We start from the raw sequence: 72,089 nt of genomic DNA on the forward strand, positions 1-72,089 counted from the left end.
GGGACTGAACAGCGATCTGACTACAGGTAAGCCGATCACCCGACCTCCTACAAGAAATATCCAGATGTTATACAGAACAGGGAATAATCTTACATTTACTCTGTATATTCTGTATAATGGGAACCTATCAGCACATTTTTGCATATTGTGGTATGACTGTACTGGCCATTTCTCTGTAATAATTTTTTGCAGAAATCCAATGTCTCAGTCAAGGGAAATCTAATGTAGAAGCCGTATACAAATCAGCATGGAAGTGCACTGGGGGCGTGGAAGAAGAAATCCATACTGTGACACGCCCCCAGTGCACTTCCAGGATAATCTGCATATGGCTCCTACGCTTCAGCTCTCTTACCATCACTCACATGTACAGCGAGGGTGGGGGGTTCCTCATTCATGTGATGATTGGGGGAGTCCTTCATCATTTCCATTACGTTTATTCATGGATGCGCCATACGTTCTCATATTTAGAATCCCTATATAATAAGTATTATTCCCATTTACAGACATCTTGTCATGTCTGAGTTATATTGTTGTAATATATATGTAGGATTAATATCGTCTAATACATTTTATTTCTTCATCATTTTTTCACTCTTTTAGAAACAACTGTGTTGGCAGATGCTGACAGTAGAATCTGTGAGATCCCGGAGATCCAAGAATCTGACGGTGTAAGTATCATGGAGAGAGATGTCGGTGTATCACCAGATTATGGGGTGGGAATGACACCTCCAGTATTGTCCCCCATATAACCATGGGATGTCTCTATTCTAAGAGGAGATGACAGAAGGGAGACGTTTTTGCATCTGGAGCTTTTTTCCAGCAGCTTCTATATCTTTATATAATTTCTTATTCTTTTATAGAGCGTGATCAAATCATTGACCCCGTCAAGACAGCCGCATAAGAGCGACTATGGGACATCCAAACTGATCAGCAGTGGAAGTTTTGGGTGAGTTTTCTGTTGGCATAATCCACATTTCTCAAGGTTCCCAATGACAATGCTCCAGACTCTGTGCTCTGCCCTTCAGTGTTATCATAGGGAAATTATATGATCTGTAGGAAAACAAACTATTAAGGAAAGGGATTAAAATAGAATAATATATTACACCTGCCTGTCCTAGACCCTCATCTGTTCTTACACTGCCACCCCCATCAGAGCTTCCCGATCCTCCGCACCGGTCTGTTCTTTTCGGAATCCATTAGCGAACTGATAAGAGTAATTGGCAACACATGGTCAAGTGAGGGGGTGACACGAAATTTCATCAATGACATCTGCACCCCCCAACCTCCACCATGACCATGTGAGTCTACTCCCTGGTCTCAGCAATAAAGACTGGCACAGAGGACAAGTGGCTATAATGGGTTTCATTTTTTGTAACTCCTTCGCTCCCCTCCATTTATTATGTTGTTATGTCTTGGGGTATGCGGGAGCATAATTAACGTCATGTTATGGCAATTGGAGCACTTTTAATTTGGACCAACTTTTATTTGCACTGAATCGTATCTACTGGTCTAATGTAGTGAATCTGCCCAAGAATAATTTCAGTAGATTCTCTCACCTGTAATGTGACCTGGGTGAGGGCTCCGGCGGACGTGGCATTGTGGACACCTCCCATAGGTGATCTATGTAGTGATCTTTTATCAAATTCTAGACATGGATTTCCAGTGACGGACAGACTTCTAGCATTAAACATTAGTACAAAACATTATATAATGACTTCTATAGATGTTCTTGTAGTAAAGATTCATTCTAACCATTGATTCTCTTTCTCTCCAGTGCCGTCTACTTAGCGCACCATAAAGACTCACACCAGATCTTTGCTTTGAAGAAAATGTTCAAGCGAAACCTGAACACTCCAAAAAGAGTGGCATTGGCCTTTCTGGAGAGGGACATCCTAACATTCGCAGATTGTCCCTTCGTGGTCTCCATGCTCTGCTCCTTTCCAACAAAATCTCACCTGTGTATGGTCATGGAGTATGTAGGAGGTAGGACATGTATATTGTAGTATATTCAGCCCATGTCTGCTTACATCTTATCACTGCTCTTATAATTAGGATAATTAGGACAGTTACATCCTCACAGTGCATTTACTGTAGGTTTTCTATTACCAAGATGCCTGGAAATTCATTGATCTGTGTGCACCGGTGCTATGGTGCCAGTGAGTCAGATCGGGCCTGGCACCGCTCGGCACTGGGCCCCATTCCACCACCTGTCATCACAATTTCAGTGGTATTCACATTGTCAGAATATGAATACCGATGAAAACAATGGTGGATCAGGGAGCCAAAGGTTCCTAAATCCACCATTCAGCCTCCGCAGATGGGTCCGAGACTCCGTGTATTGCAGGTTCTTCGATGTCGCCACAATATTGCATCTGTAGTGTGGAGTCTCAGTACTTACACTGCACAGGTGGGGCTGGTGGGGGCCATAACACTGAGTGATGGGGCAGGTGGAGACCATATGCTGAGTAGTAGGGCTGGTTGGGGCCATAATACTGAGTGGTGAGGCTGGTGAGGGCGATAATTCTAAATGGTGAGGCTGGTGGGGGCCATAACACTAAGTAGTGGTGGGGGCCATAATACTGAGAGGTAGGGCTGGTGGGGGCTATAGTACTGAATGGTGGGGCTGGTGGGTGCCTTACTACTAAGTGGTGGGGCTGGTGGGGGCCATAACACTGAGTGGTGGGGCTAATAAGGGCCATAATTCTGAGTAGTGGGGTTGGTGAGAGCGATAATACTGAGTGTTGATACTGGTGGGGGCCATAATACTGAGAGGTGGGGCTGGTGGAGGTGGTAGTACTGAGTGGTGGGTGCCTTACTACTAAGTGGTGGGGCTGGTAGGGGCCGTAACAATGAGTGGTGGGGCTGGTGAGGGCCATAATACTGAGTGTTGAGGCTGGTGGGGGCCATAATACTGAGTAGTGGGGCTATTGTGTGCCTTACTACTAAGTGGAGGGACTGTTGGGGGCAATAACACTGAGTGGTGGGGCTGCTGAGGGCCATAATACTGAGTGGTGGGGCTGGTGAGAGCAATTATACTTAGTTGTTGGGCTGGTGGGGGCATAATACTGAGTTGTGAGATTGGTGGAAGCCATAATACTGAGAATTGAGGGTTGTGGGTACCATAATACTGAATGGTGTGCCGTGTGAGGGGCTATAGGGGACTGTGAATGCCGCTATATTGAGTTGGTGACTGTACATGCCCCTACACCCCCTGTGGGTCCTCATATTGAATGGTGTGCAGTGGGGGTCCTTATTCTGTGTGGGGATCCTAATTCTGTTTGATTGGTTTTGGGGGCCATCATACTGAGTGGGCAGTGGTGGAGACCATTATATTGTCTGAGGGGCTATGGGGGCCATTATATTAAGTAGGGGGGGCTGTGGGCGTCATTATACTGAGTAGGGGGCTGTGACTGGCCTCATACTGAGTGGGGACATTATAGACAGGTGCTACATTATATCTGTAAGGTGAAACTGGATTAAGATTTCACTGTGGGGATATCTAACTCAGTCTGTGGGTGGGGGCATTTTTGGGAGCATCATATGCTAAAATGGCTATAAAAGGTGTATTGCTGTTGAGAACATCGATTGACTTCAGTAAGGGTTTTTTTTGAAGGGGCGTGCAGTTAGAACTTTTGCTATGGGGCCCTGAGATTTCTCTGTCCGCCACTGTCTGTGTGATCTCCCTGTAAGTCCGCACTGAGCATGTCAGTATCTCCAGCTGTAGACGAGATGTGACATCACTTTATGTTATTAGTTACATGGACGACATTTCTCCATCGATTCAGACTAATATTATGTGCACTATACATTATATCTGTTTATATTCTCTCCTATCCCAATGTCTCCGCTCACTTCCCATTATACATCATGGTGATCTGCTGTATAAACCACACACTGGTCATATTTCCTTTCTTCTATAGGTGGTGACTGTGAGACCCTCCTAAGCACCAGGGGTCCTCTATCTGTCCCCTTGGCCCGCTTATACTTTGGAGAAGCGGTTCTTGCTGTGGAATACCTCCATAGCTACGGTGTGGTGCACAGAGACCTGAAGCCGGATAAGTAAGTGCCCCTCGTAGTATAATAAAGGGGGGAAGTTATCATTTATTATCATACGGTCTGTGAGGCTAAAACCATCTTCTCTTCCACAGCCTCCTGATTACATCTGCTGGACACATAAAAGTTACCGATTTTGGGATTTCAAAAGTTGGTGTCATGATACCAAAAACCAACACCTACAAGGAATTAGCGGAGGACATCACCAGGGAGTTCCTGGACCGTGAGGTGGGTAACACTTACAGGAATTTAGCTTGTTCTTTACAAATCTCCAAGGACCAAAGCAAAGAAAGACCTTAAATATAACTTTTAATAGATACATTTAAAAGCACCCATATCAATATATAAAGACAAAATCCATAAAATGTGGCGGCACCAGTATTCTCCGATCGGGGTGTATTTATCTCCCGCGTCTGTCCACTGACTCATTGTGGCTATCTCCTAATATGATCCCCTGATGAACCCCAAATTAGGAGGGGGAGAAACGTGTTGGGACAATTTACAGATAAGTCCTCTGGTTACTGCTGACTAAAATGCTTTTTTGGCAACTTTTTTTGTAATTCGCACACTGGATAATGCTCTGTCCCAACATTTGGACGTGTCCTGTGTAGATCAGTCCTGACTATAGATTAGCCAGGGGGATTTTGAGGTTGTCTATATGTACGGTCTGTCCTAGACTATTATCTTCATGCTCAATGTCATTATATAGGTGACTTGTTACTACTTTGGACATATTTATGTTCCTATATTTACCGTTAATTGAGCACACGTGCTTTTATAATATTGTTCTTGTTGCCCGTAATTGCCAGCACTAATGTACTTTATGTATCTATAATAGGCTTCTGAATGATGGTTTATATATCATACTGAATTGTGTATAGATTGGTGCATTTGATATCCTATCTGTACTAGTGGAACTACATTATATCAGCTTCCCTGTTTCCATATAATTGATACATTGAATATTGCCTTTTTTTCATTCAGCATGTTAGCAGCGACATGACTGTCTGCCTTTCATCATTATCTGTATATGTGTATGTCTGTCTAGGGGTGGATAGCGTCACGGAGGGAGTGCCGATGTGGAGGGGGGCGCCAAACCGATTAGCTAGGGTGTCAACCTCCACTGGCATGCGGGATCTCAGCCCATTTGGGATCTCTAGGGCAAGCCTGCATGTCAATTATCCTACGTTTATCCCACTACCCATATATTGTACATTTTATGCATTTTGTCTTCATATATTGATATGGGTGCTTTTAAATGTAGCTATTAAAGATTCTATTTTAAGGGGTTTTCTTTGTTTTGCTTTGGTATTTGGTTAACTAATATACCCCATCTGTTCACCTTGCCTTTGGCATATGTTTTTTTTTCTTTACAAATCTCTTCACACTATTGTGTCTTCTCTACATTCTTCATTTCTAGAGAACGTTTCCATTGATATTTTATCTTTTGTCATTGTGTTTTTATGGCGAGAACGTGTTATAATAACCATTTTATCATTTTCATCTTTATCTTCTGTTGTTTTCCAGTTATGTGGCACCCCATATTACATCGCCCCAGAGGTCATCCTCAAAGAAGGCTATGGAAGACCTGTTGACTGGTGGTCAATGGGGATAATCCTACATAAATTTCTCACGGGATCTGTACCATTTGATGGAGATTCTGTAGCTGAGCTTTATGACAGGATTGTCATTGGTAAGTGGAATGATCCGACCATTGCTTTGATCAGTTACATTGGTTTAGGTGTTTACTTTGCTTTAGCTTACAGTCCAGTAAAGAGATTTTATTTTCTGTATAACAGGCGACATAATTTGGGATTGTAATTCCGCTCCTACTCCCAATGCACAGAACCTGATTACTGAGCTGCTCAGAACAAATCCTGCAGATAGACTTGGGACAGGTAAGAGATATAATACTATTCATATTAGTATTAATATTCACCTATCACACTTATCACTCATGTCCTTGAGGATCAACACTTCTCTATCAGATTGTCCATTTCTAGTTCTCCACACTATGACTTTCAGTCTTCTTCCTTCATGTTGACTCAGTTATGTCATTAATTCAGATTAAGTTAAACTGTTCAGATGTGAAGCAATCTCTGACAATGTCCACATCACTTTTGTTTTGTTCTTTTTCCAGGAGGATCACTTGAGATCAAGAGTCATCCATTCCTGAGTGACTTAGATTTTAACAACCTTCTAAGTCAGAAGCCAGAGTACATTCCTCAGCTTGCCTCAGATGTGGACAACAGCTTATTTATCGGTAAGTAGAAGAAGACATCATCTAGACTAAGCGGCTGTTTGTCTTGTCTTCCATAAAATGTAATAATCAGTACCCACTAATATTGTGATAAATGACGCCTGTTTTATACTAACAACCTCTAATAATACTTCATTACTTTTGTAGATCACTCTGAAATAGACCATTCGGTCTCAGAGGATGAGGAGGGTACAAGTGAGAACAATGAGAACCTTGACTTCCAAAATTTTACATCATCTTCTGAAAGGCTTTCTAAAGTAAGTACCGTATGTGATCAATAAATCCAAAATATGTGAAACAAAAAAGACCTCTAAAAGTAAAAAAAAGTATTTCATATCTTGTTTTTGTCCATGTTTAGCTCTGTACCATCACTACCAGAACGATGAATGATGAGGACCAGAAGTCTCCTCCAGAGTGTACGCCAGCAACCAATACAAATATCTCAGAAATGTGAGTAGATTATGGGGTCATTAATGGGAGTTCCAGGCTGATATATATGCACAACACATAATATAGGACATAAATACCATAATATCAAATTCAGCCTCAATGATTAGCGGTCATTGTGCTTTTGGCTTCAGAAACCGTTGGTGATAATAGCCCATAATTGCAGCCATTCACGCGTATTCGAGCTGCCCATACTGTAGGAGAGATGTAGTATTACATGCCAGCCATTATTGCTAGTTGTTTTTCGCTCTGATCCATAGAAGGTAGATTGGAGCATAAAACCTTCCTCACTATGACAGTCATATGTCCTATTAGGCCCTCTAGTCAGTGTTCTGCTAGTGAGACCACCCCTTTTATTCTGCATTGACTTGTGATTTACATGTTTTTCTTAAATCATAGAATGGGAGAGTTGGAAGTTACCTCCTGGGTCTTCTGGTCCGACCCCCTGATTCTTCCTGACAGGCAGAAAGAATCGCTTTCTGAATCTGATAGCGACAATGCTATAAACAGCTTGCCCTCCTCGTCCCCATCATCAGGTATGTATGTACAGCATCAAAAGGTGAATGTTGACTTCAAGGCTCAAATATTTGGTTTTTCTGTATTAGGTCTCCTATGTTGTCCAGGTTTCATGGATCCCAATTATTTTTTCCATGGGCCCATACTGTATTTCTATTTCCTTAATTTTATCCAGGAATTGTTTTCATGGATTCTGTAAAATACGTTTTAGCATCCAGGAACTCACTTCAATATAAGAAGACATCGTCTCCTATAGTAGAATATCGCTCATTAGTGATGCACCACGTGGCGGCACACAGGGCGCTTACTGCTCCATATCAGTGATACATCTAATGCCCCTCAGATTAGGTCATGAACGGTATATAGGACTTATTCTGCCCTATAATAATGCAATGCCAGATTATCAGGACTATAGGGGACAGGACTAGAACAATTCTTCTATATACAGTACACAAAGCAGATCCTATAAGAATATTTCTTTACTGAGTTTTTTTTACTTTCTGATCAGAATTTACAACTGAAGAGGAAAGAAAATCTGAAATGAATCTGAGTATAGACCAACAAAACTCAGAAAATGGGAAAAAGGGGAAAAAGAGACGAGGTAAGTGTGAGAATCATCTCCATGTTGTGTGATGTTAGTGATGAGAATAAGTCATGGGGAGCAGATGTCATCTGTCAGTGATGGGATTGTCACATGTATGATGGCTGACAATGACCCCGGACATCTGTGTGATTAAGATTCCTCTGCTGTCCGGCCGGCCACACTGACCGCACAGTAGCATCATGTAATATGGAGTCCCATCACTTACATTGTATGTATTTCTCTTCTCTTAGGTTCCATCTTCCGCCGGATCTTATCATCCTGCCGGCGTGGACTATCCAGGGCAGCTCGTGCATTTGCATGCTGTCGCTGTTGCCCAAGTGTCATCTAAAAGACGGAAAAGCTCCGCATCTAGCGGAGTACAGCCGATCCACCATCACTGCTGGACCTGTAAAGAAGGACCTTCACCATCTACCTGTGGCCTTCTAACTGTAACACCTCTACCCGGACTTGTTTCGGTAACGCCTCTGTCACCAGGCTCCGCTCTATCCATACTGCTCGCCTGACTTGGCTTTTTTACTGATCACCTGGTATCTGATCCGGATTTCTTACTGACTATGATTTTGTCTACTGATTCTGTCCCTGATTTTGTTCATCCCTTATCCTTCTACCCTATCCCTAATAAAAAAAAAAAACAACTTCTATATTTATTGAGATTTTCTTATATCTATCAAACTTCACTCTGCATTCTGCTAAGCGATAAAAAATACATATTAACACTTCTGCTTTTAAAAGAATTTTAATTATATATATATATAGAGATCAGGGCTGGAATGGGATGAAAAATGAAAAAGCACGCCTGTCACACAAACCCCACCAGCCCACATACCACATCACCGCCCCCCTCATCCCATTGAGGCACAATGAAAAGTTCAGCACATTTTGCTTTCTTGTTCATGCCCCTCACCACTCCATTATAGGGGATGTTTATTAAGCCACGTGTGAATGGAGCTGCAATGCGAATGATCGACTACCGCTCCATTCACCCAGAGCTCTTCAGATCCCTGGTTCTCGGAAACAGTGGGGGTCCCGGCTGTTGGACCCCCAGCAATCAGAAAATTATTCCATATCCCAATGATAGAGGACAATTTCCAACCTTCAGATAACCCCTTTAAACAAGTTGTTCAGGATTAATTTTTATTTAACCATAGGATTGTAGACATAGAAAATAATAAACCCATCAGTACTGACCCTCCCCAAAGCCAATGCCACCTCTTCTTCAGCAGAACAGGAGAAGTGGTACTGTGCAGAGTATATATACAGAATAATACAGATAGTGAGAATTACACCCAGTATACAGGACAAGAGAAGTGGCACTGTGCAGTGTATATATACAGAATAATACAGATACTGAGAATTACACCCAGTATACAGGACAAGAGAAGTGGCACTGTGCAGTGTATATATACAGAATAATACAGATACTGAGAATTACACCCAGTATACAGGACAAGAGAAGTGGCACTGTGCAGTGTATATATACAGAATAATACAGATACTGAGAATTACACCCAGTATACAGGACAAGAGAAGTGGTACTGTGCAGTGTATATACACAGAATAATACAGATACTGAGAATTACACCCAGTATACAGGGCAGGAGAAGTGGTACTGTGCAGTGTATATATACAGAATAATACAGATACTGAGAATTACACCCAGTATACAGGGCAGGAGAAGTGGTACTGTGCAGTGTATATATACAGAATAATACAGATAGTGAGAATTACACCCAGTATACAGGACAAGAGAAGTGGCACTGTGCAGTGTATATATACAGAATAATACAGATACTAAGAATTACACCCAGTATACAGGACAAGAGAAGTGGTACTGTGCAGTGTATATATACAGAATAATACAGATACTGAGAATTACACCCAGTATACAGGACAAGAGAAGTAGTACTGTGCAGAGTATATATACAGAATAATACAGATAGTGAGAATGACACCCAGTATACAGGGCAGGAGAAGTGGTACTGTGCAGTGTATATATACAGAATAATACAGATAGTGAGAATGACACCCAGTATACAGGGCAGGAGAAGTGGTACTGTGCAGTGTATATATACAGAATAATACAGATAGTGAGAATGACACCCAGTATACAAGGCAGGAGAAGTGGTACTGTGCAGTGTATATATACAGAATAATACAGATACTGAGAATGACACCCAGTATACAGGACAGGAGAAGTGGTACTGTGCAGTGTATATATACAGAATAATACAGATACTGAGAATTACACCCAGTGTAATATACAGAATAATACAGATAGTGAGAATTACACCCAGTATACAGGACAAGAGAAGTGGTACTGTGCAGTGTATATATACAGAATAATACAGATACTGAGAATTACACCCAGTGTAATATACAGAATAATACAGATACTGAGAATTACACCCAGTATACAGGACAAGAGAAGTGGCACTGTGCAGTGTATATATACAGAATAATACAGATACTGAGAATGACACCCAGTATACAGGACAAGAGAAGTGGCACTGTGCAGTGTATATATACAGAATAATACAGATACTGAGAATTACACCCAGTGTAATATACAGAATAATACAGATACTGAGAATTACACCCAGTATACAGGACAAGAGAAGTGGTACTGTGCAGTGTATATATACAGAATAATACAGATACTGAGAATGACACCCAGTATAATATACAGAATAATACAGATTGTAAGGCAGCGCTAGTCATCATACTGGGGGTTACTCGCTTCGCTGCGTCAATCAATGCACATGTGCAAATGTGGCACCCCAGGGGTCTGGTTTCCACAGTAACAGCAATGTTGTGTCTGAGAGCAGGTGGGAGGTTTCTTGGTCAGGAATCCTATGCATGCCACACCTCCTGCCCAGTCCTGGGAGGGGAAGGACTTCCCCTATATAAACCTAGGGCTGAGGCAGGGTTAGTGAGTAGAGAAGAAGTAGAGACAGAGAAGAGAAGCAGATATAGGAAAGAACATCAGGAGCTCTGTGGGAGCAGTGCTACAAGGAGTCAGGGGCTGGCAGCTGCAGAGCTCGCCCTGACTGAGAAGCTATCACCGGACCCGGAGTCCGAGGCTGTGGGGACTAACTCCTATCCAGCAGCAGAAACCGACCGGCAGGGGATTTCAGGTCCTCTGGCCAAGAAACCCGAAGGCACGGTCACACGCGTGGGACCAGCACCGCCGTCGTGGAGCGGAAGCTACTAGAAGGCCCCGAGTCACCGGCCATACGGGTGAGCACCACACGGTACACTCAGGGACGTGGGCTACTTATACCCGCCTCTAGCGTGGTAGCCAGAAGAGTACAGTTAGTTTGGGAGGCCTACAACTCCGCCTGGCCAGGGGAGATCCCATCTGCTCAAGGACTGACCAGGCCCCAATCGCTAGCAGTACTCCGGGAGGGTCTATCTTTGTCACCAGTAAAGACCCTGAACTACACCGTACCGTCTCCGAGTGGTTCCTGCTACCCCCATCATCCACGTCGGCTGCCCTGAGGCCATACCCCTCCCGTTGGGGGTGATACTATCACGCTGCACAATCCTACCACCGGCCTCAGCGGTCTGCCCTGCAGCGGCAGCTCCTTCGCTGCATTCAACGGGTGGCGTAGTCGTACAACATCTACCGCTAATACAGCGCCACTTAGTCTGACTCCCTGGGCACGGACCGGGTCACCGCCACGAGACTACAACCCTCAACAGATCCGGCTCCGGGTAAGCTCCCGCGTGCGCAACGCTGCGCGACACAGGCCCAGGGGTGTGTCAACTTTTGGCGTAGTCGGCAGGATCTCGTGCCCGCAACCACCGGGTACAGCGTGCCTGAAAAAGACTGTTCAAACTTACCTGTGGTGAAGATTCCCGCCATCCGGCGCCATCTTCCGCTTCCTTCCCGCCATCGGTGGAGTTTTCCCGCCATTCGGCGCCATCTTCGGCCTACTTCCCGCCAGCCGTGGAGTTTTCCCGCCATTGGACGCCATCTTGAGGACGCCGCGCGGGAAGAAGAGGGGCGTGGACTCCGAAAGCGCGCGAGAACTGAAGCCCCGCCTCACGTCCGGACGTTGCGTAAGGTCCTGGAAGGAGCCCAGCAGACGCCGACGTCACAGGAGCGCGACGGAAGGTCCTCAACCCTGACGATCCACTGCGGAGCCGCGGCCTACGGAAGAGGATCATCGCAAGGTAGGCCACGGTCCACTAGGGGGGAGAAGGATGTCGGATACGGAGGAGAGCTTCACCGCTTCAACCCCCGCCAGCGCCACCGCTGTTACGGTCATGCCTTTCACCATGCCCTATATCCCGGGGGCAGCCTGGCTACCCCAGTACTCAGGGGAGTCACATACCCTGCATGACTTTAGAGAAAAGCTGGATAGCCTCTTCCAGGTGTATCCCCTCACAGAGGAGCAAAAAGTGAGCATCCTGGTGGCCCAATTAACCGGGGCAGCCCAAAGGGAGGTAAAGTCCTGGCCACCTGGGAGGAGGACTGTCGCAGAGATACTGACCCGGCTGAGGGACACCTTTGATACCCGCACCTCAGCCGAGATCAAGCTTAGATTCTATGGGTGCAAACAGCGGGCACATGAGAGTATAAGGGACTATGCCCTGAACCTACAAGAGGCCCTGAGAGCCATTAAGCAGACCGACCCTGACGGCGTGGGAGACGAGGACAGGCTGTTGACTGAACAATTTATAGAGGGTTTATATTGCAATGCCCACCGAACCCAGTTGCGGGCAATGGCCTTACAGGACCCTCATCTGGGATTTGCACAGTTCAAGGACAGAGCCATCCGGGTGCTCCGAGAACCAGCACCAGGTGGCGTTGTGACCCACAGACGCCCCACTACCACTTACCACCAGGAGGCGGCGCCCTTGTCGGCAGGGCCTGTGGGAGCTGATGCGCAGGCTTTGAACAATGACCCGGCTCCAGACCTGCACCATCAGGTCCAAGAGCTAGCTAAAAGCGTTGCTGCGCTAACCCGAACTGTGCAGTCTTTACAGGTTTCCACTCCAGGGAAGATCCAGCTGGCATCCGGACCGGAGGACATCCCGTGGCGTCGACCAAGGAGGACCCCACCGGCCAGAGGAAGACCCAGCGACCGATACAACGAGGACGGACAACCCATCTGCCGCCGCTGCAATCAACCCGGACATATGGCAAGGTACTGTCCTTTAAACTGGCACAACCTGGGGTAGAGGGCCAACCCCCAGGAAAAAGATCATCAGGTCCATCGAACTGGCGCGACAGATATGTGGGAGGACGTCCAGTCTTGCCTGTGGTACTGGATGGCATCCCTATGGGTGCCCTATTGGACACCGGGTCACAGGTCACCACTATCCCGTACGTGCTCTTCAAGCAGTACTGGAATGACTCGGATATCACCCGCTACCCTGACGACGACTTGAGTATCATCGCCAGCAATGGTCAGCCCGTGCCACAGATTGGATTTAAAGAGGTGACCATTAAAATCGGTAGAGTCGAACTGGCAGCACAGGGACTGATCATTGTAGACATTGACAAACACGAGAGTCACCCAAAGATAACTCTAGGAACTAATGTAATTGAAAATTGTCTTGCAGAGGTGATTTTCCTTTTACAACAGGTTGCCAAGAACGCCAGCTCCGGCCAGCAGCGAGTGCTCCAGAAAGAGATCCGGGCACTGATGCGACGGCAACAGATAGAACTCTCCGGTGGTGAGATTGGTAGCATAAGAATGTGTGACCCTTTCCCTATTGCCATGCCCCCAAAAAGTGAAATGATGATTTGGTGCCGGGCAGCTATTGGTCTGAGAGGTAGAGATTACCAGGCAATGGTAGAACCAGTTTACTCAGACAGTAGGCCCACCATTTTGACAGCACGGGGGGTGGTCAATGTACGCCATGGGAGGGTGCCCGTTCGCATAATAAATATCGGGAAGAGGGAAGTGTACCTGCCCCGGTATGCCACGCTAGCCAAATTGTATACCATCAATCAAAATTCCATACAGTCCGTAGAACCCTTGCCTCCATCTTCCCCGGAGGAAGGTAACGGCTCTAAGGAAACAATGGAGGACTGGTGTCAGCAACTACATTTGGGTACTGACTCCACTCCCTCACACCAGAAACAGGGAGTCTATCGGGTGGTTCAAGAGTACGAGAGAGTGTTTAGTAAACACCCGTTAGACTTCGGGCGAGTCAAGGGGGTAGAACACCACATCCCCACGGGAGACCATCTTCCCATAAAAGAGAGGTATCGACCCGTACCCCCTGCACACTACCAACACGCCAAGGGGATGCTTAGGGACATGAAGGAGGCTGGGGTGATCAGGGATAGCTGTAGCCCCTGGGCAGCTCCACTAGTCTTAGTCAAAAAGAAAGACAACACCATGAGGATGTGTGTAGATTACCGGAAAATTAACCGTATCACACACAAGGATGCGTACCCCTTACCAAGGATAGAGGAGTCTTTGGCTGCTTTAAGATCTGCTAACTTCTTCTCTACCTTGGATCTCACTAGCGGGTACTGGCAGGTTCCTGTAGCAGAGGCGGACCGGGAGAAGACCGCATTCACCACCCCGATGGGACTTAGCGAGTTTACCTGCATGCCGTTCGGACTCTGCAACGCACCGGGAACCTTCCAACGATTAATGGAGTGCTGTCTGGGCCACAGAAACTTCGAGACGGTCCTGTTGTACCTGGACGATGTCATTGTATATTCCAAGACTTATGAGGACCACCTGAAACACCTGGCGGAAGTGTTCGAAGCTCTGGCAAGCTACGGCTTAAAGGTAAAACCCTCCAAGTGTCACCTCTTGAAACCAAAGGTGCAGTACCTGGGACACGTGGTGAGCGCTGACGGAGTGGCTCCCGACCCTGATAAGATCACCGCAATTAAGGAATGGCCAAGTCCCTCCAGTGTAAAGGAAGTGCGGCAGTTCCTCGGGTTGGTAGGCTATTACCGCAGATTCATCCCCAGTTTCACCAAAAAGGCAGCTCCTATGCAGGACCTCCTGATAGGCCAGTCCTGGAAGGCCAAGAACCAGAAGCCGCACTTCAAATGGGAGAAGTTAGAAGAAGAGTCCTTCCGCCAGCTGAAGATGGCCCTCACGGGGGATGAAATCCTGGCGTACCTTGATTACAGCCTGCCCTTTATCCTCTACACCAACGCAAGTAACATCGGGTTAGGAGCCGTACTGTCCCAGATCCAGCAGGGGAAAGAACGAGTAATCGCTTACGCTAGCCGAAAACTGCGACCCAGCGAAAGAAACCCTGAGAATTACAGCTCATTTAAGCTAGAGTTCCTGGCAGTGGTGTGGGCAGTCACCGAACGCTTTAAGCACTACCTCGCTTCTTCCCGGTTCACCGTGTACACGGATAACAACCCGTTGACACACCTGGACACGGCAAGACTCGGTGCCCTAGAGCAGAGATGGATGGCCCGTCTGTCCAACTACGAGTTCACAATCAAATACCGGGCAGGACGCTCCAATACCAACGCGGACGCCCTGTCCAGGATGCCAAACCTACCGGACGTAGGAGAAGATCCAGAGGGACTGGAAGAAGTCGAACTCCCCGCGTTCCACCGTCATGGGACTATCCAGTATTCCCATCGGGTAAGGAGTAAGCAAGCCGCTACGTTTAACCCCTTGCCTCACTACAACTGGGAGGAAACGCAAGACAGTGACCCTGCCGTCCGGCTGGTAAAGGAGATGCTGACTCGGCCAGAGGCTCGCCTTGACCCAGATGCTCCGGAGGAAGCCAAGCAACTGTGGGCTGAGAAGAGTCGACTGTTCCTTTACAAGGGGAAGTTGTGCCGCAGAATGGTTAACTCCCGGACGCATGAACTAATCTGGCAAGTAGTGGTGCCACGGAGAGACGCAGCCATGGTGATGGAGGCATACCACGACGGGGCTGGACACTTCGGATGGAAGAAGCTGGAGTTCCTGCTGCGTGGGCGGTTCCACTGGGTAGGCATGAGGGGAACCATCGAGAGGTGGTGCAGAGACTGTGGCCCGTGCAACCTAAGAAGGAAGGACCGTGCCAGCCAGAAGACTCCCCTGCAGTCCATCGTCACCCGGCAGCCGTTAGAACTGGTAGCCTTGGATCATGTAAAACTGACCCCAAGCAGAAGTGGCTACGTCTACGCGTTAACCATTGTGGATCATTACTCCCGGTTCTTGGTTGTCGTCCCCGTTAAGGACTTAACGGCTCAAACAGCAGCTAGAGCCTTCCAGCAGCACTTCTGCCGTCCACACGGGTACCCGGACCAAGTGCTGACGGACCAGGGACCTGCCTTTGAAGCGGAGGTCTTCCAGGAATTCTGCAATCTGTATGGCTGCCGGAAGATAAGGACGACACCCTATCATCCGCAAACTAATGGACTTTGTGAGAAAATGAACCAGGTGGTAATGGATCTCCTGAAAACGTTGCCCCTGGAAGAGCGCAGTCTGTGGCCTGAGAAGCTGCCCGATCTAGTGGACCTATACAACCACATCCCGGTAGGTTCCACCAACTGTACCCCGGCTTACCTAATGAGGGCGAGACCTGGTAAGTTACCTGTTGACCTGGAAATGGGAGTCCTGACACCCGAGGACACTTCACCAGAAGCAGACTGGGACACAGAGAGGCAGCAGCAGTACCGGAAAGTACAGGAGAGCGTGGAGCAAAGTCTCTGTCAGGCTAGGGAAAGACAAGAGAAAACTTACAACCAGTATGCTCCCGCTGTTCCCCTGGTACCCGGAGAGCAGGTCTTGAAGAGGAAAAGACGGCTCCACAAGTTGGACGACCAGTGGGAGAAGGACCCGTACACCGTACTGCCCTCAAGCCACGAGAACCCGAAAGTCTGTACCATCAGTAAAGACGGAGGGGAGACCATAGCCATTGTATCCCGGGATCACCTGAAGAAGTGTCCTGAACAGCTACGGAACCCTGAAGAGGAACAAGAAGACCATCGACCCGTAGAGGAAAGGGAAGATATGGTTAGTACTGTGCTCGGAGACTTCCCTCGGTCCTGGACTCAAGTCAATGGTGCAGTTGTGGTACCCGTCCTCACGTTCCTCCAACCAGCATCCCAAGTGCCTACGGAGCAACAGGTAGGGCTGGAAGAGCAGCCGGTCCAGGAGGCAGAAGACTCCACACAAGCAGAACAGGAGGATCAACCCTCTGCTTATAGTGAGCCTGCCGTACCCCTAGTGAGCCAAAGAGCCGGTAGACAGCTGCCCAGTTTACCCTTGACAGCTCCTACACCCTGTAGTTCAGGGCTAGACAGTCAGCTCCGTAGGTCCACTAGGGCCAATAGAGGCCAGTTACCCGCACGTTGGAGGATTTGAAGTGTATAAATTGTTTTATTTGTGGTTACCTGTTTTTCTTGTTGCTTGTGTATAATTATGTGTTTCTAGTTATTTATAGGAGTCCTTGGTGGATTTACCGGGAATCCTTGTACATGGTTGGAGCGAAACCTAGGAATGGACTAAAGACTGTTAAGGACTCGGGGCAGGACAGACCCCTACCTGGTTACGTCTCCCTGTTTTGGTGAAATGGACACCTTGCTTTTCTTCAAAAACTGCACCCGGTTGCGGACACGCCGTGACCATCTTTATATGTTTTTCTTATTGTACTATTATTGTTTATACCTTGTTATGTTTAAAAATATGTTTAGTCCCGGACTACTAAATTTCACTAGGGGGGAATGTGGCACCCCAGGGGTCTGGTTTCCACAGTAACAGCAATGTTGTGTCTGAGAGCAGGTGGGAGGTTTCTTGGTCAGGAATCCTATGCATGCCACACCTCCTGCCCAGTCCTGGGAGGGGAAGGACTTCCCCTATATAAACCTAGGGCTGAGGCAGGGTTAGTGAGTAGAGAATAAGTAGAGACAGAGAAGAGAAGCAGATATAGGAAAAGAACATCAGGAGCTCTTTGGGCGCAGTGCTACAAGGAGTCAGGGGCTGGCAGCTGCAGAGTTCGCCCTGACTGAGAAGCTATCACCGGACCCGGAGACCGAGGCTGTGGGGATTAACTCCTATCCAGCAGCAGAAACCGACCGGCAGGGGATTTCAGGTCCTCTGGCCAAGAAACCCGAAGGCACGGTCACACGCGTGGGACCAGCACCGCCGTCGTGGAGCGGAAGCTACTAGAAGGCCCCGAGTCACCGGCCATACGGGTGAGCACCACACGGTACACTCAGGGACGTGGGCTACTTATACCCGCCTCTAGCAAGGTAGCCAGAAGAGTACAGTTAGTTTGGGAGGCCTACAACTCCGCCTAGCCAGGGGAGATCCCATCTGCTCAAGGACTGACCAGGCCCCAATCGCTAGCAGTACTCCGGGAGGGTCTATCTTTGTCACCAGTAAAGACCCTGAACTACACCGTACCGTCTCCGAGTGGTTCCTGCTACCCCCATCATCCACGTCGGCTGCCCTGAGGCCATACCCCTCCCGTTGGGGGTGATACTATCACGCTGCACAATCCTACTACCGGCCTCAGCGGTCTGCCCTGCAGCGGCAGCTCCTTCGCTGCATTCAACGGGTGGCGTAGTCGTACAACATCTACCGCTAATACAGCGCCACTTAGTCTGACTCCCTGGGCACGGACCGGGTCACCGCCACGAGACTACAACCCTCAACAGATCCGGCTCCGGGTAAGCTCCCGCGTGCGCAACGCTGCGCGACACAGGCCCAGGGGTGCGTCACAATGTCTTTACGTTTTTCTCACAATGTTGCAGTTTATTACATCATAAGCCACAGTTCACCAGGTCCAACTCCGTGGCACGCCGACACACATATCTACAACATTCATGAGACAAGTGGCACACAGGCCCACTTGCTCCAGGTTACAGCCTACGGCAAGGTAATAAATTATCAATGACCATAACACAGTCCATGTAACAAAGTGTATTACCTTTGCCGGGTTTAGTTGCTGCAGTCCATTTTAATCCGCCACCACTGTGGCTTTGTGGCTTCCCAGGTAGGGGTCTCCAGCCGTCATTCCCTCAAAGGCCACTGACATCCACACAGGATCCAGGCTCTGCCTTTCAGGACTCTTCCTCAATAATCCGCCACCACTGTGGCTTTGCGGCTTCCCAGGTAGGGGTCTCCAGCCGTCGTTCCCTCAAAGGCCACTGACATCCACACAGGATCCAGGCTCGACCTTTCAGGTACCAGGTTTCACTCCAAAGCCGCTGCCTTCCAAGGCCACTAGCATCCGCACAGGATCCAGTCTTTGCCTTTCAGGCTGCCAGGCTTCACTCGGCCTCACTAGGCCTCTCACAAATGGTGTCCCACACACACGGAGCACAGGCCTCACGCCTCACACCGAACACACCTGTCTCCAATTACCGGGGTTTATATATCCTGTGCACACATACACCCATACTGACAGGACCTTGCTGATGTCACAGTCATGTGATCAGTCAGCTGTGTGTATAGGTCCTGTGTGCTGTCCCAGTCATGTGTACAGACCTTTACTGTGCATACAGGACCTGTGTGATGTCACAGTCATGTGACCAGTCAGTTAAAGGGGAAGGTACATGGTCAGGTAAAACACATCCTGGACCATTTACAGTAATGCTAGCAAGCTGCTGCATTACAAGATACTGAGAATTACACCCAGTATACAGGACAAGAGAAGTGGTACTGTGCAGTGTATATATACAGAATAATACAGATACTGAGAATGACACCCAGTATACAGGACAAGAGAAGTGGCACTGTGCAGTGTATATATACAGAATAATACAGATACTGAGAATTACACCCAGTATACAGGACAAGAGAAGTAGTACTGTGCAGAGTATATATACAGAATAATACAGATACTGAGAATGACACCCAGTATACAGGACAAGAGAAGTGGCACTGTGCAGTGTATATATACAGAATAATACAGATACTGAGAATGACACCCAGTATACAGGACAAGAGAAGTGGCACTGTGCAGTGTATATATACAGAATAATACAGATACTGAGAATTACACCCAGTATACAGGACAAGAGAAGTAGTACTGTGCAGAGTATATATACAGAATAATACAGATACTGAGAATGACACCCAGTATACAGGACAAGAGAAGTGGTACTGTGCAGTGTATATATACAGAATAATACAGATACTGAGAATTACACCCAGCATACAGGACAAGAGAAGTAGTACTGTGCAGAGTATATATACAGAATAATACAGATACTGAGAATGACACCCAGTATACAGGACAAGAGAAGTGGCACTGTGCAGTGTATATATACAGAATAATACAGATACTGAGAATGACACCCAGTATACAGGACAGGAGAAGTAGTACTGTGCAGAGTATATATACAGAATAATACAGATACTGAGAATTACACCCAGTATACAGGACAGGAGAAGTGGTACTGTGCAGTGTATATATACAGAATAATACAGATACTGAGAATGACACCCAGTATACAGGACAGGAGAAGTAGTACTGTGCAGAGTATATATACAGAATAATACAGATACTGAGAATTACACCCAGTATACAGGACAGGAGAAGTGGTACTGTGCAGTGTATATATACAGAATAATACAGATACTGAGAATGACACCCAGTATACAGGACAGGAGAAGTGGTACTGTGCAGTGTATATATACAGAATAATACAGATACTGAGAATGACACCCAGTATACAGGACAGGAGAAGTGGTACTGTGCAGTGTATATATACAGAATAATACAGATACTGAGAATTACACCCAGTATACAGGACAGGAGAAGTGGTACTGTGCAGTGTATATATACAGAATAATACAGATACTGAGAATTACACCCAGTATACAGGACAAGAGAAGTAGTACTATGCAGAGTATATATACAGAATAATACAGATACTGAGAATGACACCCAGTATAATATACAGAATAATACAGATACTGAGAATTACACCCAGTATACAGGACAAGAGAAGTGGTACTGTGCAGTGTATATATACAGAATAATACAGATACTGAGAATTACATCCACTATACAGGACAAGAGAAGTGGTACTGTGCAGTGTATATATACAGAATAATACAGATACTGAGAATTACACCCAGTATACAGGACAAGAGAAGTAGTACTGTGCAGAGTATATATACAGAATAATACAGATACTGAGAATGACACCCAGTATACAGGACAAGAGAAGTGGCACTGTGCAGTGTATATATACAGAATAATACAGATACTGAGAATGACACCCAGTATACAGGACAAGAGAAGTGGCACTGTGCAGTGTATATATACAGAATAATACAGATACTGAGAATTACACCCAGTATACAGGACAAGAGAAGTAGTACTGTGCAGAGTATATATACAGAATAATACAGATACTGAGAATGACACCCAGTATACAGGACAAGAGAAGTGGTACTGTGCAGTGTATATATACAGAATAATACAAATACTGAGAATTACACCCAGCATACAGGACAAGAGAAGTAGTACTGTGCAGAGTATATATACAGAATAATACAGATACTGAGAATGACACCCAGTATACAGGACAAGAGAAGTGGCACTGTGCAGTGTATATATACAGAATAATACAGATACTGAGAATGACACCCAGTATACAGGACAGGAGAAGTAGTACTGTGCAGAGTATATATACAGAATAATACAGATACTGAGAATTACACCCAGTATACAGGACAGGAAAAGTGGTACTGTGCAGTGTATATATACAGAATAATACAGATACTGAGAATGACACCCAGTATACAGGACAGGAGAAGTGGTACTGTGCAGTGTATATATACAGAATAATACAGATACTGAGAATGACACCCAGTATACAGGACAGGAGAAGTGGTACTGTGCAGTGTATATATACAGAATAATACAGATACTGAGAATGACACCCAGTATACAGGACAGGAGAAGTGGTACTGTGCAGTGTATATATACAGAATAATACAGATACTGAGAATGACACCCAGTATACAGGACAAGAGAAGTAGTACTATGCAGAGTATATATACAGAATAATACAGATACTGAGAATGACACCCAGTATAATATACAGAATAATACAGATACTGAGAATTACACCCAGTATACAGGACAAGAGAAGTGGTATTGTGCAGTGTATATATACAGAATAATACAGATACTGAGAATTACATCCACTATACAGGACAAGAGAAGTGGTACTGTGCAGTGTATATATACAGAATAATACAGATACTGAGAATTACACCCAGTATACAGGACAAGAGAAGTAGTACTGTGCAGAGTATATATACAGAATAATACAGATACTGAGAATGACACCCAGTATACAGGACAAGAGAAGTGGCACTGTGCAGTGTATATATACAGAATAATACAGATACTGAGAATGACACCCAGTATACAGGACAAGAGAAGTGGCACTGTGCAGTGTATATATACAGAATAATACAGATACTGAGAATTACACCCAGTATACAGGACAAGAGAAGTGGCACTGTGCAGTGTATATATACAGAATAATACAGATACTGAGAATGACACCGAGTATACAGGACAAGAGAAGTGGCACTGTGCAGTGTATATATACAGAATAATACAGATACTGAGAATTACACCCAGTATACAGGACAAGAGAAGTAGTACTGTGCAGTGTATATATACAGAATAATACAGATACTGAGAATTACACCCAGTATACAGGACAAGAGAAGTAGTACTGTGCAGAGTATATATACAGAATAATACAGATACTGAGAATGACACCCAGTATACAGGACAAGAGAAGTGGTACTGTGCAGTGTATATATACAGAATAATACAAATACTGAGAATTACATCCACGATTCAGGACAGGAGAAGTGGTACTGTGCAGTGTATATATACAGAATAATACAGATACTGAGAATGACACCCAGTATACAGGACAAGAGAAGTGGCACTGTGCAGTGTATATATACAGAATAATACAGATACTGAGAATTACACCCAGTATACAGGACAAGAGAAGTAGTACTGTGCAGAGTATATATACAGAATAATACAGATACTGAGAATGACACCCAGTATACAGGACAAGAGAAGTGGTACTGTGCAATGTATATATACAGAATAATACAGATACTGAGAATTACACCCAGCATACAGGACAAGAGAAGTAGTACTGTGCAGAGTATATATACAGAATAATACAGATACTGAGAATGACACCCAGTATACAGGACAAGAGAAGTGGCACTGTGCAGTGTATATATACAGAATAATACAGATATTGAGAATGACACCCAGTATACAGGACAGGAGAAGTAGTACTGTGCAGAGTATATATACAGAATAATACAGATACTGAGAATTACACCCAGTATACAGGACAGGAGAAGTGGTACTGTGCAGTGTATATATACAGAATAATACAGATACTGAGAATGACACCCAGTATACAGGACAGGAGAAGTGGTACTGTGCAGTGTATATATACAGAATAATACAGATACTGAGAATGACACCCAGTATACAGGACAGGAGAAGTGGTACTGTGCAGTGTATATATACAGAATAATACAGATACTGAGAATGACACCCAGTATACAGGACAGGAGAAGTGGTACTGTGCAGTGTATATATACAGAATAATACAGATACTGAGAATTACACCCAGTATACAGGACAAGAGAAGTAGTACTATGCAGAGTATATATACAGAATAATACAGATACTGAGAATGACACCCAGTATAATATACAGAATAATACAGATACTGAGAATTACACCCAGTATACAGGACAAGAGAAGTGGTACTGTGCAGTGTATATATACAGAATAATACAGATACTGAGAATTACATCCACTATACAGGACAAGAGAAGTGGTACTGTGCAGTGTATATCTATATATATAATCGTCTTATCCCGTCTGTCTGTCTGTCTGTCTGTCTGTGTGTCTGTCGGTGTGTCTGTCTGTCCAGGAAATCCCGCGTCGCTCATTGGTCCGGCAGCGGCCAATCAGCGCCGGGGGATTTCTAAAAAAAGATGGCGGCCGTTAGCGGCTCATCTGCGGGACGGAGCTGAGCGGCGATGCAGCCGGGAGATGAGTGCCGCGAGGCGCTCATCTCCCGGCCGGCAACAGCAGAAGGAACCCGACCGCCGGACCCATCTGCGGGAAGGAGATGCAGCCGGGAGATGAGCGGCGCGAGGCGCTCATCTCCCGGCCGGTAGCAGCGGAAGGACCGCCGGCGCTGCTGACCTCCATGCGGAAGGGAGGACCGGGGACCAGCGCTGCGGGTCGGGATACTTCTGCTGCGAGCGCCCGCGATGTCCCGGGTTCTCGCAGCGTAAGTAGCCGCACAGGCAGCGCCGCTCCCCGGTCCTCACCAAGACGATTCAATGATTGGTCGGGGTCTTCGGACCCGACCAATCACTGATCTTAGCGCAAAACTTAAACACCGCTGTGCTGATTGGTCGCCGACGCTGCCCGCGACCAATCACCGATTTGGGCGCCAAATTTAAATATCGGCCGCGACCAATCACCACAGCGGTGTTTAAATGTGGAGCCAAGATCGGTGATTGGTCGCGGCCGATATTTAAATTTGGCGCCCAAATCGGTGATTGGTCGCGGGCAGTGCCAGTGACCAATCAGCGATTTTTAACACAAATGTCCAGACCTTTGCAACACCATGCGGATACTGTGGGGACATCAGCGGCTAGGGTGTGAAGGGAGGACCGGGGAGCGGCGCTGCGGGTCGGGATACTTCTTCTGCCAGCGCCCGCTCATGTCCCGGGTTATCGGAGCGGAACTATCCGCACAGGCAGCGCCGCTGACATCCATGCGGCTATGGTGTGAAGGGAGGACGGGGGAGCGGCGCTGACATCCAATTGGTCGCGGACGCTATTTAAAAGTGCCGCACAAATCGGTGATTGGTCGCGGTCTTGTCCCACGACCAATCACGGATCTTGCCGCAAAAGTTAAACACTACGGTGCTGATTGGTCGCGGATGCTGCCCGCGACCAATCACCGATTTGGGCGCCACATTCAAATATCGGCCGCGACAAATCACGGGTCGGGATACTTCTGCTGCGAGCGCCCGCTCATGTCCCGGGTTCTTGCAGCGGAACTATCCGCACAGACAGCGGCGCTGACATCCATGCGGCTAGGGTGTGAAGGGAGGACCGGAGAGCGGCGCTGACATCCAATTGGTTGCGGCCGCTATTTAAATTTAAATGTGGCGCCAAAATCGGTGATTGGTCGCGCCCAGCGTCGGCGACCAATCAGCACAGCGGTGTTTAAATCTGGAGCCAAGATTGGTGATTGGTCGCGTCCGATATTTAAATTTGGCGCCCAAATTGGTGATTGGTCGCGGGCAGCGCCAGCGACCAATCAGCGATTTTAACACAAATGCCACGACCAATCAGCAGTATTGTCGCCAAATTTAAACACCTCTTTGCTGATTGGTCGCGGTCGCGACTAATCAGCGATTTTGGTGCCAAATTTAAACACGCTCTCCATTCCTCACTAACACGGTTCGCTGATTGGTCGCGCCCGCCGCCCGCGACCAATCAGCGATTTTGGCGCCAAATTCAAACACCGCTCTGCTGATTGGTCGCGGCCGCCATCCGCGACTAATCAGCGAGATTGGCGCCAAATTTAAACAACGCTCTGCTGTTTGGTCGAGGCCGGCGACCGCGACCAATCAGCAGAGCGATGCAGAGCGGGGTTTAAATTTGGCCCCAAAGTCGCTGATTAGTCGCGTATGACGGCCACGACCAATCAACAGAGCGTTGTTTAAATTTTGCGCCAAAATCGCTGATTGGTCGCGGCCGTCAGACGCGACTAATCAGCGACTTTGGGGCCAAATTTAAACCCCGCGCTGCATCGCTTTGCTGATTGGTCGCGGTCGGCGGCCGCGACCAATCAGCAGTATTGGCGCCAAATTTAAACACCGCTCTGCTGATTGGTCGCGACTAATCAGCGATTTTGGTGCCAAATTTAAACACGCTCTCCAGTCCTCACTAACACGGTTCGCAGATTGGTCGCGGCCGCTGCCCGCGACCAATCACCGATATTGCCGCCAAATTTAAACACCGCTTTGCTGATTGGTCGCGGTTTCCGAACGCGACCAATCAGCGATTTGGGCTCCAAATTTAAACGCCGCTCTGCTAATTGCGCCCCGTCGGCCGCATACCTATTCTAGAATACCCGATGCGTTCGAATCGGGCCACCATCTAGTATACAGAATAATACAGATACTGAGAATTACACCCAGTATACAGGACAGGAGAAGTGGTACTGTGCAGTGTATATATACAGAATAATACAGATACTAAGAATGACACCCAGTATAATATACAGAATAATACAGATACTGAGAATTACACCCAGTATACAGGACAAGAGAACTGGTACTGTGCAGTGTATATATACAGAATAATACAGATACTGAGAATGACACCCAGTATACAGGACAGGAGAAGTGGTACTGTGCAGTGTATATATACAGAATAATACAAATACTGAGAATTACATCCACGATTCAGGACAGGAGAAGTGGTACTGTGCAGTGTATATATACAGAATAATACAGATACTGAGAATTACATCCACTATACAGGACAAGAGAAGTGGTACTGTGCAGTGTATATATACAGAATAATACAGATACTGAGAATGACACCCAGTATACAGGACAAGAGAAGTGGTACTGTGCAGTGTATATATACAGAATAATACAGATACTGAGAATTACATCCACTATACAGGACAGGAGAAGTGGTACTGTGCAGTGTATATATACAGAATAATACAGATACTGAGAATTACATCCACTATTCAGGACAGGAGAAGTGGTACTGTGCAGTGTATATATACAGAATAATACAGATACTGAGAATTACATCCACTATACAGGACAAGAGAAGTGGTACTGTGCAGTGTATATATACAGAATAATGCAAATACTGAGAATTACATCCACAATTCAGGACAGGAGAAGTGGTACTGTGCAGTGTTTATATACAGAATAATACAGATACTGAGAATTACATCCACTATACAGGACAAGAGAAGTGGTACTGTGCAGTGTATACATACAGAATAATACAGATACTGAGAATGACACCCAGTATAATATACAGAATAATACAGATACTGAGAATTACACCCAGTATAATATACAGAATAATATAGATACTGAGAATTACATTCACTATACAGGACAGGAGAAGTGGTACTGTGCAGTGTATATATACAGAATAATACAGATACTGAGAATTACATCCACTATTCAGGACAGGAGAAGTGGTACTGTGCAGTGTATATGTATTTCACCCAAAATTGTACTAATAAAAGCATCATCTAGCCAAGGCAAAAATAAGCCATCACACAGCTCCAGTATATAGAGGAAATGTCCAGTGCGCTGTAGTATATAGAGGATGTGTCCCGTGTGGTGTAGTATATAGAGGATGTGTCCCGTGTGGTGTAGTATATAGAGGATGTGTCCCGTGTTGTGTAGTATGTTATGCACACACCTGGGCTGACTGGCATGTGCGTGATTTAGTGATTCCACTGTGCCATGAACCGGAGAGTGTCTGGAGGGGCGTAACTAAGTATCAACCCGATCCGACCAAGTTCGCACGACGGCTAACGACGCCGTGCACCAGGGAGGAACCGAGCAGTGGGACCAGGTGCTACTCCAGGCCAGATCCCGGACACGGCTGTTGACCCACACCGGGGAATACAGGAACAGGCGGGTTAGGCTTGCACACAGACAGGTGGGTATTGGCATGCACGGCTGGAGTGCAGACAGGAGGATACTGGCAGGCACGGCTGTTATGCAGACAGGAGGGTACTGACCAGTGCGGCTGGCGTGCAGACGGGGAGGTACTAGCAGGTTGGACCACAGGCTGGATAGAGTCCAGTACAGACTGGGATACAGGAACAGAACCGCAGATGCGGTAGACAAGCAGAGCAGAGAGGTACCGCCGGAGTGGTGGGAAAGGCGGAGCAGAGAGGTACCGCTGGAGCTGTGAGCAAGCAGAGCAGGGAGAAACCGCCGGAGCGGTGAGCAAGGCAGAGCAGGCAGGAACCGCCGGAGCGGTGAGCAAGGCAGAGCAGGCAGGAACCGCCGGAGCAGTGAGCAAGGCAGAGTAGGCAGGAACCGCTGGAGCGGTGAGCAAGGCAGAGCAGGCAGGAACCGCCGGAGTGGTGAGCAAGGCAGAGCAGACAGGAGCCGCCGGAGTGGTGAGCAAGGCAAAGCAGGCAGGACCCGCCGGAGCGGTGAGCAAGGCAGAGCAGGCAGGAACCGCTCGAGTGGTGAGCAAGGCAGAGCAGGCAGGAACCGCCGGAGTGGTGAGCAAGGCAGAGCAGACAGGAGCCGCCGGAGTGGTGAGCAAGGCAGAGCAGGCAGGACCCGCCGGAGCGGTGAGCAAGGCAGAGCAGGCAGGAACCACTGGAGCGGTGAGCAAGGCAGAGCAGGCAGGAACCGCCGGAGCGGTGAGCAAGGCAGAGAAGAGGGGACAGGGCTCTGTTCACACGGAACAGACTGGAAGGGAAAGGCAGAACCAGATATACACAAGATACTTGCAATGAAGTAGCGAGTGGACTCTAAACTCACAAACGGAAGTACAGCGACAACGAGTAGGAGTTAGGTGCAGGTTCAGACTCTGCAGAAAAAGGGAAGGTACGGACATAGAGAAAAACAGGTAACAGGCTTGGAGAGTGTTCAGACAGGAACTGAGTGTTCAGACAGGAACTGACACTGCAGCGAGATACAGGAGCGAGTCTGGGTATGCGGCCCCCAGAATTGCGGACAAACAGGCTAGAAGACACAGATAACAGGTCTGGGTATGCGGCCCCCAGAAGGCGGGACGAACAGGCTAGGAGCTTGTTCAGACAGGCCTGGGAATACAGCCTTCAGGAAGGCGGACAGGCAGGAAAAACAGAACAGGACCGGGCACATCAGGCAAGAAGCCCACGGAGGATAAGAGTTGCTCAGGCACCAGCTTCAAGGTGGAGCTGGTTTAAATATCCAGTGACAGACAGCAATAGGCTGAGGACGCATTAGGGGTGTGCCCACAACAGCTACAAAAAACAGGAAGTAACCGGGCTGCTGCCCTAAGCAGTCAGAACAGAGACAAACAGACAGCATGAATAGAAGCCAGGCTAGCAGACTGGACTGAAGATCAAGCACCATTAAAGCCCGCCACCAGGTATGTTACAGTGTATATAGAGGATCTGTCCCGTGTGGTGTAGTATATAGAGGATGTGTCCCGTGTGGTGTAGTATATAGAGGATGTGTCCCGTGTGGTGTAGTATATAGAGGATGTGTCACATGATGCGTAGTATATAGAGGATGTGTCCCTTGTGGTGTAGTATATAGAGGATCTGTCAGCTCTCCTGTGTGGTGTAGTATATAGAGGATCTGTCCTGTGTGCTGTAGTATATAGAGGATGTGTCCCGTGTGGTGTAGTGTACAGAGGATCTGTCGGCTCTCCTGTGGGGTGTAGTATATAGAGGATCTGTCCTGTGCGCTGTAGTATATAGAGGATGTGTACCGTGTGGTGTAGTATATAGAGGATCTGTCCCGTGTGGTGTAGTATATAGAGGATGTGTCCCGTGTGGTGTAGTATATAGAGGATGTGTCCCATGTGGTGTAGTATATAGAGGATGTGTCACATGATGTGTAGTATATAGAGGATGTGTCCCTTGTGGTGTAGTATATAGAGGATCTGTCAGCTCTCCTGTGTGGTGTAGTATATAGAGGATCTGTCCTGTGCGCTGTAGTATATAGAGGATGTGTCCCTTGTGGTGTAGTATATAGAGGATGTGTCACATGATGTGTAGTATACAGAGGATCTGTCCCGTATGGTGTAGTGTATAGAGGATCTGTCGGCTCTCCTGTGTGGTGTAGTATATAGAGGATCTGTCCCGTGTGGTGTAGTGTATAGAGGATCTGTCGGCTCTCCTGTGTGGTGTAGTATATAGAGGATCTGTCCTGTGTGGTGTAGTATATAGAGGATCTGTCCCATGTGGTGTAGTATATAGAGGATCTGTGCCGTGTGGTGTAGTGTATAGAGGATCTGTCGGCTCTCCTGTGTGGTGTAGTATATAGAGGATGTGTCACTTGTGGTGTAGTATATAGAGGATGTGTCCCGTGTGGTGTAGTATATAGAGGATGTGTCCTGTGTGGTGTAGTATATAGAGGATGTGTCCCGTGTGGTGTAGTGTATAGAGTATCTGTCGGCTCTCCTGTGTGGTGTAGTATATAGAGGATCTGTTCTGTGCGCTGTAATATATAGAGGATGTGTGGCGCCCTGCTGCGCAATAGTGCCACAGATCCTAGAGGGGTGCTTGGACGGATTTCTCCACAAGAGGCCCTCAGAGCATACACACACCTCCACCCTACCTCAGACCACCAGACGGAGCCCGGATAGGGATATATATATACGGAGGGTGGAGTTAGGCAGTCAGAACAGAGCAGGAAGCTCCTGCAAGTACAGCCTGTGAGTCTGCTGCAGCCACAGAGCAGAACAGTCTAGTTGTGTTTTAGTGTAGGCTCAGACACAGAAACAGGTCTGCAGCCAGTTCCTGCAGGAGTCAGTCTGCAGAGGTAGGCCAAGCTAGACTCAAGTAGCTCAGGTTAGTGAGCTTAAGGTGTACCAACGCCATAAGAGAGGTGAAGCGCAGCCTGCCAGCTGCTAGTGTGTATAGCCTAGTGAGGGCCCCGAGTAGGCTGAAGGCTAGTGGAGTGAGTAGCATTGGGGGCAGAGGAGCTGTACAAGCTCACCCCAGAAACATATACCGGACACCGGGTCCGCGTCTACAGGGCCATATATTCCCCTGTAGAGACAACCGGATTCCCTGGAAGACTTCAGGTCCCAGGATCACCCAAGAGCTGATACGTACCAGAGCCAGGAGTCACGGAGGCCCCGCAAGCAGGGAGTGTGAACTCCAAGAGAAGGCCCTATCAGAAGATCAGCAGGTGCAGGACAGTGACAAAGTTAGGCCTAGCTCCAGGCAGGTCAGAAACTTACTACACAAAGGCAAGAAACAGGAGGCCCTATACCTGCTCACTGGGGAGAATCCTGATATGCACCCTTCACCCTATAGTGCTCCGGAATGTGCCTGAATTTCCACCAGTAAAAGGTACTGAAGTGAACTGTGTGTGGTTGCCAATCCTTCTTCAGACCCGGCTGGGTCCCCTCTGTCCTGCATCCCTACATTTACACTGCCCTGAGGCCCAGCTCCACCTGTGGGGAGCTATACCACCCAAGCTGCCTTAACACCGGCCTCAGCGAACTGCCGCAGCGCTGGTGATCCTCACCAGACACCACAGGTGGCGTCACGAACTTTCACATAATTATCCACTTTTTTAAAGAGAGGCCCAGGGTACGGGCCCGGGAGCCGACTACCGCGACATCCCCCAAGGCCAGGCATCAAGGCCCAGGCGCCAAGTACATCCCCATCCCCTGGGCTCGTCATCTCTTTCCTGGCGTCACGAACAGGATAGCGTGCCCGCGGCTACGGAAGGAGTTGTGCCCGTTGCCACCGGGTACTGTGCGCCTTTATTCACGAACTGTATATTGTACTGTGGCGAAGATTGACTCCATTGTTACGTCACTGTGCGAGAAGAAGGGCGTAACCACGCGAAAACTAGGAGGCGTACCTGTGTAACCGCGCGAAGTCTCTGACACGCCCCACGCACTGACGCAGCGCCAGGTCCTGGCAGGAAGCCCCAACGCACGCTCTGACGTAAGACGAGAAGCGACGCAAGGTCCTATCCGAAGACCGTCACCTGCAGAGCTGCGGCCTACGGAAAAAGAAGGTAGGCCACGGTTCGCTAGGGGGGTGCCAGGATGTCGCAGGAGCAGCCCGATACCGGGGTTCGGGTCGAGAACCCCGATGATCCCACCGGGGATGATGCCGCGCGGGATGGAGCAACCGCCCCATCAACAGGGCCTGTAGCGCCTATCGTACCATTGACTTTACAGTACATGCCTGGAGCAAAGTGGCTCCCCCAGTACAGCGGCAAGCCAGACACCCTGTCTGGATTCAAGCGAAAAATATGCAGCATACTGGACATGTATTCTATGATGGGCAAACAAAGAGCTGCACTTGATGTGGGACAATTGACTGGTGCTGCGGAGAGAGAAGTAGAGACTTGGTCGGCCGCAGACCAGGAGTCAGTGTCCGTAATCTTCAAAAAGTTACAAACTTCTTTGAGGCAGACCTCCAGATGAGGTTCTACCACTGCTCACAGAAACCGGTGGACAGTGTTCGGGACTATGCCTGCCGTTTGCAAGGGGCCCTGCGGGCTCTGAAACAGGTCAGTCCAACCAGCATAACTGATGAAAGTAAAATGCTAAAAGAACAATTTGTCCGGGGGCTGAGGTCCCAAGAGGAGAGCAGGACTGTGCGTTGGTGGTCCTTGGATCATCCAGATGCTACCTTTAAGGACATGGCTATAAAGGAACTGCAACCCCTGGAAACAGCAGATACTGCTATACAACATTACCAGGGTAGGGCCACTCCAACGCCCGCAGCACCCACCTTTTCCCCACTGGCTAATGAAGCCAAAGTGCAGGCAGCGCCCCCTTGTGAGCTGGACAGTCTGGGCTCAGAAGTGCGCCAGCTGACTAAAAACCTGGTCACTCTGATGAGTGCCCTGCAGCTACGGACGGAGCCAGAGACGGAGGGAAGGATCCTGCTAGCCGACTGCCCTGAGGATGTCCTCTGGATGAGAGGAAGGAGGAGGATGCCGCCGCCCCGGAGGAGGACAACGCCGCCCGGGAGGAGGACAACGCCACCTCGTGGAAGGACCAACAACCAGCGCCACCCTCAACGAGAGTTTGTCAGCCACCGCTGCCAGAAGGCAGGCCACACAGTGCGCAATTGCCCTTTAAAAGAGCAAACCCTCGGTCCGAGGGCCAACACCCGGGAATAGACTCAGCAGGCCCCTCAGACTGGCACAGCAGGTTCGTGGGAGGAAGACCTTTCCTGTCCATAATCCTGGACGGCATTGAGATACCTGCCCTGCTGGACACTGGATCTCAGGTAACCATAATGCCTGATGCCCTTTACAAGAGATTCTGGTCCATGGACAATCTCCAACCCCCAGATACAGATTTCTCCGTTTATGCCTCTAACAACCTCCCTCTTAACCTAGTCGGGGTTAAGGATGTGGCGGTAAAGGTGGGGAGAGTGGAGCTGAAGGACCAGGGGTTCATTGTAGTAGAGACTCTCTCTGATGAGAATGGACTGTATATGGTACCAGGTACTAATATTGTTGATAACTGTTTGGAGGAAGTGGTGTTTTTACTCCAACAGCTCGCTGACATCGCCAGACCGGGGCAGAGGAGAGCCCTCCAGAAGGAGATTCGAGCCCTGATGTACCAGCAGCAAGTAAAGTTATCCGGTGGTGAGATTGGTAATGTGCGGGTAGCAGACCCGATGCCCATTGTGATTCCCCCAATGAGTGAAATGCTTATATGGTGTAGAGCAGCAATAGGTCTTAAAGGACAGAGTTACCAGGCGGTAGTAGAACCCCTTAGCTCAGAGCACAGACCTACACTCTTAACTGCCAGAGGGGTAGTGGATGTACGCAATGGGAGGGTGCCCGTCCGTCTTCTCAACTATGGGGAAGACGAGGTCAGATTACCACGATATACCACTGTTGCCAAGTTACATGCTGTAAATAACAACTCCATCCACACGGTGGAGTCCTTAACCTCCCCAGACCAAGTGGAGGATAATGACCCGGCAACCCAGGTGGAGGACTGGTGTCAACAGATCCATGTTGGGACAGACACCACTCCAGCTCACCAGAAACAGGGGGTACACCGGGTGGTTCAGTAATACGCGCAGGTATTCAGCAAGCACCCACTTGACTTTGGGAGGATTTAGGGGGTACAACATCACATCCCCACAGGCAACCATCCCCCCATCAAAGAACGGTACAGGCCTATACCACCAGCACACTACCAGAAAGCCAAGGAGATGTTGCACGACATGAAAAAGGCAGGGTAGTAAGGGATAGTTGTAGTCCCTGGGCAGCTCCCCTAGTGTTAGTCAGGAAGAAGGATGGAAGCATGAGGATGTGTGTAGATTACAGAAAAGTAAATCGCATTACACATAAAGATGCATACCCTTTATCACGAATAGAGGAATCCCTGGCTGCCTTAAAGTCTGCAAATCAAATTACTTTTCCACCCTTGACCTCACTAGTGGGTACTGGCAAGTAGCTGTGGCTGAGGAGGATCGGGAGAAGACGGCCTTCACCACCCCGATGGAACTCTGCGAGTTCAACAGTATGCCGTTTGGACTCTGCAATGCCCCTGGAACGTTTCAGAGATTGATGGAGTGCTGCCTGAGACACCACAACTTCGAGACTGTGTTACTATACCTGGACGACGTGATTGTGTACTACAAGACGTATGAGGACCACTTGAAGCACCTGGCGGAGGTATTTGAGTCCCAGTCCCAGTATGGGATGAAGCTGAAGCCCTCAAAGTGCCACCTGCTCAAGAGAAAGGTACAGTACCTGGGGCACATTGTCAGTCCAGAGGGAGTGGCACCAGACCCGGAGAAGGTCACTGCCATCCAGAAATGGCCGGAGCCGAAGAACCTCAAGGAGGTACGTCAGTTCCTGGGACTAGTAGGATACTACCGGAGGTTTGTAAAAGATTACACCAAGAAAGCAGCGCCTCTGCAAGACCTCCTGGTAGGACAGTCCCCCCAAAGGCAGAAATCCCCCATTCCACTGGGGTGAGGAGCAAGCCGAATCATTTCAAGAGATGAAGGAGATACTGACAGGCGACGAGATCCTAGCCTGCCCTGACTACAGCCAACCATTCTTGCTGTATACTGATGCCAGCAATGAAGGATTAGGAGCTGTCCTAAGTCAGAAGCAGAATGGCCTAGAGAAAGTGACAGCCTATGCAAGCAGGAAGCTCCGCCCGACTGAGAGGAACCCAGAGAACTATAACAGCTTCAAGTTAGAGTTCCTGGCCTTGGTCTGGGCCATCACTGAAAGGTTCAAGCACTACTTAGCCTCCAGCAAGTTCACTGCCTACACTGACAATAACCCCCTGACTCATCTTGAAACAACCAAGCAAGGAGCCATGGAACAGCGATGGATGGCTCGGCTGTCCAATTACCAATTCACAATTAAATACCGGGCGGGCCGCAAGAACGCCAACGCCGATGCCCTGTCCAGGATGCCTCACCAGTCAGGCACAGAAGAAGAAGTGGATGACCTGGAGGAGATTGAGCTACCTGCCTTTCACCGGAATGGGATGATCCACGAGTAACGAGCCTCCAGGAGGCAGCGTGGTAAGACGTTAAACCCTTTGCCTCACCACAGCTGGAAGGAGACCAAGGACAGCGACCCGGTTGTCAGCCATATCAAGGAGCTGATAACCCAAGAAGGTTCCTCCCTGGAGAAAGATGCGTCTTTCCAAGCAAAATAGCTGTGGAATGAGAGAAGCCGGCTGTTCATCTATCGAGAGAAGCTGTGCCGGAGGTACATCAATCCCAAGACCCACGAGATGGTATGGCAGATAGTGGTCCCCAAGATGGACATCCAGATGGTGTTGGAGGCCTACCACGATCAGGCGGGGCACTTTGGCTGGAAAAAGCTAGAAACCCTGCTAAAGTGTCGATTCTACTGGGTGGGAATGCGTAGCTCCATTGAGAAGTGGTGCAGAGACTGTGGATCCTGTAGCCTCAGAAGAAAAGACTACAGCAGCCAGAAGGCGCCCCTGCAACCCATCAAGATGGCTTGACCCCTGGAGATCGTGGCGCTGGACCATGTCAAGCTGTCACCCAGCAGGTCAGGGTACTCCTATGCCTTGACCATGGTAGATCACTACTCCAGGTTACTGGTGGTCGCCCCTGTCAAAGACCTGACGGCAGAAACAGCAGCAAAAACGTTCCAAGCATATTTCTGCAGACCCCATGGATACCCTGAGCAGGTGCTGACAGACCAAGGCCCAGCCTTCGAGGCCGAGTTGTTCAAAGAGTTCTGCCATTTGTATGTGTGTAGGAAGATAAGAACTATACCGTACCACCCCCAAACCAATGGTCTCTGTGAAAAGATGAACAACATTGTCATCGACCTGCTGAAGACCTTACCACTTGAGGAGAGAAATCAGTGGCCAGACCTACTACCTGACCTGGTAGATCTGTACAATCACATACCTATGAGTTCCACCAATTGCACTCCAGCATATCTCATGCGAGCAAGACCAGGAAAGTTGCCCATGGACCTGGAGCTTGGTGTTGCAGAACCAGAAGCAGATATGTCCACTGAGGACTGGGACACGTCCAGACAGGAGCAGTACAGAAGAGTACAAGCCTGTGTCGAAGACAGTCTCGCTAGGGTGAAGGACAAGCAGGAAGACCACTATAATAAGAGTGCGCCAGCAGAACCCTTCACACCAGGATAAGTGGTATTGAAAAGGAAAAGGAGAAACCACAAACTTGATGACCAGTGGGAGACAGAACCCTACCCTGTGTTGAATTTATAGGTTTGATAACAGGAAGACGTGTTTGATTAGCAAAGATGAAGGAAGAACAACTGCAACGGTATCTAGAGACCACCTGAAGTTGTGTCCAGAACTGCTAAAGCCCCAAGAAGAAGTGCCTCTCATCACCCCGGAGGAACCTGAAGAAGCAGTAATACATACTGATTTAGGAGATTTCCCGGCAGATTGGCCTCAAATAGGAGGAGCAGTCATAATCCCAGTACTCCACTTCTTTCGACAGCCAGAAGACCCTCCACAGCCAGATGAACCTGTAAGTGCTGCAGAAGAGCCTAGTGCTGCAGAAGAGTCAGCTCAAGAAGAATCCCCGGACGAAGCATCCCCGGCAGGAGCAGAGCAAGAAGGCCCAGCCTATGGTGAACTTGCCAGGCCAAAGGGAGGTTAAGGCAGTTTTTCAATACCATCACTAGTAGAACAAATCGGGTAACTGACAACACAGATACCACACATTCTATGAAGAATCCTTTATCGTGATTAGTAATTCTTCTATATAAAGTAAATGACATGTGGGAGTATGGTGATGATTACCGCACCCATCCTTCTAAAATAATTCCAGTGCAGAAGAACAGAATGTAGTCTGACCTGGGTATCAGGGGTGTATTAAGGATAGCCAGGGCCCCGCGTGGCCCCCCCACGTGACGGGTCGGAGGTCACCATATACCTGAAACATTATTATTGAAAAAAATAGCTGCCGAGTGAAACTAACCTAAAAAACATCCATTAATCTAAAATTTACCTTCAGTTAAAAAAAATACTTTACCCATAGTATTGAACAGACCAACTTTAATATGTAATCAAGTCTCTTGCCAATTTTCACAAGGTTTTCATATCAATAGTGCAACAAACACAGAATACAGTAGAAAATATTAACAATATAACACTTCCATTACAATAGAAACATCAGTCATTATATCAATAAAGTGTCAAATGCATAACAATAAATAAATATATATTTTTCAAAAGCTGTCAGAACCATAAACTGTAGAAGCAAAGTATCCTCTCCCTAAGCCTAAACTCCAGCATACCAGATAGTTTTGGGGTATGTTACTTGCTACATTTAATAGGTTAATTTGAACTTTAGCCAAGGGATGTTAGTAAAGATTTGTCTCTGGAAGTGTCACCCATTTCCCCTGTATGAGGTTGACCAACCAAACTGGAGGCATGAAGGAAAAAAAAAAGAAAAACCAACAGATTAAGGGAAGACCTCACCTTTTCTGAGTAATATAAGACTCATGTTTAAAGCAATACTGCAGTTTTTTTGTATTACGGCACTGGAGTAGAGCCACTAATCTAAGTTCCCTGCCCCTAGTCTCATCCTTACCAACCGGCATCTTCATCTGTATTCCGTGAGGCTCCTGACGTTCTCCAGCAGTTTGTGACCTGCTGGCTTGCTCCAGTGTTTGCTGGCCTATCAGGAAGTCATAACTCAATTTAAGCCCATGAGATCCAGAACAAGGCCAGCAACAGGCTCCCACACTTACACTGACAGCTTCTGACCATTACTTCAGGTCAGTCCAAAGTTGCAGTCAAAACATGGCTGTGGGACTGAAGCGGCGCTGGGAAGAGCTGAAGACAGTGGCTAGTAAGTATAATAATAGGGTTAAGGAACCACTAGTTTAGTTGCACCACTCCAGCGCTGAAATAAAAGAAAACAAACCCTGGAGTGGGGCTTTAACCAGGTGACAAAACTGTCACTAGCAGTGATTACTGTGCAGGCGGAGGAGAGCAGAGGTGTGTGATTCCATATACTGCTCTGCATCTATCTCAGGCTGTGTGGAATAATGCCCTGGTACCTGAGGTAGATGCTGAGCGCTGTATGCGACACCTTCTGATCGGACACTGCAGCTCTCATCTCAGTAGTGTCCTGCTGCTGTGAGACTAGAGCTGTAGTGTGCCATCAGCACTTGTAACAAACAGCGCTCAGCATTTAGCCCAGGTGCCTGAAAGTTAGAAGGCAGATTTTTTTTTTTAACTAGTTAGACATGAGTATTATATACAGAGAAAGCCAGCTCTCATATCCTCTGCGATTGTGCGCTTTATCCTCTGCCTGACACCGCCTGCACATTATTGGGTAACATCATACAGGGAAAAAAGTAAATGCCCCCTTACTTGAAGGGGAAATTGGCATAAAGTTTACAAGTAATTATAAAAACTGAAAATGACTGCTGTGTCAGTCTGTGTGTTTTGTGAGTAACTTACAGTTTGGCTGGTACTTTGAAGAGGAAACACACGATGGTATGTGCTGTACTTGAATTTTCAATACCTAAAAGAAATGAGGCAAAAAATAATTTTTCTTAACATCTGTTTACACATATACATAGTAACAATCATCCTTCAACCTTAAAAAATAAGTCCATCTAGTTCAACCCATAGCCTAACATGCTGATCCAGAGGAAGGCAAAAAAAAACATGTGGCAAACACTAAGCTCCACATTGGGGAAAAAAATTCCTTCCCGACTCCATACGACAATCAGACTAGTTCCCTGGATCAACGCCCTATCAAGGAATCTAGTATACAGTACTGTGCAAATTAATTGGGACAAAGCCAAAAAAAAACATATTTTTGAATATGTAAAAATAAAATGTTATAATGCACTGTTACATACTAATTTTAGTAAGAAATATGTCCTCCTTTAGCAGATATGAGATTTTCAATGCGTTTTGGCATTGATTCTACCAAGTTTTTGCATAAATTCTTCCATTCTTCATCATGGAACCACACTTGTATGGCACTGTTTATCATGCGTTCTTTGGTTGTACAGTCCATTTTGCCAAGACGTCTCTTCACAATGCTCCACAAATTTTCTATAGGATTTAAGTCTGGTGAATTGCCAGGCCAGTCCAGCACTTTTACTTTATTTTCTTCCAGGAATTTCTTCACACACTTGGAATTGTGGCATGGAGAAAAAGTACACTAAACCACTCCTCACAGAAACAAGCTCTCAACTGAAGCTGAGGGGGCAGCTAGCTGTTATTTTCTGACTAAAACCAGTCAAACCACATTTTGTTACTCACGGTTGTACACTCACACCTGTTCAAAAAAGTTAAAACTGGTTTGAATCACTGACTGGTAACCAACTTATGATTTTACTTAAAAAATGCTTTGTCCCAATTAATTTGCACAGCACTGTATATAATCTGTAATATTATACTTATCAAGAAAGGCATCCATGCCCTTCTTAAATGTTAGTAGTGAATCCCTCATTACAACATCATGCGGCAGAGAGCTCCATAGTCTCACTGCTCTTACAGTAAAGAATCCCCGTCTGTGATTATCATTAAACCTTCTTTCCTCCAGACGTAGAAGATGCCCCCTTGTCCCCGTCTCAGGCCTCAGAGTAAAAAGATCAGTAGAAAGGTCTTTGTACTGTCCCCTCATATACTTGTACATAGTAATAAGATCACCCCTAAGCCTTCGTTTTTCCAAACTAAATAACCCCGAGTGAAATTGATAAGAATGTGTGAGTGATATGCGAATGTACTTGAGAAACACTTACTAGAAAGTCACTGGATCTCTGTTTTGTCTTTCTCCAAGAGCTTCTTGGTCCTGACACATGTTCCATTGATCAAAGCATGAGAGAAGTTCCTGCAGACAAACCCTGAAAAACATAATGCGAGTCAGTTCTGACCAGATTGTCATCTACTTTTCTCAGAACGTCTACTTCTACTTCTCTTAACGTGAGAAAATGGCTGTGGATTTTTAACATTTCTTTTACTTTGTTAGTCCCCTTAGGCAACTTGAAACTGAACGTTAGATCACTTGTCTATATTCAAAAGTACTTTTGCATTGCTACATATAGGAAAAATCACTATTGCCTGTGAAGCCCAACCACAGAATGACAGTGTCATGTAAAGAGAACCTATTATGTCCATGTCCTCAAACACTATTGACGCGCCCACTGGGCAGCGGGGTACTTGCCAACCGGGCCTTGATGGATTTGGGGGATGTCACAATGGCTGGCCCATTTCGTGACCCAGGGTGGTCAGTCCAAAAATAAAAGGGGGGATAAAAATGTAAACTAAAAAGGGGAAGTAGGGTAGGTTTGTAAATGTTCGTGACGCCACCCGTGGTACCCGGTAATGACTACTGGCGCTGCGACAGTCCTCTGAGGCCGGTGTTCCGGGCAGCTTAGTTGGTGCTACTCTCCACGGATAGAGTAGGCCTCAGGGCAGTGTAGATGTGATGTAGAGTGATGGTTGGTGCTGTGCCGCGGTAGAAAGAACAGGCAGAGATAGCGGTTGAAGTCATCCGAGTCTTTATTCACTTTTTATCAGCTCAGAGCTTCTCTCTGCTGTCACACGGCGAGCTGCGGCCGTCAGGGTGGGGCTCAGCACTTTCCAGGTAGTTCAGGAGCACCTGCCAGGACCCCGCTCTAGTGTGTTCCTCTGTTGCTCAACTTCTCCCGCCGTGTGTTCCCCACTGAGTCCCGTACGGGTGCTGCGATGTCCCTATGGGCAGCGTGTAGTTCCCGGACCGACTGGGCGCCCTTTTTGGTGACTTGTGGTGAGGCTGAGGCGTAAGGCCGGGTCCCTCTGGGTAAACTCAGAGTAGGGCATACAGGTGGCGACTCCGCTCCGTCCGTATCCCCCTGGGATCCACATAAGCCTCCGGATTCTTCCGACAGAGACGTGAAGTACAAAGTCAGATCGGGGACCGGTTACCCCTCTTCCGGCCGGGTCCCTCTAGCTAGGCCAGAATAAGGTATACAGGTGGTGGCTCCGCTCTGTCCATATCCCCTGGGATCTTTTCGCCTGTGGAGCTTGACTCCTCTGCTCCCCTCCTGGGCCTCCTACTCTCAGGACCCTGACCGAGACAGAGCCTACAGCAACTCTGCCCCGCTCCTCGTCTCGAGGCCTGAGACCGAGGACCGTGGACCCTCAGCTGGCTGCAGCGTTGTGCTGTCTACCGACCAACGACCCACAACCAAAGACAATGATACCAAGATGGCCTCCATATATATATGATCCAGCTAAGTGCTCAAAATAAACGCTTCCTCCACCCTCACTCACTACATGGTTCCCCCTAACTTTGGTTCCCCCCAACTCCTCCAATCCGGCCCGGGGCGGCACTATGGTGCATATAGGCCCCCTTCAGAACTGGAGTGGTGTAGTGTTGAGTGTGTGTTTGGGGTCCTGTGTGGTACTCCATCCTTACCTGGAAGAGGAGATATCACACCCTTAAGTGGGGTGCAATAACTCTGTGGCGACTGAGCCCGCAGGGGCGCCACATTATTGACCTGCAGTGCAGGTTAATAGTATAGAAAGGTGCCCAACTGCTGTACTGAAAGTGCAGCTCATGGGAAAAAAATGGAATTTAAATCATTCCAAGAACCTTTACCGGCCTTCAGTCATACAGGTGTGTACAAAGCGTCTACAATTGCAGCTCATAGCACTGCGAGTGGCTCCTGCAGGCACGTGTGACGCTCACAGTCCTCCCTGGGAAGATGGGGGGGTACTCGGAGCCGGGTCAGATGTTGGGGGATGTAGCCGTGGCCAGGACCCGTTCCGTGCCCAGGGCCGTCACATTAAAAGATTTAATGGGCTTTCAGGGTTGGTGTTAATCGAGTGGTTGTATTGACTACACCACCTGTGGTGCCTGGTGATTCTTCACCAGCTCTGCGTTCAATCCTCTGAAGCGGGATGTAGCGGCAGCAGAAGATGGTACTACTCCCCACAGGCGGAGCAGGGCCTCAGGGCAGAGAGGACAAGAGGATGGGAGCTGTTGTGGAAGATGTTGTGGGGTGTAGTGCGGTGCCGCGTTGCAATAAGAAACCGGAGGCCATAGGGGTAGTCTTCCAAGCTTTACTCACGGTAGAATGCACAGCTGCAAGGCTTCTCCCTGCTCCTCACGGCGCGCTGCGGCCACCAGGACCGGGGGTCCGACAACCTCCAGGTAGTTCAGGTGCTTTGGTCAGGACCCCGCACCAGAGTTTTCCTAGACTTTCCCACTAGGTCCTCTCCTGTCCGTTTGTGGTGCGTGTACTAAGGCCGGGTCTCCCTCTGGACTATGCACAGAACAAGGGTATGGGTGGCGACTCCGCTCCATTACCCGGTGGGATCCACTGAGCGTCTGGGCTTCTCTGACTAAGACTTGTAGTGACAGAGTCAGATATCGGGGGCCGGTACCCCTTTTGTAGCAGGAATCCCTCAGACTAGGCCAGAATAGTGAGGACAGGTGGCGTATACCGCTCAGTCTGCATCCCCCTGGGATCCTTTTGCCTGCGGAGCTTTACTCCTCCACTCCCCTCCAGGCCTTCTTAAGTAAGGACCTTGACCGGGTAGAGACAGCCGTTAACTCTTGCCCGTTCCTCGACACAAGGCCAGAGTTCGAGGACCGTGTCCCCATCAACTGCAGGTTCACACAGAAAGCCACGTTCAGCGATGAAGATCACAATCAAAGACCTTGAACTTAAGATGGCTGGCTATTAAATATGAATTTAGTACGTGTAACCTCTAAGTGTATCCTCCACCCTCACCCACTACTAGGTTCCCCCTTACTTTGGTTCCCCCATCTCCACTTATCCCGGCTGGGGCAGCACCCTGGTGCCTTAAAGCCCCCCTACAGGTGGGAGAGATGTAGTGTTGAATGCAGAGGTGGGGTCCTGACAGCTGCACCATCCTTACCTCGAAGGAGAGATACCACACCTCAATAAAGAGATGCAGTACCCCTGTGGCGACCGAACCCTCAGGGGCGCCACACACGCCCTGGCACTTTGACTCACAGCTGGCTCTACAATTGATGCACTGCATCGCGAGAGGTCAAATTGCTAGGGTGTGCTTACAGCAGCCACTCACATACTCACATGTATGACTGAAAACCGGCGGTTCTTGTGATGAAGTCTATTTCTCTCTTCTCTTCTCTCAAACAATCCTGCTATTACATATAGACGCTCAAAAAAATTAAAATATCTTCTGGTAACAGCCACCTGGGGGGGGGGCAGCAGCTAAGGGTTTATTTGGATCCAAGGGCCCAAGCTGGGGCTGCCACCCATGTGGCTCTTGTGTGGCGTGCCCCAATATGGAGTCTACGAAAATCTTTACAAATTCAAATGGTACGAAGCAATATAAGATTACTCATACCATCACATGTACCACAGTTGGGGTGATCTACTGTGCAAAATGCCCTTGCAACAGAATATATGTAGGCCTTACATCAAGAGAACTCCGAAGAAGAACTAGAGAACGCGTCTTGGATATCAAGGCAGCAAAAGAAACTGACAATGTGGATGAGCTCAAGACATTACCGCGTCACTTTAAGAAGTTTCATAACAGTGACCCTTCTGGTCTCCAGGTGAGTGGTTTTGATAAGGTCTACCCAGGCACTAGAGGAGGTAACTGGAAAAAAATCCTGGCACAGAAGGAGGCAAGGTGGATCACTGTGTTGAACACCTTAACCCCCCATGGTCTCAATGAGACAAATAGTTTTGTTTCATTTCTTTAATATTGTTGGGTGGTTCCTAGTGGAGTGCATTGTATTATGGTCATTTTACTTTTACTTTTATATTAATTGTTTTTATTCGTTTATACTTACGTTTTCTTCTTTCCTTCTCTTCTTAGTTCTTTCGCCTGACGTTTGCTATTTTTCAGAGTTGGTCATCTTCTTGAGCGTCATCATCACCAGTGCATTTGAACCTCTTTTTATATTTTAAAGAATTTAAATATCTTCTAGTAATATATGTATAATGTCATGCATTTATGTGCCCCATGCCTTTTTGTTATATAAATATATTTTTCATCTCATCATATTTTTCACTACATATTCACTAGCACAATTGCACTGTATGGGTCATATTATATGATAGGTGTCACACTATCTAACATATATCATAGATATATAATTTTTTCATATGATATATATTCTCCTATAACATTTTCACGTTATTATCTCATATACTTTCCCTGCTAATCTGTTATTAATTTCCAGGGCAGTTCTCTTGTTAGCTAGCACTCACACACCTTTTATCTTTGCCCATGGTTTTCTTCATGCGTTCCACAGTGGAACACACACTGACTTCTCCTTTCCTAGACACAATCCTTTTTTCCTTCGTGTTCCACAGTGGAACGCACACTGATCTCTCTTTCCCCGGACATGCCTATTACATCACTTCTGCTATATGCAGTCCACCGTGAGACGCACGCCGACGCCGCCTTCCACGGAGGTGCTGCGCTCCATGGAGACGCGGCTCGCCCGAGGAGGTCACGATCGGCTCACTGCAGCATGGCGCCATGCAAATATATACATTCATAGATGTTCGAAATTGACTGCCCAGTATGGACATTTTTGATTGGCCAAATTCCCTTTAAATACTTTACATTCACATTTCAACATTACATCCTCGTCAAAGCCAGTGGCAAAACGCGCGTTGGATCCGGGAAGTTCTCAGGGGGTCAGTAATAGTTATCATCATTTCATATTGTGTGCTACCTTTTTACCTGTTGTCATGTATGTCACACATCATTTGCCATGTAATTATTTATTCTGACTATTTTCTGGTTGATAGAGACATTACTGCTAATGTCCACAGCACTGTAAACCAGATTTTTATTTACATCTAGGGTAGTATGGAGCAGTTTACTTTGCACTGAGCACTTTATATTCTCCCTCTACATACCTTACTATTTATTTATAGATTTTTTATACTGCTAATCCAGTGTAGATTATTCACTATATGACAGCATTTTTGTGGCACACTTGTAATTTATAATAAGTCTACTTTTGTACCCCCTAGCCTGACCGCTCTCTTTTTGTGTTACTTCTTCTCCCTCGTTTTGCACATACGATTTCGCATGCGGGTTGTCAAGCGTTTTTCAAGCGATTTTAGCATCACTTGGAAAAGTGCTTGACAACTTGGTCACACTATATAAATCCATGCAACCGGCATGGATTTTATATAGTGTGATCAAGTTAGTTAAAAAAAAGAATAAAAATGGTAAAAAATAAAAAACACATTATACTCACCTTCCAATGGCCCCCGGTCTCCTTATCCGATGCGACCCGTCACATGACTAAATGACGTCATGAAAGGTCCTTTTAGACCATCGCGAGCCGCCGGGGAGCCAGGACGCATCACTAAGGAGACCGGGGGCCATCAGAAGGTGAGTATAAGGTTTATTTTTTATTTTAAATTCTTTGTTTTTTAACAGGTACTATGGTACCCGGGTCTGGAGGAGAGTCATCTTCTCCAGACCCGGGTACCATCCGCACATTGAACTGCATAATATCTGCATGTGTACATGTAGCGATTCAATGCAAGTCAATGGCGGCAAAAACGCCGTGCTTGCGCAAAATAATTGGTAGTGCTGCGGATTTTTCCGCAATGATAATAAGCAGCGGAAACCTCCGCAGCATCTGCACAACACATGCGGATTATCATTGGGGAACATTGCAGACCTTCTACCAAGCGTTTAAGCGTTCCTGCGGCGAAATTGCCACTGCGGAAACGCTTAAAAAACGCATAGTGGGCACACAGCCTTACGCGGTGAAATGAGCTGCATCTGGATCTCGTTCACCTAAAGGGACTGTCAGCACAGAATGACTGTTCAAACTAAGTCCCAACTCTCGGTGCTTCATGACGGGGCCAATCATTTATACACACCTTCCCACCTGCTTATTTGCCCTCTATCCACACCCTCCTCTTCTTTGATTGACAGCTCTGGCTTCATAGAACCAGAGAAGGAAGGAGACAGAGGTAAAACAAGCAGGTGGGAAGGTGTATATAAAGGATTGGCCCACGCCGTGATCCACGGAGTGCTTGTACTTGGTTTCAACAGTCATTCTGTGCTGACAGTCCCTTTAAAATCAGTGTTTCCCAAACTCCAGTCCTCACGGCCCCCCACAGGTCATGTCTTCAGGATTTCCATAGTATTGCACAGGTGAGAGAATTCCTGATTCCTTGATGATACTTTCATCACATGTGTAATACTGAGGAAATCCTGAAAACCTGACCTGTTGGGGGCCATGAGGACTGGAGTTTGGGAAACACTGCTTTAAATGGAGCGGTGCTGCAGTTTTATTATTCAGCAATTAACAATTTCTTAAGCAATGAGAAAATGCAGTCCCTAATGATGTCCTCTGACAATAAGCGGATCACGGACAGCAGATGCATTGGGTTCTGCATTTCTTGGAGAATGGGATGGGGCAGCTTCTGTCTTCTCAGTGATACAATCAGGAAGGAGATGCAGCGTGAGACAATCCCTGTCTACATCTTTGATCTAATCATCAATACAGAGGGCTGATTGGTGAAGACAGAGGGAAAGGCTAATAAAATTATTAAAAAAAAACTTAGTTTTTCGGCTGGCACTTCCTCTGGGGTCAGTATGCCAACCTCATTGACTTCATAGCACTTGCCAGAGTGGGCAGACACGATTTTATTGCCTTTACACACGTCACCTCCACACAGGGCGATGCTGCTACGACGCCTCTGTAGTGATCAAACGTGGAGTCAAACAGCAGGGCTTTAAGAGGGCTGCCCTTTTCAATCTTGGGACTAAACACAAAAATAAGACATCCTGTTAAGGGGGATAAAGGTAAGTAACAGCGTTCAGTCCAGAGTGATGAATTCCAAAAGACAAAGTTTATTCCGCCATCACATAACGTTTCGACCTGTTATAGGTCTTTATCAAGTATATACAAAGACATACAGGGATACTGATCCCCTTTAAGGAAAATCAGTGGCCAGAACCCTTTAAATTCCCCTTAAATGGTCCAAAACTGAAACTGTGGGAACAGTATAATCCACTTAGGGTTCAGCAAACTTACAGTCAAGGGTTTGATAAAATTATCTACACCCTTGTGTCTCCAGAAAGCATAGCGGACGTTCACGTGCTGAAAATGCCGACCAGTGCTGGAGTGAGCGGAGGTCCGCAGCTTGTGACACTCCTGCTGTAGTGAAACTACAGGTCCCAGCAGACTGACGGTCTCTCATCAAGTTATGCTGGGAGCCGCAGGTGCACAAATAGTGCTAGAGGATCCATGTCAGAAATATAAGGCTGCCACTAGGGTTTCTCCCACAAATATGTAATTGGACGTGGAGCAGATCCGCACGTGGATGAGCCATATTCTCTATCTGTGAACATACTACTCCTTCACTCAGATTCTAAGTGGTTCTGCAGCGCATCTGTGCAGAGCAAGCTGTCAATCAAAATCCAGGCCGGGTTTACAGCCGTCGCCCCTGATATAGCGAGCGGTGCTGTGATCCAAGACTGTACCCGCTCCGTGCACAACGATGAGTGAAGGCCGGCGGCTGCAGGGAGGAAAGAAGTTAATTTTCTCCCGGTACCTACACTATCAATAAGGCGGCCGGGCAGCATTGTAACAATATTTATCTGCAGATTAACCCTATACCTGCAGGTACATAGCATTTTCCAAGGTGACAGGTTCCCTTTAATAAAGAGAAGATGGATAGAGCCGCATTAGTCCGTACTCACGGTGGAAGCCTCCTGACAACTTCTTGAAGAACACTTTCCACATTTGTTCCAAGCTTCCCCGACATCTAATAGAAATAAACAGAGAAATGAATTTCTTAATACAGTTTAGAACTCGGCTCCAACGAATCAGAAGAAATGAAACCTGTTTGAAGCTGACAAGCAATCAAGCCCCTCCGTAAGCCACACAGAACATGGCTACTTATGTCATCTGCAGGTGATTAAAGGAACCTGTCATGCTGAAATGGTATAAGATCTGTAGCGGGTGTTGTAGAGCAGAGAAGTTGATCAGACTGATAGACATATCTGTGGAAAGAGAGTCAGCAAAACTGGCATTTTATGCAGTGAAAAGTCCTGCTGTATGTACACTAGTCCAGTGGGCGGTCCTACTAAGTGATTGACAGTTCCCTGTATGACCATGCAGGCAAAGATAGCTGTCAATCACTAGTAGGACCGCCCACTGGACTCATCTGTACAAACAGCAGGATTCCACTGAATAAATTGATACAGGAAAAACATCTATCTTTGTAGCGTATTAGCCAGTAGATAGAAGAGTATTTAGATTTGAGAGTCCTCAGTGGTTGATACCATCTTTTCCGTTAGCCATTAAAAGGTAACAAATTGCAGGCTTTCCAGACTACTCAGGTCTCAGGTCTGCCTGATGAAGAAGCCTGAGTAGTCTGGAAAGCTTGCAATTTGTTACCATCTTTTCAGGTAGCCATTAAAGGTATCAACCACTGAGGACTCTCAAATCTAATGAATAAATTACAATTTATACTGAATCTTCTCCCACAAACCTATATATCATTCTGCTCAGTTTCTCATGGATAAAACCTGTACATCTGAATGGGGCTTTAATGTTGTTATTACAATCAGGTAAACGCAGATCACAAAATCTTTCATATGATCATTTTTTTAACACCTAAAACCCCAATGGGTCGTTCTTAGACCTGTGTAGCTTACCAAGCCCAATTTCTAAAAGTTGCAAGAGTGCTGTAAAATAGGAAGCTGCACATTTTTGCGCAAAAATGATGCATCACAAAAGTTGTTTTTTTGGGGTTTTTTTTTTTAACACCAAAAATTGATGTCAATTCCTCGCTACATTGCCCCTTTTCCAGCCACATTTTGTAGAAAAAAATAAAAAGACAAGGTACAGACAGCGGAGTTAAATTTGCCTACAGGAATGATTTTGATGTGGAGCGCATCGTACCCGGATACAGTCACTAGCGGGAACGTCAAACATCTTCTCAATTTGTTTCTCCACCCTTTCCGGATCTGCATTCTTCAAGTCTATCTAAAAGCAAAAGTATAAATACTAATTATTTATCAAAGCTGGACAACATCTAGAAACCATATAAGAAAACTGGCTTAAAATATAGTGTGAACAAGAGTTTAGGGAGAGATGTACAACTGGCACTGGCCTATAAAAGGGATTGTGTAATCGTACAAAACTAGCAAAAATGTAAAGTGCCCGGAAAACAAGGAACGTGCAATTTACCTCTTAGTAAAATCCTATGCTTTCTCAAGAACAGAGGAATTTTAATTTCATATTTTTTTTTAATCAAATCATTTTTATTGAAAAACTCCAACTACAAATATTCCATCTTTCAAGTAACATACATGACATAGTAATTCCATAGTAAAAATATGACCAAAGTATCTGAACTTCAATTCCCATAACCCACCCTAAACCCAAATCCCAACACTCCAGAGAGAACCATTTTCAGAGCAGTTCTAGAATAACGGACTATAGCATTCGTAGAAGGGGAAGAAGATAAAAAAGTGACTAACAAAGGGGTAGCAGCGTTTTAATGTTATCATTTACTGCTTGATGCCTGAGCCGGGGAGTGCACGCTGAAAACTGTTGCAGGCTGCTGTAATCACAGGACACAAGCAAACAGCATGGCATTTCCTATCAGCAGGGAGGAAGTAAAGGGCGACAGCAATGAAAGTCTCCTCCTACTCCGCTCCATATTGAAATGAATAGTGTGCATCCTGCAAATGAGATGCATACAGCAAACAATTGATTTTCCATACACAGGTTTTGAGTTGACCACTGGATATACACATGTGTATCACTAATTACCAGAACTGGAAATCGAAAAAAGAGACGAGCAAGTTTGGGGTGAATCCAGCCTTCATTACTGCACAGCCGCTCAGAGGGATCGGTACTAGGAACAGCAGGAGTGCCGGCGATGGTCACAGATTTACCTGCTGCGGGACTGAAGGAGTCTGATCGCGCTCGGCTCGAAGCTTTTTACCTGGTTTACAACAGGAATAATTGAAAGCTGTGCTTCAAAGGCCAGGAAGAAGTTTGCCACCATCTATTAGAAAATAGACAAACTTAGGATAGAAACAATATGAACATATACCCTGCTATAAGTAAGTAAAAAGCAATAGGAAATATATATAATATAGGGTACTTAGTAAACATGTTGTTTGATTCAAAAAAAGCCATCCCACCAGCACCAAGGTGTACCCAGTCAGTTATGTGAAGTATATAATAAAATACACTTTAGTACAATATTAGTATCTTGTCCCTTTAAATCTGCAGCTACTTCTGTCACCATGGTAACTGCATTCATACTCAGCCAATAGGATTGCTCGGTTTGAATTTGAAGAAAAAAAAAAAAGTCCTATATGGTCAGTTTGTTCCATCTCATCTGAGTGTGAAGACAGACACCTGCGATCAGCGAGATTATAGGTATAAGACGTGATATAATATAACGGACGGAGCCACATCCCATCACACGCACTCAGCGACCACAACTGACAGGAATCAGCACATTTATCAGAGGAGAAGTCATTATTCCCCAACACATGATAAGTGACAACTTCTAGATCTGCTGGGAACCCAACTAATCCCTGCTAGACCCTCCCCGGCCACCGCTCCATTCATTCTCTATGCAGGAGAAAGCTGAGTACAGCGCCCCCCATAGAGAATGAACGGACCGGCGGTTGAACATTTGCACTTCGCTCACTTCTATCTATAAGTGCTGTTCTGCTGATTGGGTCATAGCGGCCAAACCCACCGATCTAAGAGTCATCACCTATCCAGAGATCAGTGAGAACTTGTTCCAACTAGACATCCCCTTTAATTGAAGAGATCACATATCTAACAGCCAATCCTATTCATTCCCAATCTTCCCTGTGCCCAGTAATGCCCCTGGGTATATCGCCACTATGAGCCATTCACCAAACCCTCTGCTGACTGTTCCCCATGTTTTATAGATTTTGGATCCGTTTCTACAAGAGAAGATCTCAGCGGCCACCATGGGGATGGGTTACTCTGCCAGCGATGGAGCAGGTAGTATCCACCAGCCTGTGATATCTCACCTTCCTCCATATTCTGCTCTTACATGCGTTTCTTCAGCTTTACCCCTTCCCAACAGAACCAATTGATGTTTTTTTCTGTTTTTTCCTTGGCTTTTTCCAAGGGCTATAACTTTTTCATGTCTGTCCACATAGTGTGAGGTCTTGTTATTTTGTAGGATGAGCGGTACTTATAAATCCCACCATTCATTTACCACATAGTACTAGAAAACGGGAAAAAAAGTCCAAGTGCAGTAAAAGTGCGAGGAAAAAAAAAGCCTGACCCTGTTTATCTGGGAAGGGTTTTAACGGCGTACATAGTGTGGTGAAAATGACCTGGTAATAGGATCCTACTCCTCAGTGTGATCACAGCAACACCAAACTTCTCCAAGAGTTTTGGCAAAAGAAAAAAACTTTTTTTTATGGTGTCACCATTTTTTCTGAGACCCGTAACATTTTCATTTTTCGGGTTGATGGAGCTGTGTGGGGGCTTATTTTTTGAAGGGCAAGAGGACTTTATTGATAACATTTTGGGACACATATGACACGGTCATCGCTTCTTACAGGGTTTTCTGCAGTATTGTGGCGAACGAAAAAAATGCAATTTTGGCTTTTTGAATTTTTTTCTGTGTTCACTGATCGTTTGTTTTTTTTTATATTTGGATAGATTGTATTTCTCTGAAAGAGACCATACCACAAATGTGTATATTTTTATTATCTTTATTTTTAGTGGGAGGTGAGTTGAACGTGTGGGGTTTTAATAAATATACATATATATGTATATATATATATTTTTCACTGTATTTGTATACATTATCTGATTGCTTGTGCTATATACAGCGATACCACAGTAATGCTCCATATAGCAAAATCACGGTCTTCTTTACAGCCCAAATGAAGCTTTATGATGACAGGCACGGAGGCTTCAGCAGACCCCCGGATGTCATAGCAGTCCATCTGCGCCCTGTGATCGCGTCACAGGAGCGCCGGTGAGCGCATGGAGCGATGCGTCCCAATGCCGGCGCGCTGTTAATGCTGCTGTTAGAGATTGACAGCAGCACTGAACAGGTTAACAGTGGTGGGCAGATCTTCGCTCCACTCGCAGCTCTTAGAGGCAGGTCCTGGTTGTTTGTCACAGCCATTATCTGCCATGTACGGGGCGAGCTGACTCTGCTCCATACACCCGCTACTGACTTATACCAGACATGTACGGCAGATGTTGGTAAGGAGTTAAAGCGGTTGTCCAGCTTTGCGGCCATTTGTTTTTTTTACTTTAATGCAAGTATTTGGGGCTAAAATTGATTTCTGTTATTGAGTTTCATGAAAAATGTTGCCTTCTGTAGCATCTGTGCTGCACTGTCTATTCCTGGCTGCAAAATTAGCTAACTGAGAATCTATCAGTGAGCTCCTTCTGACAGTCTTAAGGGAGAGGTTGTAGATCTTTCATCTGTTTTTTCTCCTGAGTGCCTTTTAGCTGATCTATGCCCAAAGAAAACATGAAACTTGAATGTGCAGGGAAGCAATAAGTCTGTAATAACCAGTGAAAAATGAAACCTAAATGTAAAAAATTACTTTTAGTAGTAAATACATGGACATAAGAAAATACACACTGCTCAAAAAAATAAAGGGAACACCTAAACAACAGAATATAACTCCAAATAAATCAAACTTCTCTGAAATCAAACTGTCCACTTAGGAAACAACACTGATTAACAATCAATTTCACATGCTGTTGTGCAAATGGAATAGACAATAGATGGAAATTATTGGCAATTATCAAGACACACTCAAAGGAGTGGTTCTGCAGGTGGGGACCACAGACCACATCTCAGTATCAATGCTTTCTGGCTGATGTTTTGGTCAATTTTGAATGTTGGTTGTGCTTTCACACTCGTGGTAGGATGAGACGGACTCTACAACCCACAGAAGTTGCTCAGGTAGTGCAGCTCATCCAGGATGGCACATCAATGCGAGCTGTGGGAAGAAGGTTTGCTGTGTCTGTCAGCGTAGCGTCCAGAGGCTGGAGGCGTTACCAGGAGACAGGCCAGTACACCAGGAGACGTGGAGGGGGCCGTAGGATGGCAACAACCCAGCAGCAGGACCGCTACCCCCGCCTTTGTGCAAGAAGGAACAGGAGGAGCACTGCCAGAGCCCTGCAAAATGACCTCCAACAGACCACAAATGTGCATGTGTCTGCACAAACGGTTAGAAACTGACTCCATGAGGGTGGTATGAGGGCCCAACGTCCACAGATGGGGGTTGTGCTCACAACCCAACACCGTGCAGGACGCTTGGCATTTGCCACAGAACACCAGGATAGGCAAAGTCGCCACTGGCTCCCTGTGCTCTTTACAGATGAAAGCAGGGTCACACTGAGCACATGTGACAGACGTGACAGAGTCTGGAGACGCCGTGGAGAGCGATCTCCTGCCTGCAACATCCTTCAGCATAACCGGTTTGGCAGTGGGTTAGTAATAGTGTGAGGTGGCATTTCTTTGGAGGGCCGCACAGCCCTCCATCTGCTCGCCGGAGGTAGCCTGACTGCCATTAGGTACAGAGATGAGATCCTCAGGCCCCTTGTGAGACCATATGCTGGTGCGGTTGGCACTGGGTTCATCCTAATGCAGAACAATGTCAGACCTCATGTGGCTGGAGTGTGTCAGCCTCATTTTGACTTGTTTTAAGGACATTACATCAAAGTTGGATAAGCCTGTAGTGTGTTTTCCACTTTAATTTTGGGGGTGACTCCAAATCCAGGCCTCCATTGGTTAATAAATTTGATTTCCATTGATGATTTTGTATGAACATTTGCTAAAGAAGAACTGCGCCCAGCGGAGCCAAGCTGAAGGAAGAGAATGGACTTGATCTGTCTTCAGACATTTTTTCAAGTTGCCCCTCAGGAAGGGGCCAGTTCACTTTTTAGCTGGGTTAAAATACACTGCTCAAAAAAATAAAGGGAACACTCATCCTAGATCTGAATGAATGAAATCTTCTCATTGAATACTTTGTTCTGTACAAAGTTGAATGTGCTGACAACAAAATCACACAAAAATCATCAATGGAAATCAAATTTATTAACCAATGGAGGCCTGGATTTGGAGTCACCCCCAAAATTAAAGTGGAAAAACACACTACAGGCTGATCCAACATTGATGTAATGTCCTTAAAACAAGTCAAAATGAGGCTCAGTATTGTGTGTGGCCTCCACATGCCTGTATGACCTCCCTACACCGCCTGGGCATGCTCCTGCTGAGGTTGCGGATGGTCTCCTGTGGGATCTCCTCCCAGACCTGGACTAAAGCATCCGCCAACTCCTGGACAGTCTGTGGTGCAATGTGATGTTGGTGGATGGAGCGAGACATGATGTCCCAGATGTGCTCAATCGGATTCAGCTCTGGGGAACAGGCGGGCCAGTCCATAGCTTCAAAGCCTTCATCTTGCAGGAACTGCTGACACACTCCAGCCACATGAGGTCTGGCATTGTCCTGCATTAGGAGGAACCCAGGGCCCACTGCACCAGCATATTGTCTCACAAGGGGCCTGAGGATCTCATCTCGGTACTTAATGGCAGTCAGGCTACCTCTGGCGAGGACATGGAGGGCTGTGCAGCCCTCCAAAGAAATGCCACTCCACACCATTACTGACCCACTGCCAAACCGGTCGTGCTGAAGGATGCTGCAGGCAGCAGATCACTCTCCACGGTGTCTCCAGACTCCGTCACGTCTGTCACATGTGCTCAGTGTGAACCTGCTTTCATCTGTGAAGAGCACAGGGAGCCAGTGGTGAGTTTGCCAATTCTGGTGTTCTGTGGCAAATGCCAAGCGTCCTGCACAGTGTTGGGCTGTGAGCACAACCCCCATCTGTGGATGTCGGGCCCTCATACCACCCTCATGGAGTCAATTCTAACCGTTTGTGCAGACACATGCACAGTTGTGGCCTGCTGGAGGTCATTATGCAGGGCTCTGGCAGTGCTCCTCCTGTTGCTTCTTGCACAAAAGCGGAGGTAGCGGTCCTGCTGCTGGGTTGTTGCCCTCCTACGGCCCCCTCCACGTCTCCTGGTGTACTGGCCTGTCTCCTGGTAGCGTCTCCAGCCTCTGGACACTACGCTGACAGACACAGCAAACCTCCTTGCCACAGCTCTCACAGATGTGCCATCCTGGATGACCTGCACTACCTGAGCATCTTCTGTGGGTTGTAGAGTCCGTCTCATGCTACCACGAGTGTGAAAGCACAACCAACATTGAAAAGTGACCAAAACATCAGCCAGAAAGCACTGGTACTGAGATGTGGTCTGTGATCCCCACCTGCAGAACCACTCCTTTATTGAGGATATCTTGATAATTGCCAATAATTTCCATCTATTGTCTATTCCATTTGCACAACAGCATGTGAAATTGATTGTTAATCAGTGTTGTTTCCTAAGTGGACAGTTTGATTTCAGAGAAGTTTGATTTACTTGGAGTTATATTCTGTTGTTTAAGTGTTCCCTTTATTTTTTTGAGCAGTGTATATAAAAAAAAAAATTACTGCAGCTTTAATGCTATTTATTACGTCTCACCAGTAAGAACATGGCATAAGCGTAATTTAAAGGAACAGGAGGACATTATTCACTCCAGTTTCCTGCGGCCCCTCGGGAGTATAGGTTGCTGCACAGTAGTCCGCATTCTGCGTAAAACAGGAAAAAACACTTTTCCTTAGTGGGATGAGGGCAGCACGGTGGTCAGTAGTGGCACTCTGTCAGTTGAGCATTGCTCCTAATATCTGGTTGTGTTTCCTGAGAAGAGGGGACCCACCAAAGAGGAGACCCACCAAAGAGGAGTTCCACCGAAGAGGAGTTCCACCAAAGAGGAGTTCCACCAAAGAGGAGTCCCACCGAAGAGGAGTCCCACCGAAGAGGAGTCCCACCGAAGAGGAGACCCACCGAAGAGGAGACCCACTGAAGAGGAGACCCACTGAAGAGGAGACCCACCGAAGAGGAGACCCACCGAAGAGGAGTCCCACCGAAGAGGAGACCCACCGAAGAGGAGACCCACCGAAGAGAGACGAAGAGGAGTCCCACCGAAGAGGAGACCCACCGAAGAGGAGACCCACCGAAGAGGAGTCCCACTGAAGAGGAGTCCCACCGAAGAGGAGACCCACCGAAGAGGAGACCCACCAAAGAGGAGTCCCACCGAAGAGGAGTCCCACCGAAGAGGAGACCCACCGAAGAGGAGACCCACTGAAGAGGAGTCCCACCGAAGAGGAGTCACACCGAAGAGGAGACCCACCGAAGAGGAGTCCCACCGAAGAGGAGTCCCACCGAAGAGGAGACCCACCGAAGAGGAGACCCACCGAAGAGAAGTCCCACCGCAGAGGACACCCACCGAAGAGGAGTCCCACCGAAGAGGAGTCCCACCGAAGAGGAGTCCCACCGAAGAGGAGACCCACCGAAGAGGAGTCCCACCGAAGAGGAGACCCACCGAAGAGGAGACCCACCGAAGAGGAGACCGAAGAGAAGTCCCAACGAAGAGGAGACCCACCAAAGAGGAGTCCCACCGAAGAGGAGTCCCACCGAAGAGGAGTCCCACCGAAGAGGAGACCCACCGAAGAGGAGTCCCACCAAAGAGGAGACCGAAGAGGAGTCCCACCGAAGAGGAGACCCACCGAAGAGGAGACCCACCGAAGAGGAGTCCCACCGAAGAGGAGACCCACCGAAGAGGAGACCCACTGAAGAGAGACGAAGAAGAGTCCCACCGAAGAGGAGTCCCACCGAAGAGGAGACCCACCGAAGAGGAGACCCACCGAAGAGAGACGAAGAGAAGTCCCACCGAAGAGGAAACCCACCGAAGAGGAGACCCACCGAAGAGGAGTCCCACCGAAGAGGAGTCCCACCGAAGAGGAGACCCACCGAAGAGGAGACCCACCAAAGAGGAGTCCCACCGAAGAGGAGTCCCACCGAAGAGGAGACCCACCGAAGAGGAGACCCACCGAAGAGGAGTCCCACCGAAGAGGAGTCCCACCGAAGAGGAGACCCACCGAAGAGGAGACCCAACGAAGAGGAGTCCCACCGAAGAGGAGACCCACCGAAGAGGAGACCCAACGAAGAGGAGTCCCACCGAAGAGGAGTCCCACCGAAGAGGAGACCCACCGAAGAGGAGACCCACCGAAGAGGAGTCCCACCGAAGAGGAGACCCACCGAAGAGGAGACCCACCGAAGAGGAGTCCCACCGAAGAGGAGACCGAAGAGGAGTCCCACCGAAGAGGAGTCCCACCGAAGAGGAGACCCACCGAAGAGGAGACCCACCGAAGAGGAGTCCCACCGAAGAGGAGACCCACCGAAGAGGAGACCCACCGAAGAGAGACGAAGAGGAGTCCCACCGAAGAGGAGTCCCACCGAAGAGGAGACCCACCGAAGAGGAGACCCACCGAAGAGAGACGAAGAGGAGACCCACCAAAGAGGAGACCCACCGAAGAGGATTCCCACCGAAGAGGAGTCCCACCGAAGAGGAGACCCACCGAAGAGGAGACCCACCGAAGAGGAGTCCCACCGAAGTGGAAACCCACCAAAGAGGAGACCCACCGAAGAGGAGTCCCACCGAAGAGGAGTCCCACCGAAGAGGAGACCCACCGAAGAGGAGTCACACCGAAGAGGAGTCCCACCGAAGAGGAGACCCACCGAAGAGGAGACCCACCGAAGAGGAGTCCCACCGAAGAGGAAACCCACCGAAGAGGAGACCCACCAAAGAGGAGTCCCACCGAAGAGGAGTCCCACCGAAGAGGAGACCCACCGAAGAGGAGACCCACCAAAGAGGAGTCCCACCGAAGAGGAGTCCCACCGAAGAGGAGACCCACCGAAGAGGAGTCCCACCGAAGAGGAGTCCCACCGAAGAGGAGACCGAAGAGAAGTCCCACCGAAGAGGAGTCCCACCGAAGAGGAGTCCCACCGAAGAGGAGACCCACCGAAGAGGAGACCCACCGAAGAGGAGACCGAAGAGGAGTCCCACCGAAGAGGAGTCCCACCGAAGAGGAGACCCACCGAAGAGGAGACCCACCGAAGAGGAGTTCCACCGAAGAGGAGACCCACCAAAGAGGAGTCCCACCGAAGAGGAGTCCCACCGAAGAGGAGACCGAAGAGGAGTCCCACCGAAGAGGAGTCCCACCGAAGAGGAGTCCCACCGAAGAGGAGACCCACCGAAGAGGAGTCCCACCGAAGAGGAGTCCCACCGAAGAGGAGACCCACCGAATAGGAGACCCACCAAAGAGGAGACCCACCGAAGAGGAGACCCACCGAAGAGGAAACCCACCGAAGAGGAGACCCACCAAAGAGGAGTCCCACCGAAGAGGAGTCCCACCGAAGAGGAGACCCACCAAAGAGGAGACCCACCGAAGAGGAGTCCCACCGAAGAGGAGTCCCACCAAAGAGGAGTCCCACCGAAGAGGAGACCGAAGAGAAGTCCCACCGAAAAGGAGTCCCACCGAAGAGGAGTCCCACCGAAGAGGAGACCCACCGAAGAGGAGACCCACCGAAGAGGAGTCCCACCGAAGAGGAGTCCCACCGAAGAGGAGACCGAAGAGGAGTCCCACCGAAGAGGAGTCCCACCGAAGAGGAGACCCACCGAAGAGGAGACCCACCGAAGAGGAGAGCCACCGAAGAGGAGTCCCACCGAAGAGGAGACCGAAGAGGAGTCCCATCGAAGAGGAGACCCACCGAAGAGGAGACCGAAGAGGAGTCCCACCGAAGAGGAGTCCCACCGAAGAGGAGTCCCACCGAAGAGGAGACCCACCGAAGAGGAGTCCCACCGAAGAGGAGACCCACCGAAGAGGAGTCCCACCGAAGAGGAGACCCACCGAAGAGGAGTCCCACCAAAGAGGAGTCCCACTGAAGAGGAGTCCCACCGAAGAGGAGACCCACCGAAGAGGAGTCCCACCGAAGAGGAGTCCCACCGAAGAGGAGACCCACCGAAGAGGAGACCCACCGAAGAGGAGACTGAAGAGGAGACCCACCGAAGAGGAGTCCCACCGACGAGGAGTCCCACCGAAGAGGAGTCCCACCGAAGAGGAGACCCACCGAAGAGGAGACCCACCGAAGAGGAGACCGAAGAGGAGTCCCACCGAAGAGGAGACCCACCGAAGAGGAGACCGAAGAGGAGTCCCACCGAAGAGGAGACCCACCGAAGAGGAGTCCCACCGAAGAGGAGTCCCACCGAAGAGGAGTCCCACCGAAGAGGAGACCCACCGAAGAGGAGACCGAAGAGGAGTCCCACAGAAGAGGAGACCCACCGAAGAGGAGTCCCACCGAAGAGGAGACCCACCGAAGAGGAGACCCACCGAAGAGGAGTCCCACCGAAGAGGAGTCCCACCAAAGAGGAGACAGAAGAGGAGTCCCACCGAAGAGGAGACCCACCGAAGAGGAGACCCACCGAAGAGGAGTCCCACTGAAGAGGAGTCCCACCGAAGAGGAGACCCACCGAAGAGGAGTCCCACCGAAGAGGAGACCGAAGAGGAGTCCCACCAAAGAGGAGACCCACCGAAGAGGAGACCCACCGAAGAGGAGACCGAATAGGAGTCCCACCGAAGAGGAGTCCCACCGAAGAGGAGTCCCACCGAAGAGGAGACCCACCGAAGAGGAGACCCACCGAAGAGGAGTCCCACCGAAAGGAGACCCACCGAAGAGGAGTCCCACCGAAGAGGAGTCCCACCGAAGAGGAGACCGAAGAGGACAGAACTGCACCTTAAGATCCCTAGGGGGAAAGGGATGGCCAAAGGCCAGAAAAGACAACAATCGATCCTACAACAAAAAGGAAGAAACAGAACCAGAACAACGTCCGCCATTACATCAACCGGTATTTGAGAGGAAAGAGGAACATCATGTGGACCATCCTGCTGGGACCTCTCTGCCGATAACATCATACGGCAATACCGACTGGTAAATATAAATCCACCAAAGTAATCATAGCAGGATAGTAGTTATATAGTGGTAGTATATGAGTATTAGTGTAATTTGAGTAATAATACTAGTGATAATAGTAAGAAAGTAATAAAATAACAATAGTAATAGTAGTAGGTAGAATAGCAGTGTGATCCAGGGTTCTAGGACTGATCGCCTTTTCTCGGGGTCAAGAAGGAATTTTTCCGCTGTGACACAAATTGGCTGAAGGTGTCCTGAGGTTTTTGTCTTCATTTGGATCAACACTCTAGGTATAGGGTAGTATTAGTAGCAATAGGAAAGAAGAATAATACCGTAATAAGACATCAGGTTATTATTATTAATAAATATAAACTAGTTATATCTATAGAAAGAACAAAGAGTAAATAAAAATAATTATAGACGTAGTTCAATCAATACTGTAATATTAAATAGTTATAGAAAAGTTAGAGTAGTACTTTAATAAGAAAGCAGGACATAAGACAAAATATATAAAAAACTATATTAAAAACAACTGTAGTAGTACATTTAGTACAGTAATAGTAATTACATAACTAGTAACATAATTAGCTTTGATCCGGGGTCCTAGGACTGATCGTCTTTTCTCAGGGTCAAGAAGGAAATTTTTCCCTGTGACACAAATTGGCTGAAGGTGTCCTGGGGTTTCTGCCTTCTTCTGGATCAACACTGTAGGTATAGGGCAGTATTAGTAGTGATAGGAAAGAAGAATAATACTGTAATAAGATAGCACAATGTTAATAATAACCATATCAAATAGTTAGATTTATAAAAACAAATTAAAATAACTCCAGTAGTACAATAATTAGTGTAATATATAACTTGTAATAACATTATTAGGTTTGATCCAGGGTCCTAGGACTGATCGCCTTTTCCCGGGGTCAAGAAGGAATTTTTCCCGTGACACAAATTGGCGGTAGGTGTCCTGGGGTTTTTGCCTTCTTCTGGATCAATAGCTTTAGGCATAGGGATTTTAGTAATACCATTATTAGAATCACAAGAATAATAAAAAAATTCGAATTAAATTTTTTAATTAGTTTTATAACAGTTACAATTAATTGGATTAATGCAATAATAATAAATAGTAAAAATGGTGGTAATAACAATAAAAAAAACTAGTCCCAGTTACTAAGTTAGTGTAGTGTTAGTGTAGGGACCCATCTGAAGAGGTCGCCTTGACGTTGGCAGATGGGCTCGCACAATTTGCTCAAAATGTGTGCTAAGAACCTCATATTTCTATGTACAGGAGATCTAGCAGTAATTCCATTCAGGAGATAGATATCTGTGTACACACACACTTTGTTATATACTTTTGTGCAGCACACAGGGCAGGTATACAGGTACAGGGCGAGAGTATTACAGTGATATTATAACTCGGCCTTAAGGATAAAATGCTGACAACTACAGAACCTGGAAACACATCCGAAACTAGACCTTGTAAGTAACTGGTTCCCAGCTAGTGGTGAATATGTACAGGGCAGTCCGGTACCAGGACCCGCTCTATAGGACACATTATCATCAGGCAGGTCCTGTCAGGGCTCTTACAAGATCTGCGGCAGAAGTGTGGCTGTATAACACATTCCTGCTCCTGCCTCAGCCTCCGACAGTGGAGCCAACCCTGACCTTGGCAGTTTAATCCACTGTATGACACAGTAGGGGGCTTCCACAGCATTTAGGCACTTTAGACAGGAGAGGGAGCCGCGATCATGGTGCCGATGAGTTTCTATGGCAGCCGATATCTAACAATAGACCCCATGACGGCCATCTTACTGCTCCTATTAGACCCCGGCTGAGCAAAGGTCTATGAGGATGCCGGTGAGACTTATGTCGCTTGCTCTGCACATATTAGAAATGCCTAGGGCTGATTAGTTTTCCATTTGTAAATCTGATCCAGCAGCGCTGGGCTACCACTGACGTGATCAGGGCTATTGAGCTCCTAGATTGGGCAGAGGAGCTCAGTATTCAGCAGGAGCTGGCCGAGGAGAGCGGAGCAACTTGCATGGGGCAGCTGCACAAGAAGTAACTCAAAAGGTGGAGATTTACCCGGAGACGTGGTGCCCGGGCTGTGATCTGCTGTGCAGGCTGCATAGTCGATGCCTCCTAGGACCCGAACTTCTGACTCGCCCCCTGGGCCGTGGGGCACGCGGAACCGGGCAATAGGGAGACTCTGGGAGTAGTAGTGGCGGCCCGGTCCCGCGGCTCAGGGTGGTCAGACCAATGGTAGTCTGCTGCTGTACTTTAGATAATGTCCGACTACGCCACCCGTGGATTGCGGTTATTAGGAACCGCCGCTGCAAGGCAGTCCGCTGGGGCTGATGTTACTCCCCACGGGAAGAGTGCGGCCCCAGGGCAGTGTAGTGGATGGTGGGAGTAATGGTAGTGAGAGTCCCAGTACCGGTAGTGCTGGAGGAGCGAAAGAGCACACAAACAACGTCCAATGTCTTTTACTCACAGTTCAGGTACTCCGGGTCACTTCTGTGCACGTAGTGACCGCCCGAGCCGTGCTGCGTCCACCAGGTGAGCGGCTCGGTCAACTCCCAGGCAGCTCAGGAATATGGCACAGGACCCCCTTCTTTCCTTTCTCTGGCCTGCCTCACCAGTGACCCACTTCTGTCCAGCTGCCGCGGACTTGTGCGGTTAAACGTGGGCCCCGTCCTCCGCTGTCCTATATGGTGCCTTCCTATCAGGTTTGATGAGGTGTCGCACCAATAAATGATCATGACGACCGGTCTTTGGCTGAGGGTTGTTTCTCCTCCACCAACTTGGGATCCGGTACCCTTAATCTGCTTGACCCTTCACCCTGGATTCTCATGGGTTCTTAGGGTCCATTCCACCTTCTTGTTCCTGAGCCCTTCTGTTTCTCTGTCTCTCCTCCGTCTTTCCTGTTCCTTCTTCTCCTCCCTTCTCATGGAGCTGGGCTCAGGTGGCACCACAGCTCCCCTTCACTTCCTCCTCGGCCTCTCACTAGGCCCTCCTGGAGTAGAGCTCCTAGAGAGCCTATACTCCCTGTCTTCTCCTCTCTGGACAGAACCTAGATCTAAGATGGTGCCCACCTTTTATACCTCCCTCTGACCATGAGCCTAGGTGACCAGCAACCAATGGGCTCCTACCTACACTCAGGAACCAACCCCTATCTGCCCCTACAGCACTGGGTGTTCCACCGCCCTCCCCACTCCAGGCAGGGACATAATCGGTCGTGCCTGCACTACTGTCTAGTGGGAGCACCGTTGAGCTGTCCCTCGGAAATGGGGTGTGTGTGCTGCATGCAGCTAACTGAGCCCTGGTCCACACTCCATCCTTACCCGGGAGTGGAATATCACACCTCTGGCAGAGGTGCAATACCCCTGTAGCGGCCGAACCCTCGGGGCGCTACACTTCACCCCTAACAGGCACAGCAGAGCTCGGACGGCTGCAAGTGAACGGAGAACGGCTGATTAGTAACTGCTGCGTCTCCTGCAGCTCAGATAAGAGCCGTACAGAGCGGGGGCTCAGTAATGATGAATACGGGAAGTGTCCGCCCCTCACATATCCTATATGCGGCCTCCAGAGGTAAAGTCTCCCCTGTAACCAGCGCCTTCTCCCACCTTCTCTGCTGGCATGCTCCATTGCTTAAAGGGGATGTCTGAAGAAAACAAGTTATCACTTATCCACAGGCTCGGTGATCACTTACTGATCGTGGGGGTCTGACCGCTGCGAACCATCGTCTGATCGGGAAGGAGTGGAAAGTCAGGATTCAACTGCAGCTCCATTCATTCTCTATGGGGCTCCAGAAAAGCCGAGCTCAGGGCTTGAATGCCACATAGGGAAGGAATGGAGCGGATCCTGGAGTAATAACATGTCCTCCTCTCCTCAGCTTTCTGTCTGTGTAAGTGGCTCAGCCCTTGTCTCCCCTTCTGCACCGGCTTCTGTACTGGTCCCTGTAGACTTTCTCCTATGAGGAAGAGGAACTCCTCTGCCCTTCTGCTCTCAGTCCTCTGCGGCTTTTCCCCATCGCTCAGTGCAGCCATTATATATAATAAGGATCATTCTTGTCCGGCTTTCATCCCGCCCAGCTGACAAGGTAATAAACATGTGAGGTGGAAGGTTCACAATTATTAGATGTGTTGTGAAAAGTCTCCACAGCAAATTCAGAGAAAACTGCAGGGTGACCGCTTGTGAAACCAGCACAAAATCCAGCGGACAGCACCTCCCTGCCCCCCGCCGGTCTCTGTATCCTGGCATTCAGCTATTCCATTTGGTGCTTATTCAGGGAGGAAAACAAAAATGTGATGTTCTTACACAGACACCTAAAGACGCGACGTTCACTGCGGTGACACCCAGCTGCGCTTGGTATCACAGATCCTAGAAGTGTGCATTGATGGATTCCTCCACAAGAGGCCCTCATAAGCATTCACACACCTCCACCTTCCACCTCAGACCACCAGAGGGAGACCGTTAGGGATATATAAAGGGAAGGTGGAGCCAGGCAGCCCAGAAAGTAATTCAGCAGTTTCCTGCTCAGACACAGAAGGACTCAGTTCAGTCGAGCCAGAGCCTAGCAGTTCCTGCAGAAAGAGTTCAGTACAGTCTGTAGAGTGATTCCAGACTAGAACTCACAGAGCTCAGGATAGAGAGCTAGGAGTGTGCCGACGCTCTGAGAGCGGCGAAGAAGAGCAGTGTCCCGGCTGCAGTGTGTGTTGCCTAGTGAGGGCCCCGAGCGGGACCAAAGGTGAGTGGAGAGTGAGTACATAGGGGGCAGAGGAGCTTAATTAGCTCACCCTGAATCATTTTCCGGACACCGGGTCCGAAGCTTACCGGGATCTCTACGACCCAGTAAGGCATAACCGGAATCCCTGGAGAACTACAGGTCCCAGGATCGCTAGAGTGCCGATACGTAACAGAGCCGGGAGACACATAGGCCTCGCAAGCTGAGGAGCATGTACTCCAAGAAAAGGCCCTACCACAAGGTCAGCCAGCGCAGGACAGAGACAAAGTTAGGCCTAGCTCCAGGCAGGTCAGAAACTTACTACGCAGAGGCAAGAGACAGGAGGCCCTACACCCGCTCATTGGGGAGGATCCTGATATGCACCCTTCACCCTACAGTGCTCCGGGATGTGCCTGACTTTCCATCAGTAAAAGGTACTGAAGTGACTACCGTGTCCGTCCCCGTTCTTGCTCTGACCCGGCTGGGTCTCGTCTGTCCTGCATTCCCCTTGCATACGCTGCCCTGAGGCCTAGCTCCGCCTGTGGGGAGCTATACCATCGAGCAACCTTATCACCGGCCTCAGTGGACTGCCGCAGCGCTGGTGATTATCATCAGAAACCACAGGTGGCGTCACGAACTTTCATAAAATGAACAAACAACCACCCTTTTAAAGAGTGACCGCAGGGTACGGGCCCGGGAGCCGACCACCGCGACATCACCAAGGCCAGGCAAAGGCCCGGGTACCGAGTCATCCCCATCCCCTGGGCTGGTCACTGCTTTTCATCATCCATGTTGGGCTGTTGTACGACGTGTGGACTACTCTGCTTGTTGGATTCTTGCATTACCACAAACACTGCCTTTATTTTGTGATTTCTGTGCCGCTTCCCATTTCTATTGGCAGCATGATATACCAGCACGTGAGGGCTGCCACAATCATGTGTCAATAGGTTATTGATGGAGGCCGTGATACACAGACTGTCCTGGACCAGGGAGGAGTTGGTACAGAAGCACCTAGAGAGGGGGGTACAGGGGCTTCATTTCAATTTTAAAACTTAGCTGGATTGTGTTTAGCTACAAGAATGGAAAGAAAAATAGAAATAGAAAAAAAAAATTAAGATTTTATTATTTGGCAAAATCGTCCATCAGAGGTTTGGCCACTACCAAAAAGTTTTTGATGAACTTACAGTAGCAGCTGGCGAAACCCAAAAAACTTTGTAACGCCTTTAAGTCCTGAATATAATACCAATCCAGTACCGTCCGGACTTTTGCCAGATCCATGCAAAAAACAGTGAATGATAAGAAATAACCCAAAAAAGGGACCTCCTGATGGAGAACATAAATTATTTGTCAAACCAGAGAAATGTATTAACTTTGAGTATCTGTAAGACCTGCCTGACATGTACCTGATGTGATACGAGGTGAATAAATTAGACTGTGGGGACCCCCAACGAAACCCCGACGCTCAGGCCCCCTACCGCCACCCCTTCCTTAACAATACAATAATGTAACTCTTACAACTGGATGGGTGAGGATCGGTCACAGCTTTATTAACTCTTTAACTCATTCCATTAGAAAGGCATTTTATTTCCAAAAATAATTCCGCTTGTTGCAGCATGCCCTGTGTCTCCACACCGGCAAGTTGGCCAACAAGAGTAACTTTCCAACATGTCCTTTCTATTTCAGGCCAAGGAGGATCCTGCGTACTCGTATGCAGGACTCAGACCCCCACCCATCATCATTAACGCTTGCTCCACTCCGTCCTGGAGTCCTGACAGGAATATGTCCAGTCCAATATCCGTTAAATGAACACCGTCGGGCCGTATGAGGCCAGCTTTATCTCCTTCCAGTTCTCGGTGTCTTATCACTACACCACCTCTTTCCTTTACAAATTTTGCCAGCCGAATATTTATTAGCCGCCTTGTCCGTTCGATGGCTGCACTGTCTCGCGCACCTCGCCATACCGTTCTCGGCACAATCTCTAACCATATTATAGTTAGTTTACTAAAAAATGCTCTGAAGCGCTCAGTGTCTAGCTTCATTGTTGCCATTAGTTCTGCGCTCTTGTAATGACCGAAGTCGTTCCCCCCGGCGTGTATAACTAAGATAACCGGACCTGTTGCTTCTCTCCCTATGTTGATTACCTCCATTAGTACCTGTGGCCATCGAAGGCCTCTAATACCTCTCCAGTTGAAATATGTGTCATATTCCTCCTGCCTGGGCGGACTGTCGCCCTTTTTTCTGCCCAGTATATGTACGAGTGGCCTATCACCCACACTGTTGGCTTATCGTCACCTGTAAAAGAAACAAACCACGTTAGGATAACAAGTCCGGTCTTATGTATCTCGCAAAACACGCGGATCGCCATCTGCCTATCCTCTGCACTTCCAGACAGTCCTGCTCTAGCTGCTTCCGTGGCCGAGCCTATGCGGAATGAGTGTGTCCCGTAATCTTTGGGGTGGTTCCCTGCTGATATTAGGCATTTATTAAATATAAATTGGAACTGGTATCTTGATAATGGCGTTCCATCAATGTGTGATAGGAAGAAATTACTTTGTGGCCTGATGGCTGTATATGTTTTTACTATTGTTACCGGACACAGTGTACTGTTTGTGGGTTTTAGAAGCACCCAAGTGCCCTTGCCCGCTGGGTCTGTTTTGGATTTGCGTATGCGTAGGCGTATTGCATTATTGGCTATGACTACGTCCTGGTGTAATAAGCCTCCACTGGTGGTGATTTTGGATCGAGGGACTAATTCGCTTATGCGTAGCGCCCCGAAAAAGGCGATCACAAATGCAGTAGACAGTAGTGTTGCTTCAAATTGTGAGTGGCATGTTAATGGTGTTAGGGATATGATTTTTGAGAGCAGATTTAGTGACACGGGATGTCTGCACTCCTGACTTGTCTGACCTCTTTTCCACCCTTTTAAGGCTTGACTGATGATGAATCTTTTTGTCACATCTCCCCAATTCAGTAGTTGGAAATGAAATGCTACTCCGGTCCGCCACCGCTGCGCTGGCGCCCCTGATATTCCCCTCATTATTAGCTGGTGGAGAAATTCTATGGTTACATCTAGTCTGGCTTGTTCACATTGGTCAACCAGTCTGCCTGCTACTAGTCGTGTCCAGTCTTCCCATGCCTTACCGTATGCTTTCCACATTGACGGGGCGACTGACGCTCTGATTAATGGCCTAGTGGAGTCGCGCGCCCGCTTCCGGACCGCCACGGCTGCCCGCTTCCCCGAGTCAGCGCGCGCCCGCAGCACTACCGCAGCCACCTGCCATCCCGTGCCGGGTTGAGTGGCCCGATGAACACTGTAAAGTTGTGCGGATGCGGCGGTCAGGTGAGGACGGGGATCGGGACCAGGCCGCGGAAGTAATGCAGCCCCCCGTTCCAGATGACCCGACTGCCGTGGAGGGGACCGTTGTATCGTGGGCAATTGGAGTGAGTAGGCCCAAGTGGTGAAGGGACTGGGACTGGGGAATATGATGTTCCCATAAGGGGTTGAGGGCCAGGGGCAGGGTGATCTGGGGATTTAGAGCTTGGGGCCAGGGGGATGAGCGCTGAGCCCCGACATGAGAGCCTGTAACCAGCGCTCGCCCCCCTGTGCAAACCCAGCCTGGAGGGCCTCAGCAATCTGACCTGATCCTCAAATCTCCATGACATTCGACTCCGGGACCAGCAAAGAAAGGAAGTAACGTGGGATGTCCCGGTGTTTATGTATCCATGGGACGGCTTGTAGCAGCTGTCCCTTTCGCTTCATTGGATCCTTCCGGGGGCTTCAGGATCACTGGTCAGTAAGGGGCAGAGAAGGGGGGGTCACCAATCGCCACGGCCCAGGGAGGGGCCACCAAAGTCAGTGACTCCCTCCTTATTTAGTATGGAGTCTACCATTATGTCATCAAGATGGGTTTGTTGTGATCTACCTGCCAGATGAGTAAAAATGGGAACATTAGTCAACCCAAATGCCATCACAAGGTTTTCATAGTGCCCCTCAGGAGTATTGAAGGCCGTCTTCCACTCATCTCCTCAATGTGAATGAGATTATAAGCCCCCCTGAGGTCTAGTTTAATCAAATTGTAGGAGCCAAATGGTTTTCTAAAGAGGTCTGGGATGACAGGGAGAGGATATGCATCCCAGACCGTGATCTGATTAAACTCGCAAAAATCAAGGCTGGGGCGCATCCCCTAGTCTTTTTTTCTTTTTGACAAAGAAAAACCCCACTGCAACGGGAGATGAAGAAAGTCTTATATGGCCCTTTGGTAGACTTTCAGTGATCTAGTTTTTCATGGCCTGCCTCTCTGAACCAGAGATATTATATAACCTGCTTTTTTGGTAGCTTGGCCCCAGGAATAATATTACCGACGCAATCATAAGGATGATGGGGAGGAAGTTATTGACTCCCCTGTTCAGAAAACACATTCCTGAAATCAGACCCACCGTGGCTATCCGAGTGACCAAGCAGTGTTCTTGGCAATACTCGCTCCATTTTACCACCTCCCGAGTCTGCCAGTCTAAGTGCCCACGATGCAGAAATGCTCCGGATTTTTCCTGAGCGTTTCTGCATCTCCCTGGCAGAAAAAATGCATGCGGATTTTACATGCGTTTTTCCTGCCAGGGACAAGCGTAAGTGAAGCGTTTTTTCACATGCATTTCCGCATGCGGGTTGTCAAGCGCTTTCCAAGCGATTTTAGCATCACTTGGAAAGTGCTTGACAACTTGGTTACACTATATAAATACGTGCAACCAGCATGGATTTATATAGTGTGACCAAGTTAATAGTTGAAGAAAAAAGATTAAAAATGGTAAAAAAAAAACAAAAAACAAAAACATTTTACTTACCTTCTGTTGGCCCCTGGTCTCTTGTACGGCTCACGGTGGTGTGAAAGGACCTTCCATGACGTCATTTAGTCATGTGACAGGTCACGCGACCGCCGACGAGCCGTACAAGAGACTGGACTCAGCGGAGAAAAGACCGGGGGCCATCAGAAGGTAAGTATAATGTCTTTTTTTCTTTTCGTCTTTTTTTTTTTTTTTTACACGTACCATGGTACCCGGGTCTGGAGGAGAGTCTCCTCTTCTCCAGACCCGGGTACCATCCGCACGTTGAATCGCTTAATATCTGCATGTGCACATGTAGTCATGCGGATATTAAGCAATTCAATGCAAGTCAATGGAGGCGAAATCGTCACGATTACGCAAAATAATTGGTAGTGAGCGGATTTTTCCGCACTGATAATGCGCAGTGGAAATTTCCGCAGCATGTGCACAGCACATGCGGATTATCATTGGGGAACATTGCAGACCTTCTACCAAGCGTTTAAGCGTTTCTGCAATAGAATTGCCGCTGCGGAAATGCTTAAAAGACGCATAGTGGGCACACAACCTACCACAGGATTGTGCAGCGTAAACCAAGGTAGTCCAAGGACCACAGGAGAGGGCAAGCCCTCTAGCACAGAACAGTCAATAAATTTTGAGTGCAAGGCCCCTACCTGCAGATGTAGCACACGAGCGACAAGAGTAAAATAGCCCTAGCTCAAGGGTGCAGAGTCAATGGCGATTATGGGTGTTGAGCCAGAAAATTTATAAGGTTTGAGGTCCTGATCGAACCTAGCGTCAATCAAAATAAACCCCGCCCCACTGTCCAGAAAGGCAGAAATTACCACCATACTTTTGCCAAGATGGATCTTGGACGGTAAAAAAAAAAATTGTGACCTACCCACAGAGGAAATAAGTACACCCCCGAGTTGCCAATTCACCCCGCAACTCGGGCGCCTTAGTTTTCCGGTGGGTGTTTAGGAATTTAGGAAAGACACACACACACACACACACACACACTCCCCCTTTCCGCCAAACTACAGTTGGACCAACAGAACAAGTCGCCACACCCAACAGCATGGGTTCCTCAGTTAACTCAAACCTAGGTGCCCTTGACCCCAGGCCCCCTGCAAATTGGAGTGTCTCCTTATGTCTCTGGCAATGACAGCAGTTAACACACAAACGCCTCTTCAAAACAACCAACACCTCCGACTCCAGAACTAGGCAGCATAAATCTAACACTGGCAATCCAAGATTGCCAGAGGCGAGTATATATAGGAGAGGGGAAAGGCCAACACTGAACAGCTGAGACCATCAATGCTGGAAAGCTCTAGCAGCTCTCAACTGAACAGATTAACCTTTGCACTGCTAGCAGAAACCTTCACGGTTTAATATGATAGTGAAGTGCTTCTAATCAGTGCAGGAGCTCAGACGCCACAGTCTTCTGGCCCCTCTAGTTACGGTAAACCCGTGGTACCTGGATTCCAGCGATGTGTCACTTACTGAGCTGCTTGATGCAGTGTTGATAAAATCCCTTTATTAGCTGCAGATGTTCTGCCTATGCACAGGGTACACAGAAAGATGTCAATCAGTGGTGCGGGTGGGGCTATATATAGAGCTCATGAATGTGGAGGACTACATGGCAGCAGGTTTACTAGTCCGTGAGTGATAAAACTAAAACAAGCAGCCAGTTATTGACACATGGCTGGAATCAGAATCTCTGTCTTTATATAATCAGAATCTAATAAGAGTATAGATGCAAGTGTACAATAAATCTGGAAGAATAAAGAAGTAATCAGTATATCATAAATTATATCTACCCTACAGGTAGCATATGCATTATAATTACATACAGCGTCACTAAGGAAAAGTACCTCATTTGCGTCGACCACCAATAATACACCTTGGCAAGCAGAAAGGGACCTTCGTAGCTAAAATCAACATGACCCTACAAAAGTACAAAAACGTTAAAAGGGAAAACATGTTGGACAAATATGGATTGATGGAAACAAGGCGCATTCTTAAATAACCATGTATAAATGTGAGGGGAGTCATTTCGTATGTAGATGGAGAAAGAATGCTGAGCGTTGGAAATGTGGCACCCCAGGGCTCTGGTCTCCACAGTAATAGCGGCAATGTTATGTCTGAGAGCAGGTGGGAGGTCTCTTGGTCAGGAATCCTATGCATGCCACACCTCCTGCCCAGTCCTGGGAGGGGAAGAACTTCCCCTATATAAAGCTGGGGCTGAGGCAGGGTTAGTAGAGAAGAAGAGTTGAGAAGAAGAGAAGCAGCTATAGGAAAGAGAGATCAGGAGCTCTGTGGGAGCAGTGCTAAAAGGAATCAGGGGCTGGCAGCTGAAGAGCTCGCCCTGATTGAAGAGTTACCACCGGACCCGGAGTCCGAGGCTGTGGGGATTAACCCAGACCCAGCAGCAGAAACCGCCCGGCAGGGGATTTCAGGTCCTCTGGCCAAGAAACCCGAAGGCACGGTCACACGCGTGGGACCAGCACCGCCGTCGTGGAGCGGAAGCCACTAGAAGGCCCCGAGTCACCGGCCATACGGGTGAGCACCACACGGTACACTCAGGGACGTGG

The 72,089-nt window shown here is 47.9% G+C and overlaps 1 protein-coding gene across 1 annotated transcript; it reads left to right on the forward strand.

Annotated features, from left to right (window-relative positions):
• Positions 1-2,110: 2,110 nt before the first annotated feature.
• On the forward strand, positions 2,111-43,942 carry LOC141178799 (microtubule-associated serine/threonine-protein kinase 3-like). Its single transcript, XM_073660637.1, has 12 exons — positions 2,111-2,156; positions 3,921-4,059; positions 4,149-4,281; positions 5,581-5,746; positions 5,853-5,951; positions 6,194-6,316; positions 6,461-6,570; positions 6,672-6,763; positions 7,160-7,296; positions 7,785-7,877; positions 43,435-43,628; positions 43,895-43,942. Exons 1-12 carry the CDS (start codon positions 2,111-2,113, stop codon positions 43,940-43,942), a joined length of 1,380 nt encoding a protein of 459 aa, XP_073516738.1.
• Positions 43,943-72,089: the final 28,147 nt, after the last annotated feature.

Source organism: Phyllobates terribilis, unplaced genomic scaffold (assembly GCF_046119375.1).
Source record: "Phyllobates terribilis strain yellow unplaced genomic scaffold, ASM4611937v1 Scaffold_30__1_contigs__length_15301838, whole genome shotgun sequence".
Classification (NCBI taxonomy): domain Eukaryota; kingdom Metazoa; phylum Chordata; class Amphibia; order Anura; family Dendrobatidae; genus Phyllobates; species Phyllobates terribilis.

Excerpts from the sequence above, each read along its gene's own strand:
- LOC141178799 (XM_073660637.1), top strand. The coding sequence starts at position 2,111 with ATGCCTGGAAATTCATTGATCTGTGTGCACCGGTGCTATGGTGCCA. Across the intron at positions 6,571-6,671 it reads CTTCTGAAAGGCTTTCTAAA|CTCTGTACCATCACTACCAG; the intron begins GTAAGTACCGTA and ends GTCCATGTTTAG. Across the intron at positions 6,764-7,159 it reads AATACAAATATCTCAGAAAT|AATGGGAGAGTTGGAAGTTA; the intron begins GTGAGTAGATTA and ends CTTAAATCATAG.